General features: G+C 43.8%; 2 protein-coding genes across 5 annotated transcripts; one reads left to right on the forward strand and one right to left on the reverse strand.

The window, feature by feature from the left end:
- The first annotated feature begins 4,593 nt into the window (after nucleotides 1-4,593).
- Nucleotides 4,594-40,416, forward strand: AGK (acylglycerol kinase). 3 transcript variants are annotated; one of them, XM_066183816.1, is made up of 15 exons: nucleotides 4,594-4,876; nucleotides 12,554-12,593; nucleotides 16,418-16,497; nucleotides 17,788-17,863; nucleotides 19,231-19,323; nucleotides 20,257-20,289; nucleotides 22,240-22,334; nucleotides 24,384-24,453; nucleotides 25,230-25,309; nucleotides 27,357-27,414; nucleotides 30,054-30,195; nucleotides 31,268-31,365; nucleotides 33,566-33,636; nucleotides 37,932-38,016; nucleotides 39,937-40,416. In XM_066183816.1, the coding sequence occupies exons 1-15, from the start codon at nucleotides 4,662-4,664 to the stop codon at nucleotides 40,072-40,074; spliced, it is 1,374 nt and encodes a 457-aa protein (XP_066039913.1). In that variant the 5' UTR covers nucleotides 4,594-4,661; the 3' UTR covers nucleotides 40,075-40,416. The 3 variants fall into 3 exon arrangements, with proteins under 3 accessions (XP_066039913.1, XP_066039914.1, XP_066039915.1); XM_066183817.1 differs by lacking the exon at nucleotides 4,594-4,876 and adding an exon at nucleotides 4,935-5,180; XM_066183818.1 differs by lacking the exon at nucleotides 4,594-4,876 and adding an exon at nucleotides 6,754-6,803.
- Nucleotides 40,417-41,810: 1,394 nt separating this feature from the next.
- On the reverse strand, nucleotides 41,811-57,205 carry DENND11 (DENN domain containing 11). 2 transcript variants are annotated; one of them, XM_066183820.1, is made up of 9 exons: nucleotides 56,853-57,205; nucleotides 51,437-51,536; nucleotides 50,270-50,398; nucleotides 49,408-49,561; nucleotides 49,029-49,167; nucleotides 48,429-48,560; nucleotides 48,089-48,239; nucleotides 47,827-47,895; nucleotides 41,811-46,736 (listed from the first exon to the last, which is right to left on the reverse strand). In XM_066183820.1, the coding sequence occupies exons 1-9, from the start codon at nucleotides 57,091-57,093 to the stop codon at nucleotides 46,541-46,543; spliced, it is 1,311 nt and encodes a 436-aa protein (XP_066039917.1). In that variant the 5' UTR covers nucleotides 57,094-57,205; the 3' UTR covers nucleotides 41,811-46,540. The 2 variants fall into 2 exon arrangements, with proteins under 2 accessions (XP_066039917.1, XP_066039916.1); XM_066183819.1 differs by having other exon boundaries at nucleotides 50,240-50,398.
- Between the last annotated feature and the right edge of the window lie 311 nt (nucleotides 57,206-57,516).

Genomic DNA, 57,516 nt, shown 5'->3' on the forward strand with positions numbered 1-57,516 from the left:
TCCCAATTCTCCACTGCTGTAAGGATGACAGAAGGACTACACTGGACTGGGGAGGTCCCTTTTTTTAATGCAAACGTAGGCACAGATTGTGTTGGACAGAAATGGAGACTAAATGATTTTCTGTCCTTATCAATTGTAGGGCATTGCCAAGCAGTAGACAAAAACCTCTCTACTGGCTCCTTTACATTCTGTGGCTAAGCACTGAGATGATGAGGATGTGACTTTTCCAAAGTAACAAATAAGTATGCATCTGAAGCATGTATCTGAAGCTTCTCCTGCTAGCAGGCTTGGAACTGATGGTAGAGATAGGATAATAAAAAAAATTACTCATCATAAAAGGGTCAGACATGACTAACCAGGATGAGGTGTTCACCTGTCTTCATACACAACTTGTGAGATAATTTTAGGTGACACATCCCCAGTCAAGTATTTAGAGTTACAGAGCAGCTTTTTGAATTAGTCTGTTTTTTATAAAAAACATCTAGCAATCATAAGAAAACAAAATCACACGTTCCAGCCTCCTCTGAACAGTGTTATGAAAAAGAAAGCAGGAATTTTACTTGGTCTAAAAAATTACTACAGCATATAATCTAGTGGATGCTCAAGACCGGTCCTTTATCCTCTCATTTTCCATTGCACACACTCTAATACCTGCTTCTATTGATCTGACATGCAGAAAACTAGGACAGCTAAAAGAGAAGTACCTGGTACATGCAGCAGCATGGCAGGTGTGATCTACCTGGAGGGTGATCAGGTAGCCACAGCCAAAAACTAGGACATACATGTTTGCCAGGAGGAATTTCAGAATGGACGCTGCATTCTAAGTAAAGCCAGATAAAATGACCAGTGCACAATCTGTCGTTGCTATCTGCACTGTCTCTTTCTTCTCTCTTCAAAAAGCCCCACATCAAAAATCACCAACCCTAAATCTCAGATAGTGTCACACGGTCCCAGTAGGGGAGATGGGATGAGACCTCTGGACTTCACTCTGTCCAACCACCCTGTCCAAAGCAGGGTCAAGTCCCTCTGCTAGGGATGCTGAAGACAACTAGCAGCTGAGGTAAAATTTCTCACTTATACTAACTCTGATGTGTTACATTTAAGCATTTTTTCTGATTGCTCTAAACATGTATTAGAATACTAAAGAGGCTTTATTTTAAAAATTCAAGCTTGTTTTGGAAACATCGTTAATGAACATAACTGTACTCGGTAGACTTGGTTGCAAAATAGGAAGTTAGAGATGTTTGTAAATTATTTGTGACAACACATGAGAATTATGAATTTGAAAAGCATTTATCAGCACACAGTCTTTTCATAAGTGAAGAAAATTATGAGAGTAATAATATCTGTGGCTATAACTGCTGTTAGGAGTTGGCCATACCACCTGAATCCCCTAAAAAAGTAGGACAAACACCAAAAGAAAAGTAGGACATTTCATCACTCCACACCACCTGGAATATTCAGCATTGCATCAAGTGTATGTTCTTAGCACCCTGAGATGCACTGGACAGATGAATCTGGAATATTTAAGTGGGAAGCAATGGCTACTGTGTGAGGTTATGCCTGAAATATTCATCGGGTAAGATAATTTAATGTTTTCTTACTTAAAGAAAAAAAATCCCAGATCTTCTGCTCTACAAAATAAAGGGAAAAGAAAACCCAAAACATAGTAAGGAAACAAATCCAGAGGGTTTAATCAGCTTTTCTTAGACTAACAGCAGAATGTCTTCTGGACCATCTTCTGCATCAACTTGATTTTTGCAGAACAGACTTTTGCATACCCAGAATCCCAAATTTGGCCTCAAGCAGCCACCTTATGTTACAACTCATATCCCATCCTGACATTCTTAAGCAGAAGGATTTGAAGAAGCTTTTTACAAAAAAAAAGAAGAGGAAAAAGCCATTTTATTGACTTTGATGTTTTTGAATTGCTAAAATGGCATTTTGTTAGAGGGAAAAATCATTAGGGAAAAAAATAATCTGTCCAGTGTTACATTCATTGCCCTGACCCGCTGGTCCCTGCAGGAATTCATCCTTTTTCTCCTGAGTCTGCAAACTGAGGTCCCTGTCAAGAGTGGTCTACAAAAGCAGCACTGCTCCCTCACATCACTTATTTAGTCAAAAGATCATTAGGAATGGCCAATATCCCTCTTCCTTTCTTACAGGACGGGGTCTGTCTAAATAACTTGGCACTTTTGTGAAATCTCTGCGGCTGTTCTCCCTCTCTTATGTGTCATGAGAAACTTTGGGGGAAAAGTGCAGGGAACCCCCGGACCAAAGGGAAGGGGGAGGCCACCAGGACAGTGACTGGGAAGGAATCAAGGTGCCATCTGTAAAAAGAGCATTAGAAATGGATTGTTAAGGGTGTCTGGATGTGCTATTGTACTGGGGGCTCACCACACTGGAGCCCTTGCTGAACTATGAAGTGTGTTTCCTAGTAGACACGGGAACTTCTCTAATTTGAATTTGATTCCAAAGGGGGAAAAATTATTCAAATGTTCTTTTGGTAAGTGGGAAAGATGAGCAGGTGCATTATATTCAACCACGACTGGTGAATGTGGGTGTGGGTAGGCGAATTCCCACAGTGTGTGTTACCTTCATTGCTGCCTTTGCCCATCCCCTTCAAACACATTGTACAGGGTTGGGGGAGGCCAGGAAGAATAAGACATGAGCGGGAAGTTGGCTTGTGTCCACTGAGTTGTTGTTTTATACATTCTCTCTGTGTAACAATATTATTTTTTTTTTTTTAACCCAGTATAAGACTGTACTGAGTGGGTGCAGCAAAATTGAAGGGCTACCATGAGCCAGGTGAGTTCTCTGCCTTGCTCAGATCCTGCTGCTGAGGAGCCAACTCCTTGAGAAGATGATGACTGGAGGGACCAGGCTGGGAGAGAGAGCCTGCTTTGCATTCCTGCCCCTGCCAGCCACGTTATGATGGGCTGCTGTGGGGTGGCACAGGCTGCTCCTCCCTGAGAGCTGAGGGTGCAGAACCTCAGGGATTGCTTGAGGTCATTTGGGCCGACTTGAGGTCATTGGAGTGCCTGGGAGGGGTTGCTTGAGGTCATTTGGGGTTCCTTGAATAGGAAGTGCTGTTAGTACAGACACTGCCTTTGGACTGTGCTGTTCGGAACATCCATCCAGGACTGCAGGAACAGCAGCCAGGACAGCTGGACCCATCACACTCGGGTCAAGTTCTCCAAAGCCCTGGAGGTTTGGACTTCTCAACTGGAAGAAAAGGATGGGAGACCTCTGCTATCAGTAGCCAGGGACAAGGGCCTCTGGTGATAATTGGGCGAATATGAACTGTCATTGTCTACTTTAGTCCCTGTATTTACTGGCCACACCTGGTGCATGGACCAGAGGTGGAAAAGTCAGGAGGGAGTGTTTTAAATGTTCCAGGTTGTTGAAAAGGGTTAAGTTAATAATAACTAGGGTTTGTAAAGACAAATTGAGAAATAAGAAGAGGGGGGGATGGAGAGGAATGCTAATTTCTTTACAAACAATTGGATGGGTGCAGGTGTGGGTGTTAACGTATTTGAAATGGGTCTTAATGTCTCTACTGACTTTGGGCAGCAGGTTTGTTGCCGAGCTCAGACAGTTTGGCTCCTGAAACAAACGGGTCTGGAGAAGCTTGAGCTTCGGAACTGTGGGGTAAAATAATAGGTTCAAGGGGGGATATGTCACAGGCAGTTCGGGAAGGGTGCACCTTCCCAGTACCTCAGCCAGTGGGGAAAGGAAGAGGGCAACATGCGGCCGGGAGTTCAGGATAAAAGAAGGCTGCACCCTCCGAAACCTCGAGAGAGAAAACACCGCGGGTCCGTGCCCCAGTGGACTCTCTCTCTTTATTCGAATAAAGTTGCAGGACTCTGTCTCCTTTTGGATAGAAACTTCTGGCGTTTGTGGATTTTCCTGACAAAAAGCTTTACTGAAATCCAAAAAGATTACATATACTGTCTTCCCTTGATCAACTGCGTGGGTTACCTTGTAAAAAATAGAGAGAATACTAGTTACAACCTAATGCTAGGAGAGGCACCACCACTAGTTTATCCCAAAGCTTTTTCCATGATGAGGTCAGATCTTGCCCCTTGGTTGTTTCCACCTTCCCCTGGCAGGATGTTCGTGCCGTGCATGGCTGCATGGCATCCTCGTGATATCGGTGTTTTCCGTACGTGATTGGAGACATTTCTCCAGGTGCTTAGGGCCATCCCGATGGTTAGGCCTAAACAGCAAACCCCAGCTACCTCCTGGAAAACCTTTCTTCTAAGTGCATATTCTGGAATATTTTTGGTTTGTTGTTCGTTTGTTTGTGATTTTGTTTTACTTGTGAGTTTTGTTTTGATTTTCTTTAGGTTTGTTGTCGTTGTGTTTTGTTTGGTTAGTTTGGGTTTGGTGTTTTTGGCAGGTTTGGGGTTTTCTTGTGGTTTTTAATGTTTGGGGTTTCTTTGTGCGGGAGGGGGCAACACCGTGGACAGTTTTATTGATGTAGAAAAAAGACCTATTCACTTCTGTTCTCCGCTACGCTCCATCTCCTCGTGCTCCCGGCAGCGTCAGCGTCAACAATGCAATCGGCTAGAGCAAGGCGGCGAGCGCCGGGACTCTGGGAAGAGCGAACACTCCTTTCCTTGGGATCCGCGGGCGTTTTCCGTGTGTTATTTGTTTCCATGAAGCGCGGCCGGGAGCGTGCGCGGAACGCCGGGGCCGCGGGAGCCGTTTCCAGCCGGGCCGGGCCGGGCACGGGAGCGGCGGCGCGGCCGGCGGGCGGCCGGCGGGGCGCGATGGCGAAAGTGCTGGGCACCCTCCGGCAGCACTGGAAGAAATCCACCTTCGGGGCCTGCCTGCTGGGCTGGGGCGGGCACTGGCTCTATGGGAAGCACTGGTAATGCCGGCTGGGGCCGGGCCGGGAGGCGGGAGGGAGAGACGGAGGGAGGGGGAGCGCCTAAAACGGGTCTCGGCTCTCGGAGGGCCCCGGCAGCCGGAGGGGACGGGTCTCCCTCCTGCAGCAGCTGTGGGCGGGAGGTTTAAACGGAGGGAATGTCTGGCATGGGCAATGGTGGGCCCTCCTGGAGGGGAGAAGCTTTTCTGTCTTCTGACCTGAAAAAGGATGTCGTGAGCCGTACATGTGACTTCAGCTTGCTTGCTTTAGCCTGTGTTATAAGGACGACTGGAACCAGGCCTGCAGGGTATGCTGAGCGTGGCCCATCCCAACGTGGTGGCCCTGTGCCCGTGGGTTTTCCCACCTCCGTTTTGCTATAGCCGAAGTCCCTGTCCCTTTCTTGGGGCCCGGCACCGGCACCTTGTGCTATCCTGTCCCTCTCTGCTGTTGTCACCCACCCAGCTTGGAAGGAGCCTGCCAGCTGCTCCTCCCATGAGTTGTATTTAGTGGTGTCATTCCCGCTGCTCACCTGCGGAGTGAATGTCCCTTACAGTAACTGAAATCGTCCTTTGTGTTTTTCAAAAAGCTGAGTTTATATTTTGATCCTTGTCCTTCAAGATTATGGTTAATGCATTTGATTGAAAAGCAGGTGTAGCCAAATTATTTTCAAAAACTTGCTTTTGGTTCTGCTGTTTATTGCCACTGTCTTAGTTATTTTTAATTGTTTAGCTAGGTTTTTAACAGTGCTCTTTTCTGCTTACATTGCAATGCTGCCAAAGCCTCGGTGGAAAAGTTAGGAAAATAGATCACTTTATGTTGTTTTTATGCTCTGTTTCTTCACATCTTTTTGCCTAGGGACTTTGGCATTAAATCAGCCTTTGTTTTGCCTGCTACATCTGCTTTAGTTGCTCGCTGCTTACCTGAAGCACTGAGGCTCAGTGTCCCCTTAGTGTCTGTTGTGTCTGGGAGTTCTTGTGCCCATGTGCTGCCGGTTTCAGATGTACATTGATTTCTTGTGTAGTAGGGGTGAAATTGTGTTCGGATCACAGAGAATGTGGAGCATGACATGGGGAATCAGGAGGAAAATATGAAAGGCAAACAACCAAAAAAGGGAATCTTTGGTATCTAAATTTCAGTGTGTGGGGGTTGTTTGCCCCAAGTGTAGGCATGGTGCTTTCACCCAGATGATGTACTGGGGGCAGAAAAATTTTACCTATCCCATTCTCCAAGCTCCCTTTTATGTGTAAAGGAAAACACAGCATTTCCTTAGGAGACACTGGAAATTCAAGGTAGGAAATCCTGTGATGACAGACAGCTCAGTGAGACTTTGATGTAGGCTGTAGCTACTGTTTCAGAGTTTTAAACACTGTTTGGAAACACTGACAGCTGTTTAGCAATTTCTGGGCCATTCTCTTTGGAGAGTTGTTTTATCCAGGTTAGAGAAAAACAAGGAACAGCAAGAGCCTGATGGCAGGAGTGTAAAAAAGAATTCAAAGGTGGTCTCAACAGCCCTTTGTGACACTCTGTGAACGGTGAGGACCTTACCTTGTGCCAGGTGGACAGCAGGGAGTAGGCCAGGATCCCTCTCAGCAGCTTGTGGGGATGGCTTCTGGTATGAGTGTTTCTGCACATTCCCTCTTCCCAGTTTCTTTGTCCATGTCCCAGTTGTGCTGGGGAGCAGAGGTGTGCACAGGTTGCCACAGGCAGCGCTGGGAGGGGTTAATGAAGGATTTGTAAGGGGCTGTGTTACAGGCCCTGGGGCTTGTTATTATCCACGTCAGAGGCTCAATTGCCCTGCATGAACCACACCTGGCTGGACTGATATTTGCCCTTCGAGAACACATTCGAAGTGTAGTGAGGTCTTGTGCTTTGGTTTCTGGCATCACAAGTCCCTGATGAAGGGCCTTGCTTTAGCACAGCGTTGGTTCAGGTTAGCCTCTGACTTCTTGGAAGTAGCTGAGATGTTGGTGGTTTATTTGCAGCCAAAGAAGTTTTTGCTTGCCATCCTGCATCCCTCTTTCTGTCCTTGTGGATTCTCTAAAATACTTCTCTTGCGAGGGGAAGATGATTTGCTTTCTTGACTTCTCAAGGTTCCTTCTTTTGGATGCAGCAGCCATGATGCCTGCATTGAGTGCAGCTGTTGTCAATAACAATGTGTCCTGCAGACAAATGGCAGCTCTTCTGTAGTCAGTCTCTACCAGCTCACAGGGACGCAAGAGCTCTGAAGTAGTTCCTTAAGGCTTTGGAGGATGCTATATGGATAAGAAGAGTGTTACCTTTTCCAGGCTTGTTCCCAGTGCCTCTTTCCTGCCTGGAAACGGATGTGGGAGTCCCCCTTGCACACCCTGAGGACTGTGCTGTGGAGCCTGGTGTGGATGCCCTTGTGCTCCCTAGGGTGTAAAGGGAAGAGGGGCACTGGAGTGCAGTGGATCATGGCTTGGTTGGTCTAAAGGTTGTGGATGGCAATAACTGAAAAGGTTGAGGAGCTGCTTAGTCCTGGTAATTTCTTCCTGCAGCATTTGGTTTCTGGATCAGTGTATTAGCCTTTCAGTTTGGGAGGTGATTGTTCAAATAGTGACTGATTTGAAAGTAAGGAGTTTTGGGTGAGCAGAAAGAATAAAAGGAGGAAACCTTGTGCTTTTTCCCCCTCCCCAATGTGTTACTCAGCCCTTCTAAGCATGTCATAGTACAGAAGGTACCTGTTCAACAGGGGTGTCAGTCAGGAGGTGGCAAAGGTTTTTAATGTGTCAAGTGATAGGAATTATGTCTGATTGAACTACTGTTAACTAGAACCCCATTGCCATTCTTAAAATTCTTCGTGTTGTCATGAAAGAATATGTTTTAAAAATCCATTGTCTTGCATTTAGGATAGCAAATACTCTTGTACTATGTGAGAAGTAGGAGGGTAGCTCAGTGTTGCTACACGTGAAGTTGTCTTTAATTTCTGTGGATTGCATGAATTTATACATTAGGCTCATTTTAATCTATAGCATATCATGCTGCAGGTAGAAGGGACAGTTAATATTCTAGCTCAAATCCTGCAGGGTATGCAGATTGTCAGTGTGTGCTCACACTCAGTAATATACTTCTGCTTAACATACACAGGTGAGGTTGATTACAAAAAGAGATGGTTCTTTACCATATGATTGTTCTAAAATTTTCGCCAAGTTTGGAATCCCCTCTCAACTTTATGTCCTGGGTCACCTTTCCTGACTTGAGCTGCAGCTGTTGTTTGCATGCCCAGGCGGTGCAGTGAGTTACCAGCTCTGTAAAATCAGCAGAAATGGAATCTCCAGCATGATGGACATCACCTGAACTGATTGTCAGATCTGACCCGGCTGTTACAGTGATGTCACTGCATAAGTGATCATTACCATGTCAGGATGGAGACCCTGGATATTCTGCTGAGGTAGTGGACTCATCACGTACTTAGTTTTACTCTGTATATGTTAAAGTATTGACATTCTCAGTAGAAAATGCTGGCAAAGCACCTGAGCCTTTGACTGCCTGCCAGTAATCCTGAGTGGTGCTGTTATCTACAATTTGAATGTTAGTCTCTGTGTGTTTGCCAGCTGATAACTCACTTTGTCACCTTTCTGCATATACTTCCTGAGCAGCTGACTTTATTTCATCAAAACTTTGTCAAAAAAACAGCGTACAAATTCTGAGTCTTAGGTAAAGCTGATGAAACCTAAGATTTGTCTTTCATGCCCTTCCAAGGCCAAGATGGAAGTAAATTCTGATATCCATTAAAGAGGATTCTGTGCTTTTGCTGTATTAGAAGCAGCCAAAAAAGCTCTCTGTTAAGATAAAATCTCTTTCAGGAGTTCTGATATAGCTCCTGAGGACTGATCCTGTGTGCACAGCTTTGGTCAAGTTTCTCCTCACAAAACTCTGTGTTTTGATGCAGATACTGAACTTTAAAGTTTTTAGGCTTCTTCATATTTGAGTATATTTAATAGTCTTAGATTTAATGCTGACAACCCATTTTGGAATGAGATCCTGAGCTGCTTTGTACATTTGTAGTGTGATCACTTTTAGGGGAGTTGCTTTGGCTGGCTCTAAAACAGACCCTTGTTGCAGCTGAGAGCCTCAAACAGCTTCAGTTCAACTTCCTTGTCTTCTGCCTGTTGCATCCATTGCTGCCCTGGGTGACTTTTCATCGTGGGGACTGTCCTTTCCGCCCTGACTCTTGGGCACGGGGCTCAGCCTCATCTTGAGGAGCATCCATACTAAGTTGTGTGGATCTTGTGCTTATGTTTAAGATTGTTAATGCCTGTTCCAGCTGAGGATGATCAGGACAGGAGCAGTGGCCAGCTGTCCTGCACTGGGGATGCTGCAGAGAGATCAGAGCAGCCCTGTCCGGGCGAGTCATGGGGATGTTGTGTTCTCAGAGCGTTCTGTGCTGGCAGCCTGGCACGGCTGGGGCCTGGGGAGCTCTGCACAGCCGCTCTTGTGTCCTTTCTGTGTTGGTTCCATTCTTTGGTGTGAGCCTGCTCTGTTCTCCATAGAGCCTGTGCTGCTGTGGCTGCCGGCCTCGAGGCTTTGCTGGGAATGTTCTGTCTGTGGGTTCAGCCTGGGACAGCCTCTTTCTTCCTTACCCTGCTGCCACTGTTTGTTCCTCTCTGTTTCCCAATTTTTTTACTGCTTAAGCAAGTTGGCCCAGCTGTAAGCTGTGTGATGCTTAATTCTCACAGCAGGAAGACAGCCCTGAGTTGGCCGGCAGATGCACCACAGCCTGTCTGTTTGACTTTAAGGCCGAGTTGTGTAGATAAGCCCTTAGGGGAAACATAAAGTAAAAATTGATTTTTAGTTTGCTGTGGATATGGCGCAAGTCAGAAGAAATCTCTGTGTTCTTTAAGGCAGTGGAGCAATTCCCTCAGCCTCCACCTGCTCATGTTTGAGCATTGCTGAAAAGGCTTTGTTACTACCTAACTGTAGACAATAAAGTACAAAAAAATCAACAAAATCTTAACATTTATTATTGAAGTCTCATCTTCTCTGGGAGGTGGTGAGCAGTCATATTTTGAGAACGAATACATGCTGAGGCAGAAGGCTTTAAGAAGTTACCTTTTAACTGGTTTTCACATTTTGCTAGCTCTATTTATTGATTGATATGACCTGCAAAGGACTTGCAGGCACACTTGGGGTACTTTAGGTGAACCATGTGAGGTGGGTGAATGTAAGAGCTGTGATGCAGGAGGAGGACTGCTGTTCTTACAGATACATCCCCGTGAGTGCACTTGTGCTGTTTTTTCTGGGGTTGGAAGCTGATTAAGTGTTGACATAATATTTTAAGGGAATAAAAAATTTCCTGTTACCTGGCATCGTTAAACCCAACTTGGGGCATCCTTGACAAACTCCGCTGACTTTGAAATGTCCCAGTTGAATTAAGTGGAAATCCTGAGTATGGCTTGGATGCTGTGGGATTCTGGGTGCTGTGCTGCTGGAGAAATGAGACAAATCACCTGGAAATTGCTGGATGGTAAATGATTCTTCTCTCGGAATCTAGACTTTTCCTTTGAGACCAAAATGGTAAGTGTTGAAGTAGGCTTCTTCTGTCTCTTTAAGTGCTTCAGTGCAGGAAAAAAATCAGCATAAATGTTGGCGTCTAAACTGTCAAGCTTAATTTTTATGGGTAAGACTCATTGAGGTGAATCCTTGACAGTTGTTTTGAGGATCTTTGAGGTTGAGAAAGAGTGCACAGTGTCTTCTGCTTGCATTTGGGAAGTGTTGCTGGGCTTCATTTTAAAGGCAGTTAACACTGCAGCGTGAAGCTGGGGGCGCCAGGAAAACAGGCTGGCCGACAGTGTGACAGAGCTTGACTTCTGAGCAAAATAGCATCAGTGTGAAATAAACAGATAACTGGGTTTGGCTGGGATTTGTTCAGAAGGTTAGGACAGCAGTTCTCAAAGACATCAACTGTGTGGCCATCATTTGACAGTGGGAGGTCCCTGATATCCTGTAATATTTCAACTCTATGTATTGAAATCGCAGTTTTTGTTTTCTGTTTGCTTTGGCCGCACATAGTCACTGGGTGTGTGGGGGGGAAATGCATGAGGGCTCGTGCCCTCAGTGTCACAGTGTGGACTCAGCCTGTCACCCTGCCTTGGCTGAGCTGGAGTTAGCTGTGACGCTGCTGTTGAAAAGTTTGGAACGCCGGCCTTTGCAGAGTTATTTTGCCTAGTGCATTTCCATTATATTACTGCAATCAAACCCTAGGCTGTGGCTCCTCTAAATGATATTGCAGGTGCTTAATACAAATTATCTACTCCTTTGGTTTTAAGGAGCAAATATGACAGCATGCCTCTGAGGATTTTTTTTGCAGACATTCGAGTTACTTGTTATCCTGATGAGGTATTATTCACATATTTTCTTTTTCCATGCTTGAATTCTTCCTTTGTCTTTTCATTATTACCAGGAATAAATCTGTGGCTTTTATACCGTAGTTATTTTCTCAGAACCCAATTTTATATCTCACCTGAAGTCACCCTACGTCTCATTTTTATGGCGTTGCAGCATCTCTTGGTGATGCCAAAAAGAGCAGCTTATGTAGTTCCAGTGTCAGATAAATACTGTAAACCAATGGAATCAAACAGATGGCACTTGGGTTTGGCCTTACCTTGCCTTCTCTTCTGCCTTTTCCATGGCAGGGTTTAGCCTGATGAGCCACACTTTGGGGCAGAAGTATGCTGTTCTCCCTGTCACCTGTTTTTGTCTGGTTGGCCTTTAATCCTTCTGGTTGATACAGTGTTCATTTTGGAGTGCTGCCTGTAAGTGGGTTTTTTGTATGTATGTGATATTTTGAGACAAAAATACATGATCTTGCCAGGTATTGGCAAGGACGAGCTGAAGGATGGAGAGTGTTGGTACCTAGAGCACAGGCAAGACTCTGGGCACAGCAGAGCAGTACTTGGCATTTTGTCTGCAAGGAGAAATAGGGCATTTTTGGGGCTGGGGAAGGAATAATAGACTTTCATTCCTCACTCAGTAGCTGTCTCTCTGAGGCTTGCTGTCTGTATACCCTGCTTGCTATGACAAGTCAGGAATGTATTTCTGGAAAGACCATCTGTGACATATCTAACACTGATCATCTCTCTTTTGTTTTTACACTTCATGAGATGAGTGTTTTTCACCTCTCTGAGGTACTACTTTGGGCCATGCTCAGACCTGGGTGTGTGGGAGGTGCTGCATTTGTGTGTGTTTGGCTTGCAAACTGATGGAGAGGGGAGTTCACAGGTGTAATGCACAGAGACTTAAGTCCTCTCTAGAACCCTTCTACACTGCCAGAATGGTAAGTACCTTCAGTGTAAACACCAGGCAGCGAGAGCATTGGAAAAACCCACACCTGGGCTCTGGAGTACAGTTATGTAGCAATTTAACAAATAAATCACAGTTACACAGTGTGCCAGAGCTTATGTAATCTCAGCACACTTGGCATCCTGGTCTTTGCTTTCTGCTTTTCGTTTCTGTAGAAAGAATGTTTGTGTGCACGTGGAAAAAAAAAGGCATGTGTGCATAAATGAGGGTGTTTAATCCTTAAAATGTTTTGGGTTTTTTTCTTTTTCAGTGTTGTCAAACTGTGTGCAAAAGGGGTATGTACCTACGTTTTAAAAATGAGCAAATTGTTTTAAACTTGCACAACGTAATGTCCCCTCTCTTTTCTGTCTTACCTGATAGCGATAACCTGCTGCGAAGAGCTGCATGCCAAGAAGCCCAGGTAATTCCTTTTAAAGTAATAAAACCAGATTAAAATCTCCCTCTTATCTTGGTTGTGCAGGGCTCCTGAGATTTTCCCAGCAGGCCTTTCCTACGTGGCCAGCCTTGTAATGAAACCATCTGTGTTCTTTCCCTTGATGCCCAGGGGTGCACAGGGGGCACTGCCCCTTGCGTGTCCTGGCTGCTGCTGCAGGGGAGTGCAGCGTTATCCTTGGGGTGATCTTAGTCACTGCTGGAGCTACCCGGACCTCCACTGCTGCACGTCCAATTGCTCTGTGCCTGTAAACTTCTGGTAGGAAGATGATTTGTTGATAAGAGTGAAATCCCAGCCCCACCAGGGGGGGTGTAGTCTGGGCAGAATCAGCACAAACGGCTTCCTGTCAGTGCTCAGCTGCAGAGACCTTGCCCTTGTCTGTTTAACCCTGAGTGGCTTGATCAGGGATGCCAGCTGTGATGACTGACTGACCCACGTACTGGGAACTTAATGGGGACAGCCTGGTTGCTGATCAGTGACAAGAAAGCCACTGTTCAGAGGGGGAGAGTTACCCTCTCAGGGAACTGACTGTTAAATTTCATAGTTTGTGGCCTGCATGGGCAAACAGCAGTCAACAAACTCCCATACTCTGATATTCCCACAAAGAAATCTTGTCCTTAATAAGCAGTCTTCTGGAGGTGTAAGTGCTGCTGCCCATGGATGACATCACTTCTGTGGGATTTTAAGAGTTTTTACCTCCCACAAATAAAGTTTATTCTAAACCTGCTTCTTCATGACAGATCTTTGACATTTTGCAGGGTGTAACAGTGCTCCCATCATTGCTACATACTGGGGCCTGAGTAGAATGATGAAAATTATTTTTCTTGGTAGTGTTGTGCACCTGAATTATCCCGATTTCAGCCTGTCTGCTCTTGAAAGATTTTCATAACAACTTGTCTTGTGCAATGGATCTTCATGCCAGAATAGATGTAAGGGAACTCACTGCTCATGAAAAAACAAGGAAAATCTTTCCCTGAAAATACTGCTTTCATAAACAATACTTGTAATCTCAGAGTCTTATGTTTTCAATATTCATTTTTACTGCATAATAACAAATACCACACTTTTATATCATAAAAAATAGCTGTTAAAACCTCAGTATTTGAAGCATGCTGACCCAGTCAAGCCAATTTTTTTAAAAGGAGCTGATGAACTGGTTTATGTGTATTGTCAAAGAGGTGTAAGTGCTAAGGAAAAGACTGGTACCAGCAGATAGTTCAGTTGTGAAAATCCTGAATTTCCAATGTCTTAAATTCAGTTATTAAGTGACAGGTTCTATTCCATTATGGCTTATTCTTACAAATGAAAATACAAAAGCACTATCAGTAGAGCTTCCTGCAATTTTAGTGGTTAAAGCCTGGGAAAATGTCCTGCAGGAGTCTCCTGCATTAGAAAGGAATGAACCAGAAAGCCTAGTAATCAATTCTTGCTGCAATTCCCATTCTCACTGTTGTGTCAGTGCCAAATAGTGCTTGAAAACACACAGCAGTACTGCATTAAGGCATTAAGTGTCTGGTATGTTCTTCAGAATAACAACAATCTAAAATTGTTTGGAAAATGCTATTTGCTTTTATAGTGCTGTATATAAGTATTGGGAAAAAAAATAGAGGGGAGCTCACCAAAGAAAAAGTTTAGTCTGAATGAAGTGTGTGTGAAGGTCTTACCATTTTTACATTGAATTTTTAGGTTTTTCAGCCTGTTACATTATCAAATTGATGAGGAAGCTGCCTTGCTGGGAAAGTCTCCACCACAGCAGTATTTCCTGAAAAGGTTCTGCCATGTGTGTCTGAATTTAAATGCCTGTTTATGATGACAGCCCGGTGTGGCAAATGATTATGAAAAGATTCTCTAAGAAAGAACCCATTAATCATACATTTAACATTTTACACCTCTGTCTCTGGGATAAGTCAGTGTCAGCTGACTTGGACTTCTTGGCAAATCAGTCTTCCTGATTGATCTTGTTGCTGGATTCTGGGCACGTGTTAAAGAGTTGCTGTTTAGCCGACAAACAATTCACTCAGAGGAATTTCAGTTCACTCAAAGGGTAGTTTTCTCTAAAAGAATGTAGTTTCTTTGCTGGTATTCATAAAGCACTATAAAAGCTGGGTATAAAAGGATTTCTCATAGTTGTAAAATAGTGATTGTCATTTTAGAAGTCCAGAAATACAATACCTAGAACTGTGTATTTGGCAAGAAAGTAAAAAAGGCATTGACTTAACTAAATTATACCTTCATATATATATTTCATAACCATTTTTATCTTATGACTGTTAGTTGTCTTTGCTTTTGTTCTACTCTGAAAGATTTCTAGAATATTGCATTATTATTTTTTTTATTTCCTGTCTTACAAATCAGCATTTGCTTTAGAAATGTCCCTGTATGTAACATAAATGTCTAACTATATTACATAAAGAAGCAATTATGTCACTACTAATAAAATCTTTATGAGCCTTGTTGGGTTGTTTAGAGCCTTGTTAGATTGTTTGGGGCATGCAAATACATCATATTGTGCCCCCTAAGCAAATAATGAGTTGTTTCTAACAGCTGTAACGTGCTAGAGGTTCCCTATTCCCCAACTCCCACCCAACAATTGCAATATAATATGTTGGTCTGTTTTCCAGCTGATCTTTGAGTAAAGCTTAAGAGCTATTGATTTGTTTCACTTTCTTTGAAGATCTCTTTACTCTCAACAACTTCTCTCATCCTTTTTCTTTCCTGAAGAAGAAATTCAGATGTTTCAAGCAGCACAGCCAGCTGTACCCTTCTTTAAATTGAGGTTTCCTGAGGAAAGTTTGCAAGTGGAATTAATGATAAGTTTGAACAGCTAATAACCACTAAAATGTACTGTTCTTTGTGTCCACTATCACCACTTTCAATGTAAAAATTCCTGCTGGGGCTTAACTTTCAAGGTAAAGGGGAAAAAAAAAAAAAAGCCAGGGACAGTTGACTGGGCCATGTTCAGCACAGTAGCCTTTGGTTCATACTCTTTCTGAGGCTTCTGGATGGTGTTGCTGAATACCTTGTATTCCTTGGGTTCAAATCCAGTTTGATTTGGTGTGTTCGTGGGGATGCCTTTAAGCGACCTTCTAGAAGCTTACAGACCAGATGTAACATACGTGGAAGTTTTGCATTTCCTTGCCTGTGCTGAACAGCTTTGGAAATAGGTACAAAGTGCAAGAGGCTTTGTGGAGGAACTCTCAAAGAATTTAAAATTGAGACACTTCTTCACGATTGGATTAAAAGTTGAAGAGGAATTGAATGGTTTTTTAAGAGAGAGATTAGTTTAAAAAAGTGTAAGAAACTGCGGACTTCCGTATAGGTCAAGGCAGATTCTCTTGTAATTATCTTTCCTGTCTTCAAAAACTGAAGCGTAGAAAATAGTAAAAAGAGTAGAAGAGATAGAGGAATTAAAGTTCAGAAGTTGGAAAGAATGCAGGAAGAGGGTGGCAGGCAGGTGTATGAGAATTACACAAGGAAAGAAAATCCAGTAACCTTGGAGTCAAGGAGAGCTCCCTGGATCTCTGCCCACTGCAGAAAACCAGAGGTTGACAAAAACGAAATGGTGGTGGAATTATAAAAATGAGCTAAAGAATACTTGGGACAGTGATGTGAGCTGCTGCTAAGAGTGCAGGTCTCTGAATGAGAGACCTGTACAATGGCTGAAGGTGGGAGTCATTTGAATGTCATGAGGCTTGAAAGCCCATTGACATTTGTAGAGATGCATTATTTTGAGCTGTTTTAGCGGTGTGTTTGAAAGATAAACTGAGCCCTGCTCTTTTTCTCTTACTTAGGCTTTTGGCAACCAGCTGATGCCTGCCACTATGCCACTGAAGAAAGCAACAGTCTTCCTCAACCCAGCAGCTTGCAAAGGGTAAAATTCCCTCTTCTCAGCACTCTCCTTTGAACCACTCTATCTGCATTCTTGCTCTGCTATCCACTATAAAAGCCAGCCAGGATTTTGAGCTCATTTTTGCCTCCCTCTGATGCCAAGCTGGTGCTATGTAACTATGCCAAAGTTTATTTCACCAAAAGTATTGGGATGAGAAATAGAATTATTTGCTTGAGGTGGAAAAATTATTTATATATATACATATACATACATACATACATACATATATATATATATATATATAAAAAATTTTTTTTCTTTAATCCTGTGTTTTGGCCTTTGTCGTTCCTTCGTATGTAGAATTCCTTTGTATTCCTTCCAAGCTTTTGCATATGATCTATTTCCATCCTCAAAAACTATAGAAATAAGAGATGACCTTGATTGCTTCAAGACTTAAAGTTGGCAAGAAGTGATCTTACTTCTGTGGGAACCTGCCCTTGAAAGGGATGTGCCCACAAACTGAGAGGCTAATTATGGGCTTGGAGCAAGACTCCTGGAAGAGGTTGGCTGCTATTTTTATGTGCTCATTAGCAGACAAACCGTAATCTTGGATGTGATGTGTGTCTGTTTCTGCTGATCAGCTAAGCTTTGGAATAGCTGCATTTTGTGGAGGGGCAGAGAGTTGTTAGTACCAATATGAGGGGATTATTATAGCTGACATGGAGGTGCTTGGACTCACGCTTTTGTGAGTCTGGAAAATGCATGGTGTTAATCAAGTCTCATGTTTCTACTTGTGAACAATTTATAGTTAGTGATATAATTATTTTATTATGCAATGGCAGGCATAAAAGTATCAGTCCTATAACAAAAAAGATCAGATAGAGTTTTGCTTCTAACCTTATTTAATAATATGTAGTAATAAATAATCGGGATTTTAAAAATATTTCTGAAAACCTGCATGGGCCTTCTTTGTGGTCATAAAGGCTGGTGCTTTGTAAGTCATTCATTTTCTCATAAATTTCTTTCTGGAGATCTTAATTTGTTTTAATGGATTTTTAAAATTATTTTTGGCAAAAGTTAGATAGCATCTTGTGCATTAATAAAACTGCAACAAAACCCTGACATCTGAGATATGAGACTAGAAGTGTAATACATTTGAGCCACATGAAATCTCATCTTTCCTGACTGTCAGGTTGAGTGAATGATTGTGGAGATTGAATGCTCGGTTTTAAGTAGATTTCTTCTTGCTATTCATTTGTTTCTTTCCTTTTTAATTATTTTTTTTTTTTAGCTTCAAGACTCATTAAACAGTTTTTACTCTGTTATTTCTAGCAAAGCTGGGAACCTTTTTGAAAAGAATGCCGCACCAATTTTGCACTTATCTGGTTTGGATGTAACTGTGGTTAAGGTAAGAACTGATAGGTTCTTCTACTATAGAAATATTGATTGCTCTTCTTTCCCCTCCTGAAGAATTGAAATTGAAATCTGGATGCATTTGAAGTTCTCAGTTGTCCTGTAGACATCTTACAGGAAGAAATAAATACTGAGATATTAAGCCGATACCTAATCTTTTTAATTCACAGTTAGTTTTCAAACAGTGTAGTGAGATTTTAATTTTCAGCTAAAGCAGTGCATATGCTTGTTTATCTGTCTAAAGCAGCCCTTCTATAATTCATGTTTGAGAGAAAACTCTCTAAATATTTGAGTGCTGGCTAGTGGTGCGTGCCCATTGCTGTTGAATTTGTCACTTCTGCCTGAACTTGAAGCTTCAGTTGAAAAGTGAGGAATTTTGACATGCAGTTGAACTGTTCAGATTAATTTAAAAAATCACCTTTTGTCTTTACACTGAAATTATTTCTGTGCCTCTCCAAATAATTCAATGTTTCCTCCACGAAAGCAGAAAGCTGAGCTCTAAATGGTGTGAATTAACAAACAGGTTTTCATTTTAAAGAGAAGAACAGGAAAACATTGAAGGAATTCTGATCTGTCTGCAGTTTTTTTGAGGCTGTGATATGTGGATTGCATAATAGTCAGTGTGTCCTAACAGCAAAGTACTCTGATGTGCATCTTTCTGTCTTGTAATCTTTTCCACAAGGTTGAGTATCAAAATGCTATTTTTATTAATCCTTTTCTCTGGTCATTAAAAATGCCTAGTCCCACCCTAAGAGAAAAAATTATTTTGCAAGACTTAAAACTGATGCTCGGTAGCGTCAGACCTGACACGTTGGCAAAACAGGGCTGGACAAGGAAGTGAGGCTGAGATGTTTCTGTAAAAGACTTCAATTTTGTAGAAAACAGTTTTGATGGTTTAAAAAGTCAGTACTCTTTACTGCTAAATCCATTGTCAGTGGCTGTCAGGCAGTGGCCTTTTATGTAGTAGATGCTGTGTTTCAGGAGATGCACTTGAGCACTTTGGCTGTTAAAGAAACTGTGAGCTTTTCTGCAAGTGGTTGGCTTCTGGATTTGTTTCAATGTAATATTACCTGGAAATAAGATGATTGCTGTGGTATTCTAGATCTATTGAGTAGCATTTGCTTTGATACTTCATTTAACCTCTGTGTGTGTATGTGTGTGTGTTTACTTGCACATATTATATTATGCATCAAACTGGCTTTATAAGTTGAAAGAAAATCTCTGAATGTAAATAATACACAGTACTGTGTGCCTATATAAAAATAACTATTAACCAGATAGATAGATGATTCTTTTTTCTACAGAAGAGATACACTACAAATAGTAATTTGAGTCCTCATGTTTGGATCTCTGTTTCTTCAGACTGATTATGAGGGACAAGCGAAAAAGCTTCTGGAATTAATGGAAAACACGGATCTGATCATTATTGCAGGAGGAGATGGCACAGTCCAAGAGGTACTGCATGAGCCTGGTTTGTTGAGAGTCATAGTTGGGCTGAGGCCAAGAAGATTGATTCTGTGCAATGTAGCAGCATCGTAATAACAGTTCCTAGAGATCTGTCCAGCTTAATATCTGTGTTTTCAGTAAATATTATAATATTCCGGGGACAGAACATGCTGCTCATTGGTATTAGTCTTAAAGAGATGATGGGAGTAGGGGCAAAAAGAGTGTGTGACATAACTGTCTTCCAGAACTTTATTCTAGAATGAGCAAACTCTTTGGAGGGACATGGTTCTAACTTTTTCTTTCTGTGTTATGTAGTTGTAATGGTTTGATTTTCAAAGTTCCTTTCCTTCCTTTCTATATATTCCCCAAGAGGAATGCATATTTTGCTAAGTGGGAATCAGATAATTTAGAAATTACGTGGGAATGATAACAAAGCATGGAACGTATTTAATAAATGACTGTTGTCAAGATGATTAATGACAGGAGCAGAACTGGGGGATACTCTCTTTTTCAAGACTGTATTTTATTCAAGCAGTTCCTGGTTGCTAACTACTGATTTCATAAGAGAATGGCTAAATGAATGCCACGACCTTAAGAGAAAGTGATCAGAATATACCTGCAAGTTCGTTCTGGCCTTTTGTTAATTGCACTAACCAGTGCTGGTTTTGCATTATGCAGAGCATCATTCAGTGTTAAAACATTTATTCTGGCATTGGTTGTGGTGCCAGCATGTACTCAGGCACACTCAAAAACCTGCTGTTTCCAACATGTTTGCAGGCTGGACATTCCTCCTTTCTCATGTAAACAACTGTAGCACCTTCCATAAAAGAGTAGCTGTACCTTAAATCTTTTCAAAGAGTACATATGGTGAAGAATTTCGTAGCTTTTTACTGTAACTGAAAAATTAAATTCTTGGAGCTGAGCATTTCCCATGTTTTTCAGGTTGTAACTGGACTTCTCCGTAGAGCAGATGAGGTGAGAAGGTGTCATTTTTAAAATTGTGTTGTTTTCTTGGAGTGTCTTGTGCATCCACTGTGATCTCTTGGCCTCAGCTGCCTCCAGCAAATACATTGCTTACTACTCTGGAGCCAGCTTGCTGTGCAACAATCCAGCTGGGCTGCTGTCCTGCAATGCTGCCTGTTGTTCTTTGTTCCCTTTCTGAGGGAGTGCACTGACTCCCAAGCCATGGCTTTGGGAGTTTTCCAGCATCAGAGCAGGGATTATGGAGAAGCCAAATGCTCAATTTTCAAAGACCCATGGACCAGCTGTGCATGCCACTTTGTTTGGCAGGAGCATTGGGCAAAAGTACACGCTTTTCTTGTATTTGTACAGGCTTGAAACCAAATTCAGTTATGGTCACATTCCTACTGCTTTGGGATTGCTTTGCTGTTTCTTCAAGCAGTGCATACCTACCTGTGCAGACGGCTGTACTAAGATTTTAGTAATTTTAACCTCTCAAGGTGGATCACTCTAAATGAAAATGAGAGATTTTTCTTTTTAAAGTGGGAGGACAGTGTTATTGAAGAAAGGAGGCAATAATGGTTCCCAAAACCTTCTGGCAGGAGCTGGCAAAAACTCAATTAAATGATCCAGACAAGATTTTGATGATACCCTTGGCATCTAGAATTGTATCTGTTTAGGCATTTGCTTTGTCTGAATGTGACAAGAGGAACTCTGCAACCAAGTCAATATTTTTGAAGGAAGGCTAGTTATATCAATTCTGAGACATCATTGTTTTAAATCTAATATTATTATAGTTGAATCCTCAGACTTTTATAATCTTGACAGTAGTGGAGGAAAAGTTTAGAGGCTTTACTGGCTAATTTCTTTTTATTTTTTGGCTTCTTATCTTGATGTGGTTTGGATCATTTTACCAGTAGTGTAGGAAATTCTGCATTCAGCACAATTATGGGTGGAATACTGCATTGTAGTATTGCCTCTGTGTCACTTAATGTCGTTGGCCAAGGAATTCTTGTCCTTCGTGTCACTCTGTCCTAGGAGTAGAGATCTGCACTCGAGCTCCCTCTCTCTGTGCCCTGCTTCCCTTTTCCCTCGGGGTTGTCAGACCACTGTTGCCTTCATAAGACACTGTGCAAGGTATTCCAGAAGCCCTGTTCCTGGCAGCCAGGGGAGCAGAGCTTGACTGCAGGAGCTGCAAACAGCCTCTCATCTGTACACTGTAAAGCAGTGCTGAAGAAGATGAGAGCAGGGTGTTCGGGAGGACTTGCAGGTGACAGGGACGCAGCGGGGAGAGCTGTTGGGTGTGCAGTGAGGCAGGAATTCCCGAGTGGCTGCACACTGGCTGTGTCCCGGTGCTGCTGGCAGCATTGCCCAGGAGGGCTGTGGGGCTCTGGGGTATGGGGTAGTTTATATTGGTTTGCTGACACGCTTCAGGAGGCAAGGTTTAAAATGAGGTACAGGGTAATAACTTGCCCCTTCAACAAGCCCTTCTGCTGAACAGTGGTGCAGAAAAATAACATGGTCAGTGACTTCCAAAAATCAGACCTTCTGCTGCTTCATGATTTGGATGGCAGAGGAATCAATTAATTTCCTTTCCTTGAGTGAGAAAATCTCTTTGCTATGCAAGGTTACTCTGTCAGAAGGGGATTTCTGCAATGGTAAATGGGATTCAAAGCCTGTGATGCCACCATCAGTATTAAGAAAGATGGCAGATTGCTGACAGAATCCATGCATTAGTTGGGATGTGGCTGCCAAAATGCACGTAACAATGCTCTTAATGATGACAGAGAGCTCCTTTGTACCCAGTTGGCAGTGGTGGCTTCACAGATTTGGGTACCGTGTTCTGAGTCATTGTGTGAGGAAGTGCCTGGCTGCTCAGTGCCAAAGGGCTGATGCCAGACACAGCTGTGATCTCCACACAGGAAGCTTCATGCAAATGTTAATTTACTCTCCTTGTGTGTCCAGGCTGCCTTCAGTAAGATTCCTATAGGATTCATACCCCTTGGAAAAACTTGCAGTTTGAGCCACACACTGTATCCTGAGAGCACGAATCAAGTCCAGTAAGTAAGACATGTTTCTGAAACATCGCTGTTTGTTTTCAAGGAGCAGTGCTTCTTGGTAGCTTGATGCTTTTCTTTTTCTTCTGTGTTACATAGAAGTTGGCAGTCTCTGAGCAGAGCCTGGTGATTCTCTGGACTTGCCTGAGTTAATGACTTCCAAAAACTGACTAAAACTTAAAAGAAGGAAATGTATGTATTATTAGAAATAATTTGCTGTGGCTAATTTCCCTGTGATCGTGTGATGCTCAGAGTTTAAAAAGGAAAAGGGATTAAAAGGATCAGCCTCTTCGGAATAGCACAGAGGGTATGAGAAGGATATAGCAAGGATATGACAAAATAAGCCAAAAATAAGTCCTCTTTCTGACCCTTCTCCAGTCTAAGAATTCTAGAAACCCGTCCACATATAGCCTGGTTAGGACCTGCAGAGTAAGGCATATAACAGTTTGGGAAAGGTTGGATCCCATTACTGACTTTTACAGGGCAGGACTGACTTTTCCCTGTGATGAGACTGATGCTGGCAGTAATCCAACAACCCAGTTCTTACCTTCAGCATCCTGGATATGATCCAGTCTGGTGGTATCCGTTGCCTGCAGTTCAGTCTATTGCAGGACTGTTTTGTCCACAAGAGAAAAGGGAGTCAAATAATCTTTCTTTTCCCCACACTTCATTTCTTTTCAGTTTTTCCCTTCTTCTCCTCTCATAATAATAAATATGTTTCTTCTTGATCCTGAAATCTTTTCACTCTCACTCTCCCAGTAACTCATTAACGTTGTTCTTTGTGGAACCCTTGCTGGTATCCATCATACTAAAACTCACCAGCCAACTGGCATAACATCCTGTATTAAACTACCAGAGTTCTTTGAAGCTCAGAAAGGTGGACAAGGCTGTAATCAGCAGCTAAGATTAAAATAATAATTTATGTTTGGGTTCTAAAGAAGCTGTTTGAAATGGATGATCTTCTTGTCCCAAGGTAATGAGCTGTGCAGATGGGACTGCAGCACACTGGTGAAGTTGAAGGTAATTTGGTCAATAGGCTGCTTAACAACCCGCACCAGTAACAGAACCTGAGTTAAGAAGTGCAGAAGTGACATTTTTCGAAGAAATATTTGGGCTTTGGTTCCTTCAGCACTCTCTTACTTTGGAGTGTAGGAACTGTAAAGGTCTTAGATAAAGGCAAGAGCTGGGAGAGAAGATGGGCTGTGGGAAGAACAGCTTCCTTATCTGTCCCAGTATGGTAATCCTGATGAAACCAAGGGCAGTTTCTCTCACTGATTCACATGAATATTGGGCTAGATCTGAAAACTGCATTTTTTCCTTGTCCAGCTGAGACACTGGAAATATATGCAGTGTGGAAACTATAAAGTATTATCCAACTTTGAAAACAGGGAAGGGGTTTCAATCAAGTAAATGCTTCAAGGTTTAGACATAGACTATTTAGTGGACTTAGACATTTTGGTTGCAAAATCTTTACAGCTTGAAATGACAAAGTGCCCTGGCTACCGTCCACAACATAATGGAGACCTAAACAATATGAGCACTGCTGATAGGTAAATTTACATTGATTAAAAACTTCAAAATAAATTAGCACATATTAATCCAGTTCAGTCTCAGACATGTGAGTTGAGACCAGTCAAACTGTCCCATTCTCTCCCAGGCCGTAATACCTGTTACCACTAAAATAAAACCATGATTTGGGTCCTTAGTGTATTAAGTATCTGAAGCAGGATGTAACACAATTGACCTCTGACCTGCCAGGTTAGCTCAAAAAGGAGGAACATCTCAAAAGCTTAGGCTGATAATTTCCTTTTGCTTTTTGTGTATTTTGCTGTTTGTTAGGTTTTGTCATGTGTTGCAACAACCCGTTTTGCTTTCTGATTTCAGTTAAGTGCAGCACGTTTCCCTGGAGTTTTTTACTTTTGCTGAACCCCCCCCCCCCCCACCTGGACTCATAGTGGAATTTGCTAAAAAAAAAAAAGTAATTTTAAAGCTTACTCATTTCCTTTCTTCCTGTTTGTTTTCCTTTGCTTTTTGTTTCTGTTTGTTTTGCAGACATATTACTAATGCTACACTGGCCATTTTGAAAGGAGAGACAGTTCCACTTGATGTCTTGCAGATCAAGGTGAAAGCATCTACTTATTTGGAATCCAACATTCCTTCAACTTCCCTGTTCTCGTGGATTTATGTTCACATGGGCTGGTTTTCCTCTGTGTATTGCTGTTATGAATTTTAGTTTGATTTCAGCAGTTCTGCTGGCAGCCATTTCTCTACCATTTGGCATCAGACAATCTAAACAGAAGAAAACACTAGAATGCCTCAACATTACCTTTCTTTGAAATTCAGAGAGTATTGATGAATACAAAACTTACTACAGTGATATTTCTATAGCAATGGTGAGAGATAGCAGTAGCTGTCTGCTGATTTGATGCATTCATGTATATTGTGAAGTTAATAGCTTTCTTTGACAAACTGAAAAATACAAAATGGAAAAACCTTTGACTATGCCTCATATGGTTTCTGAATATTATTTTTCTGTTCAGTTGTAGAATGGACATTTCTGCAGCGAGAGCATTGTGTCACTGTGCAGAGCTCCTTGCTTTTGGCTAACAGTCAAATCCACAGAATGAAAAGGCCATTGCTGGGTGTGTAGTCAAACTCAGGCTACCTGTTCAAAACTTCACTTCTTATATTCTTTCCTGGAGCAGATGGCGTGTACAATGCTCAAATTCTGCTAGGCTTTACTGCGGTTAGCTCTTTGTCATACCTCTTGTGTTAAATTTCTGTGTAGAAATTTAACAGAAGTTTTTTATGTAGAAATGCTGTTTTTCCAACTTCAGAAAATAAAGTTGGAAATAAGGTAAGAGAAAGCAGTTTTGCAATGTTTATTTTTCTTTACAGGGAGAAAAGGAGCAGCCTGTGTTTGCAGTCTCTGGTTTAAGATGGGGATCTTACAGAGATGCAGGAGTTAAAGTTAGCAAGTAAGAAAATACTATTTTTTGAAGCTGTACCCTTTTTAGCATCTGTTCCCTAAAAAGACACATCCCCCTCTCTCCAGTAAATCTTTTTTTTGAGTGTTGGCATCTGGCAGCAGAGGCACCCACTCTTGGTAGGTCTTGCATTACACACGAGAGTGTAAGATGTATCAGAATTCTTGTAATTTGAAATAAACACTTATTTGGTGCTGGCCTGTTCTTTTAAGTATTTACTTTCTTCTTGCCTTGTGGTATCTACTTCTGGAACTTTATTCAGATTGCAACAGGGGGGAAATCTCTCCCTTGAGAAGAGTCTTAAGTAAAGTAATTGGCCATTGTTTTTCATCATGTGCCAATGAAAAGCTGCGTGCGTACTCTGAAACTCAATTCCAACAAGGGACATCAGATGCCGTAGAAATGCCCTTCAGGTTCCTGCCAGAAATGGCATGGACTGTGCTATCTGATGGCTGTTCTCTGACTGCTAAACTTGTAATTATTGGGCTTTTTCCAAATGGACATTTAACATGTCATTGTCTGTGTATCAAATGACAGGCATTATCTGCTGAAGGAGCAGCAGAGCCAAAGCAGCTCACTCCCCAAACTCTTGTGGAGGAAATGCAGCTGTAAGGAAATACCATGTGCCTGGTGAATGAGCTGTCTTTGTCAGGAAGGAAGAGGTAGCAGACCTCTGGAGTCTGTCTGGCAAATGTTTGAGAGGTGATGTGGGATGGGGGAGATGCAGTAAATGGTCAGGTTGTTTGTCCCTGGGAAGCCAGGGACATGCTTAGTAGGCTCTGTAGGTGCTGACTTGGCTGTGCCGCAGGCTCTCCTTCTAATTGCAGCCCCCAGTTCAAGAAAGTGCACTTCTCTCTGCTCTGCACTCCTGCTGGGCTTCCTGCCCATGGCCTGGTTTTCTCCTGGTGTCAGCCTTCCTATCTTTTCTTGTAGCACTTCCCTATTGTAAGAGTCCTTTGGACTCAATGCTGGAGGCATGACAGCACCTTTGGTACATGAGGCACACAAACATCCTCAAGCCTTGCTTCCTTCCATAAATGTTTTTGAATGCCGAGAAACGTGTCCAGCTTGGAAAGCACTTCAGCAGCAAATGAACAGGTGCTCAGAGTCTGCTTGGAACAAAATCCTCATGTGCTTGTCCTGTTCTTGTACTTTCCCACTTCATCCACTTCTGCTCCCTGTGAGAGATGAGTTATTGGACTAAAAGCATTTGGTGTGTTCCAGTGCAGCTGATCTTAAACTGAAAAGAACTCAAAGGGAGTTAAGCCATAAAACAGAGTTCCAGAAGTGTCTTTGGCTATACCTCTGCTAAGGACTGTGCTGCTGGAGACCTGGTGCTGTTTTCTGTTACTGTTTTACAGATAATTTCATGACTTGAGGGGAGGGGTCGCACAGTTGCATGCCTTAATGGTTAATGAGATCCTTAGATCTGCAGTACTCTTGACCTGGTGGTGTTTAATGTGCTTTGTTGACCCTCTTTGATGAAAGACTGTGATCAAAATGTGTGCCAAGCCTAAATACAGTCACATCTTTAGATTCTATACAGTGCTGTGTGGCTGGCAGGATTTTTATTTTGTAAATCCTGATTTTGATGTGAGAATCCTTTGGGACTAATGAATGTTTGCTGCTTCTTTTGTCACTGAAGCTTTTGTTTTTTTGTTTGTTTCTTCCAACCTTTGGAAATATGCTGTACTGCATATTGTGAAGATGCACACCACCAGCTGTTAGACCACAGCCTTTAAATCATCCCCAGTTGTCTCACATAACAAAGTAAAATTCTGATAGTGAGATGTCCTGCTGCCCGTAGTGAAGGTTATACACTGCATTTTGGTGATGCGTAACTCAGGATAGGGATGTCACTGCTAGGCTGCTGGTGATGTGTAGGAACTATCTTGGAGTATCAAAAAGCTAAAGGCTGTCAGGGAGCACTAACTCAGTAGCAAACAAGTCTCTGTGCTCTGACTTCATGCAGGGTTTCTCCCTTTCCCAGTATTGACCCCTGGATATATTAGAAGTTCTTTTTCTGTTCTTTTTTCAGGTACTGGTACCTTGGGCCTCTGAAAACCAAAGCAGCTCATTTTTTCAGTACTTTTAAGGTAAACATTAATTGTGAGGAAAGTGTTTTTGGTTGGGAAATGAACAGACTGACTTGGCTTCGTATCATCCATCTGCAAGCTTTTCTGAAGGATTCTGGTGATAATATAGAATAGGACTAAAACTCAACTTGTTGAAAAGCCTACCAATTGATAGACTTACATCTGAAGAGAGGAAGGGGAAGAGAAATACTTTAAAAAAATTAACTTTTTTTCGCTGCAAGATCACCGGGGGAAGCCAATAACCCGCTGTGAAACTGGTGAGCAGCAGTGATGAAGTACTGAGCACCTAAGTGCTCAGCCACCTTTTCTCAACAGTCTGTAATAACATTTCTCTCTGATTTATTCATCTGGCAGAAGGGTCTATAATTAGACTGCTCTTGCACATTGATTATCAGGCTTCCTTGTGTAGTAAAATGAACATGAAGATGAATAGCTTTTATCTAGCCTTAAACTTTTCTGTTGCTTAAAATTGATCCTGGAAAGATTAAAATTTGACCGGCATGAAAGGTAAGGCATTTTCATTCACGTGGTTTTCCTGTCCTCTGAGCATATAAGGAACCTCATGAAAGGCAGTGAAAATACCCAGGAGCTGGTACAGTAGATCAAATAGTGCAGTCTAGCCATGCTGTCTGTGACAGTGCCGATGCTTCCTTTATAGGAAACTCTTGTCAAGGGGGACTTAATAGTAATGTATCCAGGAAAGTTGGGGTGGGTCGTCCCCTCCCCCCCATCCCCAGAAAATTTGAGGTTATGCATCTGTGTGCCAGTATTTTAGGTAGAAACCTATTTTTCATTTCTTTCCACCTCCTTTCTCACTTCCCTTGAGTCCTTAGGCTCAGCTGGGGGTGGTGGTTGTGGATTTCTCTGGTGAGCTGTTAATTGTACATTAAAAAGATCTGTCTAACCTGCTGAAGGTTAAAGAGAAGTGCCCACTTCTTCAGCCATTTAGATAGAAAACTTTCTACCTGATCTCACCTAATTGTGGTATTCATTGCTTTATGTGTCTCTTATGTTATCGTTTTGTTAATTTCTACAAGAACTGCCTCCAGCCTGTTGAGTTTAATCTCTTCCTGGCTTGTGTTTGCTGCTCCACACTTCATATTTTCTGGTTTTGCTGTGGGTGTGTTTTGAAACAGGATGACCTGTAAGTAAAAAAATGTAACGGGAAACACCACGTCTCATATTGGTAGGGGCATTGTTATGAGTGTTATCAACTCTTCTAAAATACACAGGGTTAAATTACCACAGCATTGCTGCTTTTCCATTTAATCATTAATATTTATTGTTTGTGTACTGCCCTGCTGATACAACCTCTGTTTGTCCTGCTTATTCTGTAAGTATGAGAGTGGAGTCTTCCCTTACTCTCAGAGGTGTGGAGTGAATTAGTTTAACAACCTATGCTATATGATCCAAAACTACTTCTGAAGTTTTGTACATAGAAAAATAATTGTACTGAGTTCATGTGGGCTCTTGGTTGTGTTGTTTTAGTATACAGATTTGAAAACCAATTAAATGATTGACGCTGTTGTACACCACAACAACACAAAGACCCCGACTTCAGAAGGCTGAAAATGACTCCTTTATTGTTGGGATGTGTCTCCCTTTTTATACTGTTCTACACAGACCAATTCAATTGGTGAAGCAAAGACAAACCTCTTCAATCACATTGGTCAGACCAGAGGGACATCAAGAACAAGTCCTTCCTAGGGAAAGACTGTAAACATGTCTCCTGTTTACAGAAAATTCCCTGGGAAAGGAATTTCAGAAAACCAAAACATGTCAGGCACGAACCAGGGCTACAAATGATTCCTGCCCCAAGTCCTATATTTGGAGCATTTTGGAAATTATTTTCAAAACAATGACAGGAAATGAGCTCTGCCAGTGTCTGGAGGTATTTCAAAAGGCTCTTCTGTAGCCCTAGTATTAGAATCTGAAATACTGCCAAGATGTGTTAGTACTTTTTTTTCCTTTTTTTTTTTTTTTTTTTTTTTTTTTTTTTTTTTTTTTTTAAAGATGCTTCATAAAGCTCATGTGGCTTGTCTTAGGAGCTGTTGTGTTGCTGTTCAGAAGCACCTGACTGTCAGGTCAGGTCTGGATTGTTTGAGTTGCTGGAGAACAAAGGCCTGTCAGGTGTTAGTGTCCCTTGACTGCACACAGGACTGTAGTTTTTATCTGTTTGCACTGGATCCTGCTGAGCAGTTGCTCTTTGAGGTTGCCTTTGTGCTGTGCAGAAACCAGCTGTGCTTTCAGACATTACTGTTGACCTGGCTGGTTTGGGTTGTTCCCTCCAGCCAGAAGCAGCTGTGTCACCCTGCCACACATCACCAGCAAAGGAAACATCTCTTCACCCTCTGTTTATAGAGGGGAAAATGCCCTCACTTCTGTGCAGGGAAGGATTAGATGAGTGTATTTGGGAACTGTGGCTAATCTTTTTGAAACTGCAGAAATGTCATCTCACCAATGAACCTGGAGACTGGAGAGCCATAAAGTAGGCTGAGGTGGTGGGGGAGTCTGAGTAGCTCTGCAGGGCTACACTTGAGTGCGCAATAAATAGGCTACAGGACTAAACAGAATAAACAGGTAATGCCCTAAACAAAATGCCTTTTTATCTTCTGTCTTTCTTTCCATGTAAATCCAAGGAGTGGCCTCAGAAACATCAAGCTGCTCTCATGTACCTGGGTCCAACTGAGAGACCTCCAGAAGAGCCAGAGGAGAAATCCAGACCTCCTTTGCATGTGAGGCTTTACAGACGACTTCGATCATACTGGTTTTCTCCAAAAGGTGGGCCGGGTGTGTTCTGGCATAAACTCACATGCAGGCTCTACTCCTCTAGCAGATCCAGGGGTGTTGTGTGGAGGGCTCTCTTTTTTATTACTTTTACTTCTTTTGTTTGTTTCCTTTTTTTATTTATTTAAACTGTGATTTTTGTCAGGATAGTGGCATCTGGCAGAAATGGAACAGAGTAGTCCTGCCAGTGTTTGTGGTCTAATAAACAAATACTCATGTATGAAGAACCCAGGGCATTCCCTGGACTCACAGTTGCCATTGCAGTGGAGGCATCCATAGAGGATCCTTGGCACTTCTGGGTGAGCTTCTTGAAGTCTTCTTCCAGCAGAATGGCTTCTTAGTCAGCTGGGGAGAGAGGAGCAGCCCTTGTTTTCCAGGGTGGGGAGAATTGCTGACACAGAGTAACAAATGTTACTTTAAATAGAATGGTAAAATTTGGGCCATTTGCAGAAGCCCTGAATTTCTCTTAGTATGTTAAATTCTTTCTGTACCATAAACTTGTTGTTCTCTGAGCCTCTCTTGGCTTGGGCTGCTGTCTGGGCACTGAACATGGCAGGTCACAGGAGGAAGGAGATTGGGTATTTTGCACAGTCTGGAGCAAAGTCCTTGTTCCTCCTTGGCTAGCAGAGGTGATTCATGCAGGAGCATGAACCAAGTGACCTGAATATGAGAACTGAACTGTGGAGCTGCCTCCTGTAGAAAATGTGTTACCACAGCCTCCTGAACACTGGATTCCTGTTTTTTTGGTACTAGCACTTCACAGGTGTTCTAAATATTCCTGTCACCAGCCCAGGAGATCTGTTAATCCCTGGACATAAGGACTCACAGGGCTGTGAGGTACTGTGCTTGACAGTCTTTTGTGCTATGTGTAAATGCTGATTATATTTTCTCTTTTCTTCAATACTCCCAAGCTCCCTTTTAATCTTTTAAGATTTTGGCATTTTAGAGAAACAAAACTAGTGGCCAAAATGGCTCAGACTGATTTTTGTGTCTGGCATCTGCTTCATAGTGGTCTGTGTAATTAAATTCCACTTAATGATTGATACCTTCTCCTCCTGATATGCAGGATGCCCCAAGGAGGTAGCCCCGGAGGAGTGGGAAGAACTGAAGCTGTCCACCATTGAGCTTTGCATTGCAACTCAGAACAGGCAGCTTGATCTAACAGTAAGACCATAGCATAATTGGATTCCAAATGCTGCCTGCCCACAAAGTTTTCCTGTCTTGCTAAACTCCCATTCTTGTGTCTATATAAATAACATTTATTACCTCATGCAAGAAGAGGTCCTTGATTGAATCCAGGAATGGGCAAGTTTCAGAGCCCGTGTAAAAGCACTGGGGACCAGTGTAAAACCGGGATACAGTAAGATCAGAAAGAATTTGTACAAGGTTTCAGTAGCCAAACAGAAGTTTTAGGATTGCCCGTGAGTAAACAAAGCACCAAGGAGCATTCCTTTCCCTTTTCACCTATGTGAGAGTGTTTCTCTTTTATCAATCGCTGCTAGGAGAAAGCTGAGCCTGAGTGTCTGGCTGGAATTTTTGATTTTTCTCTTTTTTAGACTTGCAGAGTTGGAGTTAAAAATAATTTGTGCTAGGGAAAGGACAGGGCCTACACTGATTTGAAGGAAAGGAAGTGCAGGTGGTTGAAAGAATAGAAACAAGGCAGCAAAGGAGAACTGTTCCTGTCATAACCTTCTCAGCATGTTCATGCTGTTCATTCACTGGTTTAGAACCTGTCTTTGGCTTATGCCTGTGTTTTGGTGCAATTTTACTGCTGTGAAAGCTATTCGGATAGATGTCAGTCTTTAATTTTACAGGAAAATGCTAACACAGTGATCCTGTACTTGTGAGCTTCCCTTCATTTCCTCCTCAAGGCTGCAGGAAAGCCTTGCCACTCTACCCAGGTTAACAGGAGGTGTTGAACTTAGTGCAACATATTTCTTTCTTAGAATTCAAGGTCTTTAAGAACATGAAAACATGAGTTACATTGATATGTTACCTTGTAGGATCAAGCCAAAAAAACCCAGACAGGCCAATATAGTTTTTTAAATGTTCTGCTGGTTTCTCCTAGGAATATATCACATGAACTTTAGTTTCTTCTTTGTTGTGGTTTATGATTTGGACTGTCAGTGTCCTAGTAATAGTAGAAGCTAGACAGAGTCTTGTATTTGGGGTTTTTTTTTAGTGGTTTCTAGGTGACACTTGAACACAAGAGTTTTGGTTGTTGAACTGGATTGGAGCCAGTGATGTAAAGTAAAAATAGACCTGCCAAGAACAGAGAAAGTATGATTGTCACAAACTAGCCCTTTGCTCTTTCTATTGTTTTGTTTGTTTTACCTCCCCTAGGCCTTCAAGATGCACTTTAATATTGGTTCTGAAAAGAAGGAAGTGATGTAGGGTTCTCAGGTCTCTTGCGTAGCCTAGAAAAATGGACAAGTTCATGTTAGACCAGTTGTACTTTCCTGTTTCTAGAGCTGGAAGCATCTCGAAACTGCATCTCTTTTTCTACAAGTGTGGATCCACTATTACTGCGTTAAAGTCCCTCTCTTGAAACCATTGTCCCTGTAGCCCTCAAAGCTGAACAGCAGCTCTCTGGAATCAACACCAGGCCCTATCAGCTGAGTGCTGCCAGCCACTCCTGTCCCTGTCTCTCACCTCAGATTCATGCAGAGGCTTCCCCCTTGAAGAGAAGCTGATAAAGCCACACAGCTCAGGCAGTGCTTCTGCAGAACAGTGAACGAATAAATCAAGTTACACTAATAGGTGCATTTATTTTTACTTTTGTCATTTTGATTGCATCTGCACTAGGACATTTTCCAGGACAGAAATATTAAAAAAAAAAAAAAAGTTGCATCTTAATCAAAGTTGCTTTCCTGGAAAAAGCTGTACCAGATACTCAGTTTAGGGCAGACTGTAAATAGGAAAGAAGCTAAGTAAGGAGTTTGAAGGATTATTATCAAGGGCACTTTCATTTCCAATTTGTATTGTTTGAAATTCTCTTACTGAGGTGTTTGGTGGCCAAATATTGTATCGTTGTACTATTGCCTAAATTCATGAAAGACCCATTGAATAGCAATTAAATAAGTAAACCTAAGAGATCTGCTGTTGTCTTTAAATGCAACAAGAAATGTGTGACTCACTATTTTGCTTCTCGTGGTATTTATTGAATATTCATTAATGGGAAAATACTATCTGTAATTTCTAATTCAAATAAGTTGAGATTTGAATAAAGCATGAAATGCAGAAATGCATCTACTGCCTCCTTTTGTGGGACAGAGGACTGTCCATTGTGTGAACATATTGCAGTACCATGGGTGTGGCATTTTCAAATGTTAACTGCTTGATTTCTGAATCTTCTTTTGCACAGCGCACTGAGGACTTCATGGACATTTGCATAGAAGCAGAGAGTGTCAGCAAAGGGCAGTTCGTTCACAGAGGGTGAGTATGGGAAGGCTGCAAAAAGGGGACAGGATCTCTGAAAAGTGTGATGGTTTTCTGTCATGTTGTGCTGCAAAATTCCGAAGCAGAGGACTGCAAAGCATACCAGTCAGCACTGCTTCATGGGGACTAATACTTTTGTTCTTTAGAATTCTTACTCATCTTCTGTTTCTGTAAACAAGGCAGAACTCCGGAACTTGGAGTGTTGGTATTCAGAACCTAGAGTTCTTCCTAGCTTCTGAGTTTGCTATACCTTTTGCCTTTTTCCCTGTGCTGTAAGTTAGTACTGCTTGGGTATTGCTGTCATTACTGAGTTCTGTAGGCAGCTGTGCAGACTTACCCCAGAATCTTTTAGCCCTAGCTGCTCAGTGGACTGAGAGGTGGGTCACAGAGCTGGTATGTTTGTACTAGTGGTACCTGGGAATTCTTGAGCTGTGATTAGACAGGCCCTCTTCAAAGAAAAGAGCTTACTTGCCTCAATAGCTGTTGTGAGAAATGAGATCTGAGCTGGAAGAACTTTGGATGATGTGAATTTAAACAGGGACTTTAAGCAAATGTATTGGTCCTGCTTGTTTGTGGGATACGAAGGCTGCAGGTATGAAGCAGCACCGTTTGGAGAAAATGATTGTTGCTGCATCCTCTGTGCTTGTGATGTTTTCTTGATGTGTGCTTGTTTCTCCTGCTCTCACAAGACACAAATCAGAGCTGCCTTTTCCAGATCTTTACAGTCCCACTCACTAATACATTGCGTCTTCAGTGCAGGTTTTACCAGCAACAGATTTTCCTGCTAAATCCAAGGGAGCTCCTCTCCGTAGTACCTTTTAATTTGCTGTTTTCTCAGTCTTCGAGCTCCCTCTAGTGAAATCCATGGGAGGATTTCAGTGCAGTTTTACCTGCTTGTCATCACCCTAATAATTCCTGCAAGATACTAATTTATGATACTAATGGCAACTCTGGCCCCTTTGAGTCATCCTGGAAGCCTCAGTGGGAATAGAATCTTCTGACCTATGCATACACTGTAAGTTAGGTTACCACCTGCAGCTGCTTTTAAATTGCATGAGTATGTGGGCCGTGGTTACTTGGGACTGATGTGTTTGCTTTGAAGGCTGCAGAGGGAAAGGAGGAGGTGGTTTTCCTATTAGAAGCAAGGGGAATCTGGTCTCGTAAAGGAGAGAGATAAAGGAGATGCCGTTCTGGGTTCTTGAACACTTTGCTAGCAGAAAAATGTAGATGAGTTTGTGTGACTTGAGGGAGGCATATTGAAGTGTATTCCCACTGTAAATAATACCTCCTGTGTTGACTGAACATGCTTCCTGCAGTAGCATGGCACATTTTCTGACTGCAGTTACAGTGTCGTGCAGAAAAAGCCTCTGAGGAGCATTACCATTGCCCTGCTGTTGAGAGCTAATTAGAGGCAGTGCTGAAAGCTTTGAGCTGTTCAAGCAAAGTTCAGAGGAACAAGCTCTTTTGATTAAATAGTGCCAAAAAGCCTGTAGGTGACAAAGAAAGACAAAGAGGGGTGTGGGGGGTGGTGGAGCAGTGGGAGGGGATGGTTAGTTGTACAGAGAGGAGTCGCAGCAGAAAAAAGGTGCCCTGTTTTTTCAAGGCAGAATCAGGGTCCTGCTGTGCCTTTGCCAGCTGGATTTGAGTTAAGCCCATTATCAGAGGCCCCCCATTGCCTAGCACCAACAGGGTTTGTCTTTGGAAATGTGTGAAACAGCTTTTTCTTTTTTCTTCTTTTTTAGTGCATAGTTTAAATACCAGAATTTGGGGGGGTTTTTAAAAAGCTTTTTAGGGGAAATACCTTATCAATGCAGATTTCAAGGGTTTTTCAGTTGGAGAGGGCACTGACATGAGCTGATGAGAACTGATAGGTCACACAGAGAAAAACCACACGTCCAGTAGGAAACTACCATGGAGGCTCAGGCAGTGTGTGTCTGGGGAGGTGTGGGGGTGCATCAGTGTGCTGGAGGGCAACTGCTGTTGGATTTTCTAGAAAGGAGGAGGTCATCCCAGGTGTATAAAAATGCCCTCTGGCTGTGGATCAGATCTGTGTGAACAAGAGCATCCACAGCAGCGACAGAGCTGATGTTTAGATAGCATGGGGGAAGAATTGTTTACAATGGAGTGCTCACTAAGAAGTGCTGCAGGGAAGGAGAGGAGGCACGGAAAGTGTGGCATCAGTTATCCACCTCGTGGTAGCCAGTTTAGATTCTGCATATGAAACTATGGAGAGTTGTCACTCCAGGGCACGAGTACAGTTATCATCTACAGTGTAGAAAACTGGGAGTTTTTTGTTAGGGGTCTTACTCTGAATCACTTAACATTGGCAGCTTCTGGATATGAAAATGAGGGTCCAGTTGTGTTATGTGCAGTAGGTGATGTGGTTCTCTGTCTGCTTGTATTTTTGATGAGGTTCTCTCTCAGTATGGAGTGAGATGCAACAATCAGTGGAAACTTGCTGTTGGATTTCTTGGTCTTGTTCCTATTTCAAGAAATCTCATCTTCTTAGATTTCTTTCTGTGGTCTTGAGTGAAGACCAGAGTCTAAGGGAAATGAATTACGATTTTTTTATGCTGAACCACTGGGAGGGCAATCACTTCAAGTGGAGTTGTGTCTTACTTGCTTCTACCAGTGCTGTCCTTTGACTAATCTTTAATTCCATCTCTTGGCTCTTTTGAGTTTACCTTGACCCCACAATTACATCTCTGTAGAGCTTTGTGTGCCCTCACTGACCAAAAAATCTGCTCATTCACCAGAGGATGGCTTGTATGTATCTAGTATCTAGGACCTTGCATGATAAACTCCAGACAGGTTAAACTTTAAATGGGGAATCTTGCTGCTTGTTTGTACAGCACTGTATAAACTGACAGTATTGCATGCCATCAATGATTTATAATTTATATTGCTGGAGGATGTTTAATTCCCTCACAGTCACTCATCAATCTTTTAGTGTATACATATTTGATTAAAACCAAACTTTCCACAGTTAATATTGCTGCCGTCCTTCCCTGCCCTTTCCTTAGCTTTTCTTCCTTTGTCTTTGATTTTCATCTCCTGTTTCAACCCTTTCTTCTCATGTTCCTTCTCTGGGATTTTCTGTGACTTTAGAGGCACTGCCTTCCTCGGGGCGTAGAAGACTTGGTGTACAGGGAGATTCTGACATGCTTTTTTGAGTTCTTTTCCTAGGCAGTATTTAAATACACCCTTCTTTCATACCAGTCTTGAGATGGAAATTTGGGGACAGCAGGCATTGCCTGTCGGAGAAATAAATATCTATGATAATTCTGCCATGCTTGAGACTTGTGGTGTACTGTAACACTGTAATTCTGTGCTGTTCTCTCTGCTATTTGTGTGTTACTGTGTCTCTGTAGAGGGGCCCAAACTGAGGTTGCTGTGTGGGGTGCAGGGTACCCTTTGGCAGTGGTCAGTCAAAAGGTTATGTGTGTGGTCAGTCAGGAGGCCAGAGCGAGGTCAGCACAGCCCAGAGCTTGTGCTCACTCTGCAGCAGCACTTGGAATAGGAATCACAACTTACTGTTCTGACAGCTGAACCTGTGACAGGACAGCAGCCTAAGCCTTCAAAAAGACCACGTGGCACTTGAAACACCAGCTTTTCAAGACAGGAAACTGCATTCCATGTGCTCCCTTTTGAGATCAGCAGAAGTAGGAAAGGAAGCAGCACTTACCTAAGTACAGTACATAAATAAGAATCTCACAGGCACCAGAAGAGAGAAACTGTCAAAACTGGATATTGTTATTTGGAATGGATAAAATGGTGGGGATTTCTTCATGAGTGATAACAGAAGCAGCTGATAAGAAATGTCATGCTGATTGGTATTGACACAAAAAATGTGGGGGTTTTGTTTATTTTTAGATAATAATTTAGTGGTTCAATGTAACTATAATTTTATCTTTTTTGGTTTAGCTTGTTTGGGTTGTTAGTATGTTTAAGCTGCATGAGATACCAGGAGATGCAGGAAGTGCACAGTTCAGCATGGAAGTGAAGAGCACAAAACTGGCTATGTTCAGATATATTCAGTGAGCCTCAGAGTAGAAACTGGTTGGAGGCTGTTGGTGCATTCTGATGTGCATTGACTGCAGCAGAATAGGAAAAGACTCATCCACTTTTTCACAGTTAAACCCACAAATATTTGTGTGTGTGTATATATATATATATAAAACCTCTACGATTACCAAATGCATAGTGATTTACCACAACCAATTGTCATCCCTGAAGAAGACTGTTTCTGAGAGAAGCATATTCTTACCTCACCTCTCTTTTGGTTTGGACAGAAGTCAAAAGATGCATGATCCACACGTGTGCCTTGAAGGGAGTCAGCACATCCAAGCCAGCAGATGCATCTTGCAAGTTCCAGAGGTGAGAAGCTGAGAGAGCTGAAAAACTCTTTCACTTAGTTTCTTGTATCTGTTGATGCTGCACTTCAAGAAATTCTTACTCTAAATCTGGGAGATTGATTACACTACAAGTGAGACACTTAGTTCCACAGTGGAGCCAATGAGTCCCTTGCCAGGACAGACGGACTGCAGTTCCCAAAGTTGTCTGTAAACCTGAAGGGGGAGTTTTGTTCTGCCAGGAAATAGTGGCAGATCTTTTATGAAGACAGTCATGATGGTTAAAGGGTCTCTTAATTGAGTGTATTGCATATAAACAGGAAATTCCACCTGAACATGAGGAAGAATTTCTTCACTGTGCAGGTAACCAGGCACTGGAACAGACTGCACAGAGAGGTTGTGGAGTGTCCCTCACTGGAGATAGTTAAGAATCATCTGGACACAATCCTTTGCACTGTGCTCTGGGATGACCCTGTTTGAACAGGGAAGTTGGACCAGATGATCCGCTCTTGGTTCCAACATACCCCTTCTGTGATGCTGTGATATGCGGATCTTCTTAGCATTGAAGAGGCGTACATTTTGCCCTAGAAGGCATTGTGCTGTAAAGAAGAAGATAAATATTAGAGACAAAGCAGGCTAAGACAGGGCAGGGGAGCTGAGATCAGTATAAGGAAGTGCCTCAAAACTTCAAAATTATGAAGCTGAGAAAGAAGGCAAAGCTGTGCCTGGCTGTGTAATTTAGATTTGTCTTTTCCTAACTCTGAGCTGTTATTGCAGCCCTGGGAGGACAGTTTCTTGTTTTTACAAGGACATGAAATCAATCTCATAGATAATTTCTGTCTTCAAGTGATCTATCATTTAGCAAAATAATTCTATTTTAAGGGAAAAAGAATGTGTTGAATGGCAAAAAAAATCTGTTGCTTCCAAGTAAAAATTATGAATTACGATGTCATGATTAACCAGCATCCTAATACTTCCACTGAATTCAGGTCATGGCAGATTTGTGATTCCGAAAGAATGCTCTGCAGTGCTGGCCTAAGTACAGCTGGGCCACAAGTAAGGGTTGTGGTATAAAATGAGCTGTTCATACTGCAGCTGCTGCTAAGATCTTCAGAACATGGGTGCGTGGTACAGAGCAGTGCTGTTCGACTCCATGGCCCAGCTCCAGTAAAGGAACTGGAGTCAGCCCAGATGAGTCTCACCAGCTAGTGTTGATGAAGGTGAACTGCTTTGCTGTACCTTTGACTGCCAGAACTTGTACAAGTTCCTCTAGTCTGTGCTGGCTGCTCTGGTGTCCGAGTTCCCCTTGGAGTTGGTTTGAGGACCCATGAAGAACAGCCCTCTTGTGAGTCAAGGGCATGCAAAGCAGCCACTGAAGTTTTTTTTTAGGTAAAGTCAGCCTGCCATTTTGATGAATGGTTTTAATCACATGGTGCCTTTACCGGCATTAAACACTTGAGAAAATTCTACTGCTGAGTAATTCCTGGCCAGTAAATTACTTTGCATCTCATGTTTCAGATCAATACAGTAAAACAACGCTGAAAGGGGTTTGTAACATGGATTTAATAGAAGTTACTTAACAGGCATTTCTGCAGATTAGTTTATGTCACCACTGGCAGACCCAAGACCTAAGTGCACATAATTGTAGTTCCAATAACAGAGAATCCTTCAGTATAAACAATGTGGGTCATTAGAGCTTCCTAGTGTTTAATTATCACTAATTAGTAACTAAGTGAGGTAACATCTTATGCACCAGATTCTTAATACATTCTGTGCAGTGAGGGATGGGTCTCCCTGTGTTGTGGAGAGCAAATGGGCTGGAAGGCAGAGGCAGGGGGTCATCTTGGTTGAGAGTGAGCTAAGTATGCAATTGTATTTTTTAGTAAAATCAGCATTACAGCCTTGCTGAAATAATATTTGATATTTAATTGTTATCTGCACACAGGGCACTGAGGGATTCTTTGGCATCGATAATGAGGAGTATGAAGCTATGCCTGTGGAGGTGAAACTCTTACCCCGCAAACTCCGGTTCTTCTGTGATCCCAGAATGAGAGAGCAGTTGCTGCAGGCAGCAGTACAATGAGAATTCATGGCAGAGGGGCCAGTCTTCACCAGTCTTAGCTGGGTCTCTTCATGGAGAGAAGCACATGAGACCTAAATAACTTGATTAACCCCACTAGACTAATAAGCCTTTTGGCTATTTTTATGTGTGAGGTACTTCCATTGGAAGTGTATGGTTTGACTGGTGTCAAAGGGGTTAAAACTGCAAATGAAAATTCTGAAAAATGCATGTTAACTTGATGGCATCTTTCTTTCCCCTTCCCCTAAGTCATCATTGTTCTATTTACAGCACTACAGGTTGAGTGCTGTGTGCCAGATGCTACTGCTGTAATGCAATTGTATATTAAAGTAAAATTTAAGTATACTTGTCCTTGTGTTTAGGAGTTTAGGTTTACTTTACCCATGTAAAAATCTTGCAAGACCTGGGATCCTGGAAAAAAAATATTTGGGGGGGAGTAATGCTGAGGAATTCCATGAAACGTTGGAATTGCCACATTAAAACAGATGGTTGATTATCTACTCTGTCACAAAATAAACTGGAGATTGGTGATACAAGCTTCAGAGCAAGTTTAAAAATTCCCCGTACGTATCTGGATAAGGTATTTATGTTAATTTTTTTCATCTTGCCAGATTTAACAGCACAGAGTTGCAGTAATTATATAGTAGAAATGTATTCCTTTGATCAATTTAGGTATATTACACAGAAGCAAATTGGAAAACATCATTGACCCAAAGCTGTATGAAGTACACTTGGAAAGACTCTTTAACAAGCTGAGTGAGTCTGTTTTTTTGTAAATATTCCTTTTATTCCTGCAGTAGTATAATGCCAGTAAGGACATCCAAATAACGTTTATTATTTATTGTGTCTGATTGCTCTTCTGTAATGTAAACAGTGCTCACCACTCCATATGCAACCTCCATCCCCATGAGCCTCAGTACCATAATTAGTTTTGTTGCTTTTATGAGCTTTTGTTTATAAGCTTTGCTTTAATTGCTGAAAGGAAGTATTACTGACTTAGGCAAGCTTATCTGTTGCCCTTATTCTGACTTAGAAATTCACATGATTCTGCCTTGCTTACTGGAAGAAAGAAAATTATCCTTATATTTTTTTTTTACGTGATTGTAGTCAGTGTGTCATGTTGTGGTCTACTCTAAATTCACTTGTTGACTCTGCTGCTACCAAAATACAGACTTAAGTGCGTTGGCTTCCAGCAGCTCTGTCAAGGACTGAAATGCTGGCAGCCTGTGCTCCAACAGCATCCTCTGCTGGAGACATCTTAAAGGAAAAATCCCTCTAAAGGGGAAGCAGAATTTGGTTTCTGCATGATGCTAAAACAAAACAGAATGTTCTTATTTCCTGGACTACACTGTGGAGAGACAAATTACCTAAATTATTTAAAGTCCCTTTCAGCCCTAGCTGTTCAATAACTCTTGACTGAGACTGAAGGGGGTAGAAGGCTGCTAGTTCCTTTTCATAGTTATGCTGGTGATAGGACCTGGTTTGTGCTGTCTGTCTTTTGGTTGGCAGGAATGAATAGTGCCCAGCAAAGCCCTGGGTCACTCTCCAAGGAACGTGGTGGTTGTGCTTTGCTCTTTTTGCTTGCCACAGAGACATCTGGGACACTGTGCTGCAGCCCCTGGCTCATTCAGAGTCAAGGGCAGTTCTCACCACTGGAGTTTTTCTTTAGGTTGATGTTTCTGTAATAAAGTCAGCAATGTGTTTTTTCTCCAGTGGCAGGAAAGACAAGGCAGCAGCCATTTCAAAAAGGTAAGCTTTAATTGTATTAAAAAATACCCATGTTTTAGTTAGCAGTTTCTCTACAGAGCCACAGGCCTATGGGAGCAACCACACATCTGCAAGATGCAAACAACATCAGAGCTGTTAGAATTACAACCAGCCGAGGTTGTAGCAAGGGGTGAGATGGTGAGAACTGCCTCCTTGTTCATCTGTACCATTTTACAGAGAAAATCACTAATTCTCTTCCATAGCTCCCATTGCAATATGATTCCTTGCTTGAGGGTAACCAAGAGATCCCTTCAGAATTGGTATTGCTGATGCTGTTGTGATGTTAAAGTACCAAGGATCATCTGAGACACAGGCTGGTATTAAAATATTCATATCAGCATAAGTTGAATAGCTTGTACAAATACCATTCAAGTAATTTTTCTCCTTCTTCTGCAGTTCAGAGTTCTTCCAGTATAGGGTAATTCTAGACTTCTGAATTGCAACATTCAGAGGGGAGGTGTGAGATAGACACTACATAAAATAGGCAGGGGCTGAACCCACTATCTACAGTGTTGAGGAAAAGACTCATTTCTCATGTTTCTGTCTGACAGCAACACAAAGTTTTCTTTGTACAAACTCCAAGATAGGAAGGAGGAGTAGAATCCTATGTCCCACTCATGAAAACACTTATCTTGGCTTTAACTTACAGTCCATTCTAGAAAGGGCTTAAAATACTGTAACATAAATAAAAAAGAAGGATAACAATCTAAAGATGGACCAGCTCAAGGCACCTGTTTATTTTGACCACATTTAAACATTCCCATTTGAATGGCATGTTGCATTTACCAAGATCTAAAATCCTGGTTCACAGGCATTTAGTACCCTCTGGTTTAGACATATCACACTGTTAAGTCAATACATTCCAGTCCCTTGTAAAAGACATTTATGTTGTCTTTTCCCGTAATCACTACACCACTAGTTTTGGGAAGGTAGGAAGAAGACAGCAGCTAACTTAGAAGTAACGGCTAGGGATGAGAGTTTGGGTTAGTGTGCATGCTTTGTTCCTAGAATTTTCCTTTGGGATGGAGTGCTCTTGCTCTGCTATTCCAGGAGCCACTGTCTTTCCACGTCTCACAGCAAAGCATGCCTGTCCCTTGCAAAGTCTGGGGCCAGGAGGGCCACAGCTACTCCCAGGCTTTTGCTTATTAACTTTGATAGGTGTTAAAATGGGGTATCACAATAACCCTGCTTTACTGCATAACCTGTACAGGGAGCTGCTTCCTCTGGAAAAGGTCATGGAACTTCCTTCTGCCCAAAAGGATGGTGGACAGGCAAGCTCAGCTCCTGTGACAGTCATGACCGTTGGCAGTAAGATGCAGTGCAGTAAGTAGTTTCAAGTGTGCTAGAAAAGAAGGTAGTAGCATGTCTGTAAGACAAATCTGAATTCTGATTCCATAAAGTGCCTTTCTCCTAGTATCCATTATAGTTCTTTGTTGTACTTGGCTCTATGCAGCTTGGCCTAACCTTGCAGTGAGAAGACTTTTGGATGATTTAAATGTCTGGTGTGGTGTTGCTCATTCAGATTGAAAACCTAGCTTTCATGTCTCTCATCAGCTTTGCCCTTCAATGCAGATAGTACAAGCAGTAATAAGTCATTGCTTGATTACACATTTCTTTTGTAGCTTGAGTTAAGATACAGTTAGGAAGCTCTTGTCCTGGTAAAAGTCAAGCATGTGCCACCTGAGAACCTGCACTGGCTATCCAATGACTTGAGTTTTGGAGAACACTCTGGGGCACGGCATAGACCTGGTTACTGTAACCACCATTCAAACCTCGGTTCTGATCACAGCAACTGAAGGCACCACTGTAAAGGCAAAGTACTTCAAAGGGAGAAGAGAAATCAGCAATATCCTATCTTATGCCACACTTTCCTCCCTCTTTTAATTCAAAACACACCCAGTTGATGTACCCCAACTGCTAGTATGCAACAAAGCACCGATTGAGTGCCCAGGAGGAGATTTTGAATATCTGCATATAACTGTTTTACCTTGAATGATGTTATCTCCTGGAAAGATAAGACTCAGTTAAACTGCTTTCACAGAACAGTCCTTCATGCCCCAAGCTATTACAATTTGTTTCTATTATGTATCCATTACCCATTTCTTGAGAGCTTTCCACATGTGACAAAAATAAAAGCAGTATCTTTTAGAAAATGAGTGCAGGTGAAAGCACTTTTGCAGCTAATCAAGTAAGGAAGGGTTACAAGAGAAAAGTCTTCTTGTTCTGTTTTCTGTTGGACGATGTCCTGACTGTTGTAGCAGCTGCCTGCCAAGAGAGACTTGGTAGAGAAGCAAAATTACAAGGAAGAACAGCATTACGAGGAAGAACAACATTACAAGGAAGAACAAAACAGGCTGCAGCCATCCAACTGGATGTAGCACATGGATGCTACTACAGTAATCTGCTTGCTTTGATGCTTCTGCACCCATACTACTGCTAACAACTGAGGACCTCCTTTCTGGAAAGCAGAGGTTTAATAAATGTAAAACAGGAATTTCAGGAGCTTCTGCTCAGTGGGCTCTGGCAGTGCTGTCTACTAGACCTCATGTTCCACCAGCTTGTAAACAGCAGTGCTCTAATGCAGGGTGTTAGAAAGCCTCTGACTGCAGTGACTGTAAAATTTCAACATTAAATCTAAGCATTGTTTCTGTTTAGTTTAGCAAAAAAACTGACAAAGAGAATAGAAAGTCATTAACAACTGACCACAGCTAAACTATGTAGCAAATGTTCAAGAAAGAGGAGAAATGGCTACAGACTACTTTCAGTTCCTTTTCATACTTCAGGTCTCAATTTAAAAACAAAGCCATTTCTTAAGGAAAAGAGACTGATCTTTCCATTAAATGATACTCAGCTCTTTTTACCTCTTTCTACATTTTCCCCCAACCTTCTAAGGATAATGATGTTACAGCTGTTGTGAGCAATTGACAGTATGAAAAACAGCATATTTTCTTCTGTACAAAAACATCCAAAGTCTTGAAAAAGCAGCCAGGGGAGTGACTGCTCAGAGACAGGCAAATTGAATGAACAGTTGCCTCCTCCTTTCCAGAGGAAAACAATCCACAGAACATATGCTTGGAGAATGTTTGCTTCACCTGTTTCAAAAAGGTGCTTGACTGCTTTAGAGTGGGCGAAATCTTGGTGGTTCAGGCTCTGTCTCATCCTATGAAATGCTAGGATACATACATCAGCTAGAGTTTGCATTCCTGCAACACACAGCCTCCAAGGGTGCTGAAGTCTGTAACAATAAAAGCAGCAAACTAATCAGCTATAGCCACAGTTCAGGAAGAACAGTCAGCTTAAAGCTGATATTGCTACAGGCTGAAGGATTTGGGGCAAAGGAGTATGTCACACCTAGAAGCCATAGTACCATTCTTGGATTTTGCATGGCAAAAATCTTTACTGGGATAGCATTCCTGGAGGTAATGACTAGTCCTTCAGGAACCGAATTCTGTTCTTTCCACAGCATAAGAGAACATCTGTTTCATCTGGTTCTACAGCTCTGCCCAGGAAAAAAAAGACAGACTTGCTTTTAAACATTGCTCCTAGCAGCTGTGCCAGTTAAGAATACCAAACTCCAAGGGAACCTCTTGCAAACTTCAGTTGTTCCAGCTGAAAGGTCTGTTCTCTGTCTCACACAGAAAGCCAGGGATAGCAGCAGGCAGTGCTGAAGGCTCAACAAAAGAAGGATTAGCAGACAGTGTCAAAGCAAAGGAGCAACAAGTCCCATCAGCTACAAATGAAAGGCTAGTGACATTAATTAAAGCATACTTATTCTACCCCATCCAGCCCAGCACCATCCGAGCTGAGGCTGGAGAACAAAGTGACTTGCAAAGTGGCTCAGTGGTGTTGGTCCCTGTTCAATGGGAGGCCATCTTGATGCTTTGAAGATTTTAAACCAAAGCAGCAGCTGTGATGCAACTAAAAACCAAAGGAGGTGGTGGGATGGATTGAGGAGAGAGGGTGCTCTTCTGCAGCTACGAGATAGGTAGGTGCAGTCTCTGCCAGTTTAGACCACCTCAGATGCCGGAAGTGAAACCGTGCTGCTCCAGTAAGCGAAGTCTTAAGATCCTGTAGTGCCCCCGATCCCAAACTTGCTTCTGCCATTTACAAGGAAGGGTGGCTTTACTCCAATTCACCTTAAAGTTGGGTGAGGAGTGTTTAAAGGAGTCCTGGTTCTTATCATTGGTTTGACTGTCCCCACCAATAAACTTGGTAGGAGCTATTTATGAGATTGGGCCATTAACAGCTTGTGCTGAAGCCCTCTTCAGTCCCCCAGTGGAAGGGGGAGTTGATAGAAAGATTTTCCAGCCAAGTCTGAAAGCTCAGCTATAGCATTTCACATTGGTTGTCATCAAACAAAGTGCTTTCCTGAAGTCTTCAGCCCTCAGGTATCCAGGCTAGGCCAAAACCTAGTTATCACTGGCAACAGTGAGGTTTGGTGCAAAGGTGCCACTGGTCCTAGCTAGACAAAACAAACACAAATGAAAGGGAAAGGGAGACAAAACGAAAAGGAACCGTGGAGCAAGTACTCACTAGGAAGTTGTGTGAGAAAATAAAATCACATTTTGTTTTAAAATTATAAATACTCTCCATATAAAGTTATTAAATAACTGTGGCTGTGGTGAGTTCCAGTGATCCTCCTAAGCAATGTCTGGTAGTCTTTAAAAAGTGATCTTTGCTCCCCATCTCTCTTGCCCTTGGTTTAAGTGCAGCAGGGGTTGTCAATGACCAGCATAACATCAATGCCATACACTTCCAAGAGGTCCATAAGGAAGCTTCGATCCCCTTGGGGATCCAGGCCCATGCCTCGTGCGTGGTCAGCTGTCAGTGTCTTGTCCTGGCTGGCTGACACCTCCATCAGCGTCTGGAATATGCGGTTGTTCTGCTCCATGAAAAACCTATAGGGTAAAGTCAGTGAAAGCAATTGCATTGGACCTCCAAAAGGACAGTGTGTTTACCAAACAGGCAGCAGAGCCCCAGAACTGCATTTAACCCCTTTAGCCAGCGATCCCACCTTGTTAGGTGATGCTGTAATGCTTTTCCATTCATTCCACGGGTGACCCAGAATAAACAAAGATAAAGCAGTAACATTTAACTGACAGTGGTGCTCCCACCAGTGGGGGGCATTTCCCTCCGAAGATGCCGCATTATCAGCTAAAGTGTGTTCTGTGGTCACCAAGCAGGTACATCACACCTACAGCTCCCGTAACAGAGGAGGAAAGAGTGTTGTCACCCATCTGAAAAGCCAGTGGGTAAATAAACTCTCTATTACTGGTGCAGAACACAACAGCAACAGCTACTCCTTCTTACCTGTTGCTTTCCTAGAAACATGCAAAGCTATTAAGAAAGAGCTCTACCTACACCTGTGAAGGTCAGCTATCGGAGCTCTGCCCCAGCAGCCCTTGACACAGTTTCATCCCACTACTTCTCACCTGCTGCAGAATGCGAATAGCAACAGGCAGTGAAGGGCTTCAGAGGTGGTAGATGTGGTTTTTATCTACTTCTGCACCTCCCACTCTACACCCAGTTCTGGTTCCTCTGTTTGCCAGGTATGAAGTCAGCCACATCAGTGGGCCAATCCTTCCCATGCAGGTCTAATCTCCACACTGTACCAACCCCCACCATGGTAGAGTGCCCACTCCCTATGAACACTATCTTTTCCAGAGCCAAATGTTCTGGCAAGAAAAATCCTACAGTGCTTATGTTTGCAAGGGCATTCTTACATTTCTAATTGTGTTTTTAAAATTCACTTCTCCCTCGAAGCACATGAACAACCCCAGTGGATCCTACATTTTGGCTTCTCAAAATGAAAGGAAGATGATCTGAAGAGAAAGAGCCAGTCTGTTTCTGGAACCTTAAAGAAAGCTGACTATGGAATTATGTCAAATGTGCTGTTTCATAATATGCCAAACAGTGCAACATAAAATCAGTGCAAGAGGCTCCCTAAAACTAGCAGCGTCCAACTAAGTATTAGAGGTAGCCACTCACAAGATAAAAAGGTCCTCTTCACAGGAACTGCAATCCTCACCCACTTCTTGAGAATACATTAACATCTGCCTGAGAGAAGGGAGACAGGTTAATTGCACACACCTACTGTGAACCTGAAACCTTTATGAGACAACCAGAATCTTCAAGAGATGAGCTGAACCAGTGGGATATTTTGAAAATACTACAAGGAGAAAGGTACAAAGGAGCAGTGTCCTCTTAACTGCACCTCTCCTATCAGGGCCACTCAGATGTCTGTGATTACCTTTGGTCATTGAGCCGTCGGTACTTCTCCTTGTCAGCATTGTTAATTTTCAGGAGTGGTTGCAGATGTTCGTGATGCGTCTTCACATTCTGGTTGTCCACATAGACATCATAGAGATCCCGTTTCTGCTCAAAGATCTTTTCTGTTGTACCTGCCAAAATCAGAGAAGAATTTCAGAGCAGCATGTTGCTTTCCCAGCAGGCCAACTGTTCTTTCCTGCTTGCATAGTTAGTCATTCTATGCACAACGTATTTCTCATCAGTTCTATTCCACAGTCTGGTGTCTCAAGACGTTTTGCAGCCTGAAGCTAAAAACATCACGCCTAATCTATCATACTTACAGGCCACATACGATACTTCCGTCTCCAGCATTTCTATGTCTGCCACATTCACATAGAAGAATGGTTTGGACTCTGGGACAGTTCCTCCAAGACCAGGCAGAGAAACATTTGCAAGGCAACAGCAGCAATACACTGTGGACAAGAGAAGTACATTCTGAGATGCTTTTGGTTTCCCTCAAGGGCACCCTGAACACCACTTGCCCAGTTCTCCCACAGGCCTCCATGAAAACAATGGTCAGAGCTCTGAAATGCCCTTGAACACCAGAACTTCTCAGGTGAAGACATCCTCTTTTGCATAGGAAATAATCAGTTCTCCTATAGGAATCCCACATTCTAGAATCCACAAATTCAGTCAATGCTCTTGTTGTCCTGTGCTGACAGGAATGAGTTTGACAGTGCCAGATGTGTCCTTACTCACGAGGCCTGACGAAAAGCATTTGGTAGGAAACGTGTAAATGCAGGCTGAGCGGGATCTTCGTGAGGCATGGTCACAATGGATTTTGAAGACCTGCATGACGTCTGTCCCCTCAGTACTCGCAGGCATTTCTGCAATGCTTCAGCCTACTACACCAGAGCTCTGCAGTGTCCCTGGAAACGTACCTCTATAGCAGACAACTCCAACTGGGGGCGGTGAAAATATCAGTATGCGCTTGCGCAGCAGGGCAAACTTCCAGAGGACAAGGATCTGCTCACCGAAGAATTTGATGAACTGAGACATACAGCCAGCAGGGTGTGTGATCTGCAGGTGGAGCGAAAGGGAAGAAAACAGCTCAGAGGTGAAACAGGGACAGATGCACAGATGCTAAGTCTAAATGTGGGAGCAAGACCAGCACACAGCTTGCAATGGTCCAAGTAACAAAATCTTATCTAAAGCAGCCTACAAAGCGCGGGAGTGACTGCTTACATAAAGGAGTATGAGGCACCAGCAAGGAGCAGCAGCCCTCTGCCCATTCCTGCAGGCCTCAGCCACCTGCCTCACCTTCATCTCCGGGTACATGTATCTGTGGATGGAAGGCAGCCAGTGGACAGGTTGCTGAGAGCTGGGGGTGCCCTTGCTATCAGGGAGAACTCCTTTCTTGTCATCATAGAATGCCTCTAGATGGGAGTAGTGCCCTGGCATCTCCAGCTGGTGTCTGGAAAAGAAAGGAAAAAAGGGGAGATCTGTAGTGTCTCCAGACTATTTGTTTAGTGCCTTGCCCCCAGCAAACATCTGCTCTCACAGCTAAACGGGATCCTGGGTGCCTCAGTCGCACAGGAGGGCTGAAGAAACATCAGGACTACCAGCTCTCAGTGCAGCCAGAGAACACGCACAGGACTGACACAGGCACTGAGCTGGGGTGTGCATAGTACTGACCCTATTTTAAATACGCTCAGGTAGGAACAGTTTTCTACCATCACCATTTTCACTGCTAGATCCACTCAACACAACTGAAGCACACAGCTAGCCAGGATCACCATTACACAATTAGAAGCCTTTTGTAAGCCCCTAGTAATGGGGCAAATGGTTTTCAAAAGTGAAAAGAGGAACTTCTTGTTCTCTCAACTCTTCCTGTGACACCTATGTTTGCCTACAATAACTAGGGTTTGGGTAGCATTTGACTAGCCTATTAGGAAGGAACAAACTGCTGCTAACCAGTTCCTTGTCTCCTTCACACTGCGAACCTGTAATAATTTCTGGAGAAACAGCCAGTCAAGGAAATCACAGCAGAGCATTGTCACTGAACTCTCACTTGCCTAAAACTGCTCTCCATAGAAAGAACATTACCTCTCCCAAGTGGGAGATGGCCAGGCTCATTCCCAAGGGAACTTACCTGACCTGGTTCTCGAGGAAGTGCATGTACCTATAGAGCAGCGTGTAGGAAGGGGACAGAATGCCCACAGACTTCATGCGGGCTCCACGCTCTAACTCACTCTCCACAGGCATGTTGGCAAAGCAGGCCAGGCCGAAACAGAGCCCTTTCCGGAAATAACTGGAGACAAAGGTTGGACAGAAGGGTTGACGTTAAAAAGAGGAAAGAAGAAGAAAGAAAGGTCACTGCTAAAATTACTGATTTGGGATCATATTTTCTTCTGTAAGGAGCTCCCTGAAATCTCACCCTGCTAGCTGAAGGGCTGAGGACAGGCCTTAGGTGCCCCAGTCTTCTCAGTAGCAAGACAAAATATTTAAGGCAAGAGTTCCTAGGAAAGTTCCCACTGAAGCCTGTACCAGCCACATCACAGGCTGGTAAGGAATGCAAATAAATAAATAACTTGGAAGAAAGACCAACAGAATGCACGATTCAGTTAGTGCAAAGCCCTTCCTCCAAGGAAGAAGCCTGCAGTGAATGCAGTTCTGAGTACAGTACAGCTACCTGGTCATATTTTGGGTGCAAGGACATTGAAGCACACTGATTATCAGACTGCAAGGGTTTAGTTCACATGCCTTTAAGAAAGTAACTGTTACTCCTGACCAAAGGAATTGTGACACTGCAGTTCATTGCAAAATATTGCTGCATTGCAACATTGGGTTAGCAGAATGCAGAAAATTCCTCTCTTATGTGTTTCCACTGAAGGAGCTAGCAAAGAAGAAAGTGAGCGAGACCTGTTTATGACAACATTTAAAGGAACCAAAATCCCTGGCAGAGTTAAGAACATTTTTCTAAGTCCTGTTCCTGCAAAGTCCTTCCCATTTCAGTTCTGCCATTCCTTGCCCTTCACCCTAGGCCTCTGCTGACACTCTCAAATAGTGGCAGTGCAAATCATTTGCCAGTACACATTAAAATTTGCACACCAGTGAGAAGCTGGCCTGCCCCAGTTGGCCTCCACAGGCAAAGCAAGCATACAGCAGATTACTGCAGCTAGCTGCTACTGAAAGTGTCTGAAAAGTACCTTTGGCTCAGGTACAAACAGTTTATCTGTAGGACCCTAGCTTCCCAGGTGGTATTTTTCTTGCATGTTCTGAATTAGGAGCTGGTGGTGTAGATGCACAACTAAGAAAGGAAGAAGTAATATAGCTCAGATGTACTCACATGAAATCTGACTGGATTTTGTGGGACCCACTTGCCATGGATTTGAATTCCACGCCTTCCAAATCTATATCTTGGGGTAAACACCATTCCACCATGTTGCCTGCAGAGAAGAAAATTAATTTGGGTAAGCTTGAACATACTATTCGTTTCTAAAATGCATACATCATCAATAGCAAGCTGTTGCTTTTCTAACCCTGGGATACCTGTAACAGTGCCCTAACACAACTCCTGAACTCCTAAATTGTCACAGACAGTACAGTGACATACAATATGCCACACATCTCTTGCAGATGTTACTTGTTGTAGCACAACACACAGACATTGCAGGACACTTGGGGCCACTTCTGAAGCTAGTGCTATTTTGTGGGTTTATCCTTGATAAGCTTAATCACAGAGCAGCTACAATTTTACCTGATGGCAGATAAGCTTTTCCTAAGCTACACAAGTATCCATCCCATACAGAAAGAACCAAAGGACAGACTGTTGCTCTTTAGGATGAGTTGTTCTTTGCCTGTGCTTGGCAGGCCTGGTCAAACAGAAACCCCTAAAGCCAGCATCCAAGTCATCACTTCTTCCCTGAAATCTCTCCTATTTTCTTTAGGATAGGAGGAGTTAGCTGAAGCTTCATCTGGAGGCTGAAGTGATCCAAGTGCTGCAGTGTGTTTGTGTATGCTAGGATAACCAACAAAGAAGTACATAAATTACAAGCTAGATCAAGATCAGCAAACATCTGTCACTTGCCTACCCTACCAGAAAGCATGCAGTTGTTCAGGGGAAAAGGCCACCTGAGGAGCCTGATCCTGGAACAGATGATATCAGAGAACTCACAAAATGTCCCTTAAACAAATGAAGTCCAACAAGTTTACCACAGACCAAAAAAGGGGTGATTTCTCACGCTTTCCCATGCCAGCACATCAGAGCCCAGCCTGCTTACCTGGACATTCCCACTGCACTGAGATGTGCTCCAGATTTACCCACCAAGTTGCTGTTCTCTGTCAGTCTGCCCACAGCATTTGAAGTCATGTGGCTTAGTTTTAAAAACAAGGCAAACTAACCAAAATTCTTCACCATAATGCAATGGCAGATGCAGCACAAAGGTGCTTCCTACTGGTTCACTCCTTTCCCTACCCTTTGGGGTGAGCATTCCAGCTGTGCTTGCATGGACAGCATACATTTGGAAGGGCCTTAACACTCCGCCAAGACTCTTGGAGATATTTAAATCTGAGGCGTCATTTCTGAAGCCTGTCTTTTGTCTCATTACTCATACTGCACAAGTATATGCCTGCACAGGAATAGGGCTTAGCTGCTGACATTTAAATAGGCTATTTTTCTTCTCACATAGATTCTGTATTCAGTAGACCTCCCCCAGCCCTGCCTGGCAAGGACTTCAAAAAAACTATCAGCGTTAGGCATGGCAACAGGAGAAGTTGTGCATCCAAGTGCCCACTTGCAGTGCACACGCAGACCTCTCCCACAGAGCCGGGCTGGCCGGGGAGCAGCGGCAGCCTCGTGACCCCAGGCACAGCCCTGTGTAAACCACAGAGCTCTGCTGTGCAGTGCCTTGGCCTCTGAGGCGTGTGAAAGGCTGGCAGAGAGAGCCAGTGACATCATAGCAGCCCGCGCGCTCCCCTGGAGGGCTCCCAGATTATATACAGACGGTGGCTTTTGTTGTTTGAGGTTTGTGTGCGCCTCTTTGGTTTGCTTTTTAAAGGCGCAGGACCCTTCCTTGAAAATGTGAGGAAGTCAACTCTTGAGAATACTGCCTCATAACCACAAAATTGTGGTTAAGGCCAGATGTGCTTTTAAGCCTTCCCCACAGAGCATCCCTTATTGGTCATTACCTGTAGATTAATAGATCGGTAGGCAAGAGTGCCATCAAGAGCAGAGGAAGGTTGGCTTCACTCAGTTTAGTCACTGTCAGGTGTCCACCGCAGAGATGTTGAGGTGGACTTGGCTCAAACAATGCCTGTTCTGTAGCAGCAATAAGGAAAGGATGCCTTGAAACAGATCTTTACCCTGCATGTGACCTCAAAACCAGCTCACCTATCACGTAGCTGTTTGGTTTGGTTTTTTTGTTTTTTTTTCCTCTGGGATCCGTCAGGAGCAACCTGCACCTGTGCTCCTGGCTGTTCCTCACGCCACCTTGCCCTATGAACACAGGAGCGACGTGGCAGTCGGAGAACAAACGCAGAGATTAAAAAGTAGGAAAGTTGGTCTGGCGAAACAGGAGAGCAAACAAAGGAGAGACTTCACCCAGATGCCATACGACTGCCAGCCTGCCCCAGAAACCAGAGGAGGGAGGAGGGAGCAATGTTGTAGAAAAACAGGAAGCATTGCCCTTCCCCATGGAGAAAGCAGCTCTCTGAGTACAGGAAACTTTCCAAGTGAGAGTCACCCAGCATTAGAGAGCAGGCTAGTGATTTTGCTGAGAGTCAGATCTGCAGATCTGATCTCCTGGAAGCTGTCTCCCCACCTTCAGGTCAGGTCTGAGCCAGCACTCATTTTCTAGTGTGCAAAGTTAAGGATGTTCTTCCTCTTTCCCTTGTATTTGCTTTCCACTGGATTTTCACATCCTCACAAAGAAGATATTGGCACCAGCATTTGGGGGTCATCACCTGGCCCTCCTTGCTATTAGATGTTTCTCGAGGGCTTTAGGGCCCCCAGCTGTGCAATGCTACCATGTTGTGCCTGGACAGGAGAAGCATAAAGTGTAACCTAAACGTCGCATTTGCTCTGTTTCCTGCATGGAAGAAATGTGGGACAGAAAACCAGACTATTTCATGGGTACTGGTGCAAAACACATTAATTCCCTCTCTTCGCCCCTGGTCTCTCTCCATTACCTACAGACCCTTTCAGCTAACAGACTGTGTGGGACCTCACAAAGGTGACTGTTACCAGCTGCCCCAGAGCAGCAGTGAAGGGAGCTCCTTCTGCAGTGCCACAAGGTTCACCATGCTGCAGGTGAGGACAGCACCAATTCAGAAGCTGCTCTGGCTCTTACGTCAGTCACTCACATGAGCACTGACAGTCACAGGGACACCAGAACTGTAACAGTGACCTGGCAACCCCATAACCTACCTTTGGAAACTCATCACATGCAACTGCTATACACTGAGCTTGTCTGCTTCAAGCCCTTCTAAATTTCGGAGGGAGGCTGTTACATTCTTTATTAGCACAGTCATCACTTCATCCTTCTACAGTGAAGCACCTCTTGCCCACCTACGTGCCTGTAGTTGAGCAGACACTACCTGGCACAACCACCTGCATGCACAGCCACCACCAGAAATTTGGCTGTTCCTGTGCCTCAGCAAGCTGCCAGAAATGGTCTGCTGTGCTTTTCCTGAGCAGGATCAAGCAGGCTTCCAGCTCAGACACTATCTGGATGATTTCCTTTCAGTCATACACAAAGACCAGACACCCTTACAAACATTACAGAAGTCCTTCACACCATCTGATGTGGTTGACCAGTAATTCCCGTATTCTTTTTGACCCTAGCGAGTTCACACTGCTGCAACTTCATGATCTTTTTCCAAGTCCACACCCTCTGTAGGGCACTTTGCTCCCCAGCTGTAAAGCTGACATTTGCTGGTATATTGCTCACAGTCCTATCATCATCCAAGCTGGATAGCAGCAAGAGGCTGAATCTTCCTGGACTTGACAGACTACTCCAAGGCTGATGACACCCAGCATTAACTGCACATCAGATTTGAGAGGAGCTGTTGCCCGACTTTCCCTGGACTTCATTCAAAGCAACAGCTGGTTCAGAAAAAACTCCTGAGAAAGCTCAGCTTTCTGCCAGCTCTTCTCAAGAAAATCTCACGATTTCATAGAAGGCATATGCTGTCGGATTGAAAGACAACCTGCTGCTGCTGCAGTCATGCAGACTCCTTCATGTTTTGGATACTTAGGAGAAACACTTCCATTTTCCATCTCCTGGTGGAAAGATGACATCCAATCTCATTTCAGATTTTTATGAGTGAATAGCCTCTGACCTCTAGACTGAAGACACCTGTCTCTGGTGCAGTATGAAAGGGTAACTTCTCAAAACCCTTGGGTGTTTTGGGACACAGCAGCCATGCTGTCTGACAGTGGGCATTGCTGACGGCACATCACACCAGGGGCTACATCCTGTTCACTGTTTCCTTAGGATTTTCAGTTCAAGACTGGCATTCAGTCTTCCCTACCAAGGCCCTCGTGCGAGTATGATGTCAGTTACTTTCCCCTCCCACTGAAGAACCAACCTCACTGTGCTTTACAGACCTCTTTCCTGTCTCTAGTTAACTTCTGCTCTGGATTTGCTAAGGATGTGCCTGTGTAGAGAAGCTCGGTCTCACATCTGGATGCAAATGGGCTCCTGAATCTCTCTCACCTTTGAACCCTAGGTCTAGCAACCAAAAGACCCAGCAATGTCTCAGGACATCAGATGCCTCTGCACAGTAGTACCTGTGTTCACAGGTGCAAGGCGGGTGCTAACTTCACGTCTATGTCCTTACATCCCGTTTTGTGGATACTGTGGGAGCAGCAGGATTGGAAAACAAAGTTAAGACATATTCTGAAATGCTGATTTACAGGTTTGAAATTAATAACCTCTGTCAATAGCGATACAACACCACAGTCTAACAGCACTGAGAGAGATGGATACGGCAGTGAGAAGTGGAAAATATGTTCCCTTTCCCCTCTCCTCTGCCCTCCTGGATTGCAGCACTCCTTCAAAGCACTAAGTCCCAGAGATCCCACCAGAGGCCAGCCTCCAAACACACTGATCACCAAGAAATACACAGCCGAGCTGCTGCTGCTGGTGGTGATCATGCCCTGCGAGCCTGCCGGATTTACGCCTGCCACAAACGCCATCCATCACCGATAGCTGCGGGCAGGTCTGCGCCACTCCACGCAGACAGAGGGATGCTCTCAAGATGCTGCCAACAGGTTGGTGCCCTCCAGGCAGCGCTGGGCAGAGGCTCGGCCTAAATCTGTGCGGGGGACAGGGGATGCCCCAGCGCCGTCCACAAACTCCCTGTGCCGTGATCCGCTGTGGGGAGGAGATACACCCATCCCTCTCCTCGGAGCGCCACCAGACGCGGCGCCTTCCTCCCGCCAGAACTTCTCGGCGGGATGGAGACCAAAAGCAATCCCCCTTGTGCTCCGTTTTCGGCTAATGCCCACGGCCGCCCGTCCCGACTCTGGCAGCCGTGCGGTGGAGCCGCGATCCCCGTGGGGGCAGAGGGCACCCCGCTCCCGCCGGCCGCTCAACACCGGGTCCGACGACGCTGCCCCAGCGCGGCGGGAGGAGCGGTCCCTGGGAGGCGGGATGCGGGGGGAGCGGTCCCCAAGGGATGCCCAGTCCCGGCCGCATCCATCTTACTCCAGCGGCACCAAGAGCCCCAGGCCCGGCCCGCCCGCCCCCGGCGCCGCTCACCCGTGCGGGGGTCGAAGGTGACCACGAAGACGGCCACGATCTGATCCTCCTCCGCCTCGGCCCGCGGCGGCCCCGCCGCTTCCGCCGGCCCCTCGCCGTCCCACGGAGCCGCGCTCCAGCCGCCGCCGAGCCGCCGCCCGCCGCTGCCGCTGCTGCCCGGCTCGGCCGCGGGCGGCGGCGCCGACACGGCGGGGCCCTCGGCCCAGAACAGCAGCGGCGCCTCGTCCGAGCGCTCCACCATGGCCGCGCCGGGCCGAGCGGAGCCGAGCCGAGCGGGGCAGAGATGAGCCGAGCTGGGCCGAGCCGAGATGAACCGAGCCGAGCGGGGCAGAGATGAGCCCGGCCGAGATGAGATGAAATGAGCCGAGCCGAGCCGAGCCGCACCCCCCCGCGCCGCACCGGCGGGGGGCGGGAAGCGAGGGGCGGGAGCACGGGGGTGTCACCGGCGGGGCGGGGCCGGGGCCGCGGGGCGGGGAGCGGCTGGAGCTGCCCGGGGCGGCCGGCAGGCAGGCTGGCATCCCACCTCGGAGCTCTCCGGTGCCGGCTCCCGGAGGAGCACGGCGGGCTGGGGGCAGTCCGCCCGCCCGCCCGTGCTTCACCTCCTCGCACAGGGCACGGCCAGCTGCCCGCCCTCTGTCCACCCCAGGCTGAGACTCCAGTGCCG

Source organism: Chamaea fasciata, unplaced genomic scaffold (genome assembly GCF_029207755.1).
Source record: "Chamaea fasciata isolate MVZ Bird 193981 ecotype frontalis unplaced genomic scaffold, bChaFas1.0.hap1 SCAF_5, whole genome shotgun sequence".
NCBI classification, from domain to species: Eukaryota; Metazoa; Chordata; class Aves; order Passeriformes; family Sylviidae; genus Chamaea; species Chamaea fasciata.

Excerpts from the sequence above, each read along its gene's own strand:
- AGK (XM_066183816.1), top strand. The coding sequence starts at position 4,662 with ATGAAGCGCGGCCGGGAGCGTGCGCGGAACGCCGGGGCCGCGGGAGCC. Across the intron at positions 31,366-33,565 it reads ACAGGCAGCTTGATCTAACA|CGCACTGAGGACTTCATGGA; the intron begins GTAAGACCATAG and ends TCTTTTGCACAG. Across the intron at positions 38,017-39,936 it reads GCATCTTGCAAGTTCCAGAG|GGCACTGAGGGATTCTTTGG; the intron begins GTGAGAAGCTGA and ends ATCTGCACACAG.
- DENND11 (XM_066183819.1), bottom strand. The coding sequence starts at position 57,093 with ATGGTGGAGCGCTCGGACGAGGCGCCGCTGCTGTTCTGGGCCGAGGGC. Across the intron at positions 51,537-56,852 it reads CACCTTCGACCCCCGCACGG|GCAACATGGTGGAATGGTGT; the intron begins GTGAGCGGCGCC and ends TCTTCTCTGCAG. Across the intron at positions 48,240-48,428 it reads GGAAGTATCGTATGTGGCCT|GTACAACAGAAAAGATCTTT; the intron begins GTAAGTATGATA and ends TGATTTTGGCAG.